This window comes from Myiozetetes cayanensis, unplaced genomic scaffold, assembly GCF_022539395.1.
Source record: "Myiozetetes cayanensis isolate MyiCay16 unplaced genomic scaffold, myiCay2020 scf2-11, whole genome shotgun sequence".
NCBI lineage: Eukaryota > Metazoa > Chordata > Aves > Passeriformes > Tyrannidae > Myiozetetes > Myiozetetes cayanensis.
This window is the reverse complement of record NW_026087411.1, coordinates 29,175,021-29,235,968: the sequence shown is the minus strand read 5'-3', so window position 1 is coordinate 29,235,968 and position 60,948 is coordinate 29,175,021. Positions and strand designations below refer to the sequence as shown.

At 39.9% G+C, this 60,948-nt stretch overlaps 1 protein-coding gene across 3 annotated transcripts; it reads right to left on the bottom strand.

Moving 5' to 3' along the window:
* Window positions 1–1,597: 1,597 nt before the first annotated feature.
* Window positions 1,598–32,376, bottom strand: MOCS1 (molybdenum cofactor synthesis 1). 3 transcript variants are annotated; one of them, XM_050315301.1, is made up of 11 exons: window positions 32,258–32,376; window positions 24,263–24,395; window positions 23,445–23,612; window positions 18,615–18,779; window positions 13,401–13,462; window positions 12,043–12,154; window positions 11,646–11,758; window positions 10,920–11,030; window positions 9,988–10,108; window positions 8,681–8,728; window positions 1,598–4,814 (listed from the first exon to the last, which is right to left on the bottom strand). In XM_050315301.1, the coding sequence occupies exons 1-11, from the start codon at window positions 32,366–32,368 to the stop codon at window positions 3,943–3,945; spliced, it is 2,016 nt and encodes a 671-aa protein (XP_050171258.1). In that variant the 5' UTR covers window positions 32,369–32,376; the 3' UTR covers window positions 1,598–3,942. The 3 variants fall into 3 exon arrangements, with proteins under 3 accessions (XP_050171258.1, XP_050171259.1, XP_050171260.1); XM_050315303.1 differs by having other exon boundaries at window positions 4,668–4,814; window positions 8,666–8,728; XM_050315302.1 differs by lacking the exon at window positions 8,681–8,728.
* Window positions 32,377–60,948: the final 28,572 nt, after the last annotated feature.

Here is a 60,948-nt window from a genome sequence, read left to right as displayed (position 1 = left end):
CACGATGCAGCAGCCATTTTTCAGCTGTTACAGGCCTGCCTGACTGCTCCTGAGGCAGCCAGGAGGAGCTGAGAACTAGCAAAGCACCAAGGAAGGGGTGGACCGAAGAGCCAGATTCTGTTCAGTCAAATCCCATGTAAAGCTGAGTAACGTCAGCAACTTACAGGGAATTACTGCAGGTCACTTGAGGCTTAGAGTAGCTAAAAAAATTCATTCCCCTTTTTAGTGCTCAGCTGCTGTTGCTTTTAGAATGTGGTTTTGCGTGGTTCCTATTCAGAAGAAAAGGTCCCTCCCTGAGGTATTTCAAGTCGTGTCTTCCCTCCATGCCCCTCTTCTTCTCCCAGCACTTTCTGAAAGCACTGCTCTCTATGACATAGCTTTAATCTCTTTAAGAATTCTTAAGTGACTAGCCCTGTTGCATCCAATCTTTAACAGGACAATCCAAGGGTGGAGTAAGTAGCATCAGGAAGTGGCCATGAAGGAAAGATAAGCCAAGCTGCCTCAAAGGACGCAGGCTAAATTTGCAGTGAACAGACAGTGGCATGCAAATGGGGTGTGAGCTGGGAAAAGTGAGTTTCCAGCAGGCAAAAGCTCTACTGCACATGCACTGTGAGGGTTGCCACGAGCTGCAGTATTTGCATCTGGGTTTTGTTTGATATGCACAGAAGTGCAACTTGTGCTCTTATGGCACCCTTCGGGAGAAGGAGGTGGTGGGTTTGGTGCTTTACTATGTTCCTTCTGGTTAAATCTTCAAAAACCTGGTTCCAAATTAGGAAGCATCATAGAAAAAGGATGTAAAGCTTTGCGCTCTTGTTTCAGGATTGGCAGCAGTTGGAATCAGAGTCATTTAGGCTGGAAAGGACCTCTAAGATCATCAAGTCCAACCATTAACCTAATACTGCCAAGTCCACTACCAAACCATGTCCCCAAGTGCCACAGCTGTACCTGGAAAGAGACCCTTTGGGAGTACAGCTGCCATCTCTGCCTTCTTGGACCCTCTGGTGGTTACTGTGAACAGCTCAATGGACTTGTCTTCCTCAGGTAGGAACACGCCTTTTTGGTAGCAGGAGACGTGAGAGCTTTTCTAGAAGCTCAAATGGATCAGAAGGGGAATTTCCATTAAAACTTATTCATGATACAGGAGGAACGCACTTTTATACAGGACTTTGCCAGATTTTGGTTTCAGCGTGCAGTCACTCAGACTAAGAGGAAGAACTCTGGAGGCACCAGCTCTTTATGTTCCTCTGCAACAAAAAGCAGTGCTGTTACACACAGCCACTGACTCAGAACAGGCTTGTGGCAGAAGCTGGGATAATGACAAGAGATGATAAATTATAATGCTAAACCCACAAGATTACACAGTTTAAGAACAGCCAGATTGTGATGAGTTTCACTCAACAGCAACAAAAACCCCAGATTTTTTTTATAGTAATAAGTTATTGTGACAGTCCCTTGCTAATTGCTGACTAATTATTGCAACTTGTAAAGGCTGTCTTGTTGCTTGTCCCAAGGTAACTGTTCATAAAAGCTCATGCATTAAAACGTAAATGTTCCTTTGACTGAATGAAGAGGGTATTCAAAGTAATGCAAAACAGAGTCCATTACAACTAGTATTTATTAAAAATACAGTGGACAAAAAAATGCAAGCCTCCAAAAAGTAGTCAGTTCATCAACATATAGTATGCCATGGCCCATCCAGGACCCCTGAAACATCCAGTGTTCTCACCTCATTTCTCCCACAAAACGTTCTGTTGACTCATGCTTGGTTCATTTCCTATAAATGTGCATAGTTTAAAGACTTGATAATGTAACATGAGCATAAAATGGCACCAAAGTCAGTTTGCCCTACAATTCCAGCCACTCTCAAGCCAACAAGGTAGTGAAATGTGCGTAAGTAGCAAGATGTGCTTGGTGGTCATGTGTGTGCTTCAGTAGTCCTTTGTATGGTCCTGAGTCCTTTGTGTGAACTTTATAGTATGACAGCAAACTTCTCAGCAGCCAATCATGTGCCTAAAACATCATTTTATTACTACTGAGCACATCTAGTCTCCTTTTCACTTTCAAAATTATCTAGAGATTGGGGGAAAGTTTGGGTGCTTTGTGTACGGTGAGGGCAGGTAAGTGCTTGTGTAACTCAGTTAACTTAGCAGGTTACACATGTGCTTCCTTTTCCTGGCAATTTGTTTCCATGCTGAGCTAAGGAAACTTTTGTGCTATGGGCACAGCAGTTCCAAGACGAATATAGTCTTTTGTATTTGCAGGATGAGTGAGAATATGTTGGTGCTCAGTACAGCAGCGATAGGTACACTCCTGAGAGGCACAGTGATACCAAGGGAGTCAGGACTGTAACACTAAAGGTAGGTGTGCAAATGTTCATGGAATTTGGGCATCAAGTTTTCTAGACTCCTTTCCCTTCCAGCTATAGCTGATATGTCTGTCACTGTATGTGCCTTAGCTCCCAGTGACTATGAATGAAGAATCAAATTAATTCACCCGCAATGGAAAAAATGCCTTTTATGGTAGCTAGTGTATGAGATTTGTAAAGGATTTGTAGTAAAACCTATTGCCTCATCTTAGACCTGTGCTTACTTTAAGTGAGCACGATGGATGTGGCAGTCTGGTGTGTGCTTTACTAATGCTCACAGTAATATAACCTTATTTCATGAGAAGAAGCTACTTGCAAAGCTTAAGATGCCTTTTTTTTTAGAGTCTTTGACCTTGTTAGAGCTGTCTTCAACTCTGTGCGTATGGAGAGGAAGTACCCTGAAGCATATGCAACTTCACATTACCCATAAGCAGCAGAAAACTAGTAACACCCTGTTTAAAGCACTTAAATTAACATCTGAAAAGGATCCATCAGTATTAACAAGAATGTTAAGTGATTTCTTATCTAGGACAGTCAATTATCACAACTATTTAATGTTACATGACAGTGGCCACTGCTGTATTTATGGAGACATTGGAGTGCTCCAAGGCCAGATGACTTCATGAAAATAAATCAGAGAAACGTGCAGGAAAACACTCCGGCCAAGGCAGAAGCAATTACCTTACTCTTTCAAGTGGCTACTAGTATTAGCTTTGTTTTATCTGTCAGGACTATGCAGGTTGCTGATTACTAGGAACTGCACTGTGGAATTAAAAAATTTGGAGTCTTCTAGGGTTTGGTGTGACAACTCTTTCTAATGTCAGGGAGAGCTGATACCGCTTCTGTGCATGGCACAATTAAGCCCTTAAGCATGTGACACAGGGCATCAATGTATTTCATTGCTAAGGACAAAATACCAGAACATGATTTTCACATTTTAAAACATGTCTTTCAGATCAGCAAATAATTCTTCCAAACCTAGAATTCCTATTTCTGCACCATGTTTACAGAGCATTCAAGGCAGAGAACTGGGCAGCTGCCATACTCTTTTTTGTTTTGAAAATCTTATGTGGATATTTGCTACATGCAGGTATCTCTCTTAAAAGGAAAGGCTGAGGGAGCTGGGCTCGTTTAGCCTCCATGAGGCGACTGAGAGAGGACCTCACGAATATATATAAGTATTGGAAGGGGGGAGAGTGCCAAGAAGATGAAGCCAGGCTGTTCTTGGTGATGCCAAACCACAGAATAAGTGGCAACAGAGAGAAACTGATGCACAGGAAATTCCACCTGACTAGGAAGAACTTCTTTACTATGCAGGTGATGATGCACTGGAACAGATTGCCCAGAGAGGTTGTCCGTCCCCTAGAAAACACACATGGTTTTTAACAGGGATAAGTGGCTCCACTGGTCATCCAGCAGTAAGTTGACAGAGTAAGGCAATGCCGGAGTCATGGGATTGCTGTAGTGTATACCTGCTGATGTCTCCAAGCTCACCAGCTGAGAAAAAGTAGTTCTTCTGTAAGAGGCCAAACACGAGCAGTGGTCATCTGGAGGGCTGGAGGTATCGGGATATTAACCTAGACCCTTGAGAAATCTCCCCTCTGCCCACCTGTCTTACTAAGCAACTTCACCTCTTTGATCACAATGTCATGAGTAACTGCTTTACACATGTCATACACTGTCAGGGCAGCCAGGCTGGCAGCTGTCAGAGCTTCCATCTCCACACCTGTCCTCCCCCAGGTCTGACAGGAGCTGCGAATCACCACTGCATATCTAGCCTCATCCAGGCTCAGAGACACCTCCACATGGTAGAGCGGGATGTTGTGACACAACGGGATCAACTGGCTGGTCAGCTTGGCTCCCTGAATTCCTGCAATCTGGGCTACTGCCAGCACATCCCCTTTCTTCACCTGGTTTTGTCTCACCATCCCAAATGCCTTCTCACCCAGCAGGACCACAGCACCAGCAACAGCACTTCTTCTTGAATCCGGCTTCCCTCCAACATCAACCATTGTGGCCCGTCCTTCCTCATCAGTGTGAGTCAAGTTGTCAGAGGCACGAGGTACCTTGGTGCAAGATCCCAAATCCGGGGTATAGAATTCAGATCCTGAACTTGCCTCTTTGGACTGACAGTCCACAGAAACTTGGCCAACAGGAGAAGTGTCAAGGCACTTTGTATCAAATGTGGAGCTTGGGTCCTTCTGGAAGACACAGTAGCCTCTGAGCTGCTTTTGTAGAATTCCTGTCGTTATGTGCCACTGTTGCTCTGGGTGAGATCTTGGCAGGAAAAGTTGTCCTGTAAGCTTATTTTTCATTAATGCTTTTCTCTTTTGTTTGGGTAAACTTGCTCTCAAAGTCAGCCAATGGCTAAATGTGTGGCCCCACTGTTTTGAATTTGAGGGATTCTGTAGGGCATCTTGGCATAGTGGCAATGACATCAATGCAGGCTCTGGGGAAGAAAACCAAAAAGTAACGTAAGAATACATCTTACTAACAGGAAAGCTAAGCTCTCTGTAGCAGGTGAGAACCCTATTAGAGCATTGCTTGTGACTTCCTGTGATGCAGAAACCTCAATAATCCTGTGAATATCCTCAAGCTCTTTCTCTTCTGTCTCATCAGTTGGTTCCCTGCATTTCCTGGTTTGCTACTACAGACCTCAATACTCAAAACACATATTTCAAGGTCCCTGATGAGAAGAAACAATTTACTTTCAAAAAGTATCAACACCTTTTGAGAAACAACAGCCGGGAAACCTTATAAGAACATCAGTTCTGAAGAAAAATGAGTCACAGCATCATTTGAGATCATCGTAGCACCAGGCTTTTTTTGAAAGCCTGGCAGTGTTAAAAGGAAATTCTTACATTCAGCTTCTCAACTCTGCCTTTCCAAACACCTCCGTCCCAGCACAGGCAGCTGCACTTCCTCCTTTCATCTCCTTCTGCAGGGAAGGGTCATGCCTGCACTTGAGGACAGCAGGGACCAGAAGCACTACATCTGCAAGTGCACTGTCTACAAGCTCCGAGGGTGATGGGAACCTCTCATTACTGCCAATTCTTAACATGTTAATGACAGCTGAAGTTTAAGCACTGGGAAAACCATACTCCCCTCATTGACAGATAGCTTTTAAATCTACTCAGAAGTATGTTCCAAGTCGAGCTGGCAGAGCTCCTAGCTGGCAGAGAGGTAGTAGGCCCTCCTGCCCCTTTTCACCATTTAATCCCCTGGTTTTGGCATTTGCATTGGGCTAAATGCCAAGTGTGAAGACAGAAGGAGTCTTTTTCACATAAAAGTGAATAAAATGTTCTGTAAGTAAAAAAAGAAGTATAGAGGTAAGTGGCTAAGCCCCAGTTTAACAGCCTCATTGATAAGCATGTTTTTCTTTTTCTGAAGCTCCTGTTTTCTCTGTTCTGAGAAACATGGAATTCGGAATTTTGCTCAATAACCTCCTTTGGTAGCTCCGGTATTTGGGGGCTCCCTTTTCAGCCTATCCACGAGTGCATCAAAATAGCTTCCTGACCCGTCTGCACATTGCTGAGCTACCTCTGCTGCCCAGACCTATAGGTATTGCCTGGGACTGTCCACATGCCAGACACAGCATGGATAAGGTCCCAGTTGTGCCCCGTTCCCCTCCTTTTTTAAAAACAAACCAACCAATCTCTTCCTTGTTAGCCTCTGCCAAAACAAGACTACTGTACTTAGGACCTTTTTCATCCAGAGTACCCTCCAAACTTCAAAGTACTCATTCCTGAAGGTTAAATCAGCCATACTATTTTTTTTTTTTTTAAATCACCGCAGTAATTTTGCTTTAGACAAAGGCCCTTTTTGTTCTACAGCTGATGGCCTATCCACTAAAATTAAGATTTCTGCGAGTTTGGAGGTAATGTATTTACCTTCAGAGGAATGGGATTAAATGGATATAAATGTACTAAGTGTAACATTGCTCTGCTTTGGAAAAGCACAGAAAATTTTGCTTATCCCTTCTTTCTTTCCCTTTCTCCTCATAGTAGGACCTAACCTTAATATTCCCTTTAAAATTTGGGAATGAAAAGTACTTCTGGATTCCCTGATTAACTTTAAAGCTGAAGCTAAACCCCTAGCAAGGAGTCTTGTCATCAGAAGAAGCTGAACTGCAAAGGCAGACAAGGACTTCCTTCCACAGGGTAAACACACATGGGTTGGGGCAGGGAAGAGAAGCAGTGTGGTAAGTAAACAGGCAGTAATAGGCAGTAATATATGCAAAGCATCTTCGCTTTTTCTAACAACCTACACTTGAAGTTGTACCTAGTCATGTCTATTTTCACCCAAACTGCTCACATACCTACACAAACACAGATAATGGTTTTCTACTGCACAATATACCAAAACCATCTGACAAATCCCATCTCCTGTTACTGCACCTGAAGTTTAATTGTGTTAGTTTCCAACTAGCACAATCTCAGGGGTAGAAAAGAAGGCAGGAGGTACTTAAATTAATGAGGAAATTCCCATAACTGAAGTAAACCCATGAGGAGAACAACCTGCCAAAAGGAATATTTTGGTTAAGGGAAATAGGATACAAACCGTATAGCAAAGGATTGGACAACAGCAGTGCAGGGAAGATGCCAGGTTTGGCTTACTGGGCCTAGCAAAACCAATTAGTGATTTCCACAGCATTCACTGAATTTCATTAAATTAATTCCATGCACACACTCCCCCACTGACTGCTTGCACGCCAGCATTATTTGAAGTTTCTAAGTAATTCAAAACACAATTAGGAAATCTCCTAATAATTCCCCATGTGTCACAGGATACTCTCCACTCATCTCCAGTCTCTTCAGTGATGCGGTGACTGCCAGCAGTCAGTCTCAAAGGGATATGGAACAGCTGAGGGAGGAAGACCTGGACAGGCTGCCTCTTTCAGTGTATGTCAGACAAAGCACTTTTCTGAAGGAAATGGGATGGATCTGATCTGTAGACATCCAAACATTGCTATGAATGATAACTTTGGAGCGTGGGAATCCTTTTAAAGGCACCTTGAAAAATTATGTAGGACCCAGAGAGCTGTCAAAAGTATAATATAGTATTTTTCATCTTAAGAAAACCAGAATTTTTCTCCTAATGCAAACACTTGAAACAAAGCGTCCTCCTTCCCATTTTCCTGGAACACAATGCAGCAGTGGCCAAATCAAAAGAGCAAAAGCCAGCTCAGAAAGACAATCTTGCACCACTCAACATGGAAATGGCCCTTTAAAGGGGGACACCAAGTGAAATATATTCCCAGTGAAGACCTATGTTAAAAGACCTTAATTAATGTGAATTAATGCACGTTTCCCTCCCCAAGGGTACTTTTTTTTAAACCTGTGTTTTAAGCTGCCCAGCAGTTAACCTACTCCTAAACATCAGTGGGAGGACGAGAGCTTGGATTTGAAACATAACATTCATCTCTTCCACCCTTACTGCTTTTGGTTTTTTTGCCCTTTAATTGCAAGACGTTCTGTTGTTCCTTATCAATAATCTCACAACACTAACTCCTGTAACCATTTCTTAAGTCTTTGGGAAGACAGCTATCTTACGAAACAGGAAACATAGGCATAGAGGAGGTAAAATCACACTGAAGGAGTTGTAAAAAATCACTAAGAGAACCTCAGCAGTGCTATATCACTCTCAAAAAGAGCTTCAGGCAGAAGGGAGAGTTAGCAAATATCTTCAAGAGATACAAGAAGGAGCAGAAAAGCTCTCAGTCCACAGGGGTTTCACAGTTATATTCTGAGACTTTGCAGTAGTGAGAGGTAATTTCAAAAGAACAAAGCCCCATGATTCAGATTCTGAAGTAATGAAGTAGTGAGGTGGGAACACTTGCATTTCTGTCAGGTTACTGGCTGTATATATTATAAGCAAAGTTGTATTTCTTAATCGAGGGATAAAAGTCCATCCTACATCCTTTATGTCTGTGTGGCAATATGGTCAAAATTCACCCCAAACTGTCTTACAAGTTACTATACTATTCTTGTTAAATACGAAGGAAGATGATAGGAAATAAGGTAGGAAAGCTAATTATCCCTTTGGAAAATGTAATGAACTTCCATAATTTGAGAACAAAAACCAGTGCTGTCAATTAGAAGACTGGATAAGACTTGGTATGGACGTTAAACCTTTCCTTCTCTCTCATTTCAGCACATTAATCACAACTGCCTTTTAAGAAGCCTATTTCTTTGCCTAAGCCTAAGCCAGAATCAGATACAAGACAGACTTAGAAGCCCAATCTATTCTGCTTCCCCAAAGACAGAAACTGAACAAAATCATTGTATGTTTTTTACGTACTGATTTGTCACCCACCAATCAGGATCATTGGCCGGTTTTTCATCTGGGAAATGTTAAACATGCCTAGAAATAAAATAAGGAACACATAAAAATCCTGGCTTTTTAGTTGTTAAGTCATGCATCTGGTTTACATATTTAGTTTTCTACTCTTCACAGTGCAACCTGCATGCTAGGAAAAACAAAGCTCAATAAAGACTAAGGGAACTGGAAGAGGGGGAGTCTAGGTTGGTATTATTTAAAACCATAGCTGCCAGAGTCTCCAGGCATCCAGCTGCTATGGGTCTATCACACTGTAGAACCCTTTCCCAGAAAGCTTTCCATTGTGTGAGCTACAGTCTACCTCCTGCAGAATTCTAACAACTTGAGACTGTCTTGTTTCTCAACAATAGTATTTGACTGTACTAGTTCTATAGAGAAGTGGCTAATAAGTGTTCCAGTTCAAAGAAGTTCAGTCACAGAACGTCCCAGGGACAATACTAAGATTAACACAAACTAGAAGAAGACGGTGTCAGGTAAATGCTGCTGATGGCAAAATGCCTTTAGTAGACTCTTCCCCACCCACCCCCTCTTTTCCCAAACCATAAATTCATAAATAAATGGTCTAAAAGTAAAGAAACCAATCCCTCCACCCCTTCCATTGTGTTTAGAAGGCACTATTTTATCAGACCAATGTGCTTTTCAAGTTAGTCTACACTCAGGATTTAAAGGCTACCTTTAAATTTGTTTTACACATTATGAAAAAAGGGGAAAAACCACTGTTATTAATCTGTCAGAATGTGCAAGAAAACAAAAGGGCCAAAGCATATTTTTAGTGTAAAGGGGACTAATCCATGATGATAAAGCCAGTTCATGTACAAGAGGTCAGCATTCCCAGCTGCAGCCAGATTACAAAAATACAGTTAGGTTCAAGATGTGACTGTTTATATTAATATAAATTCAGAGAAGACTAATACAGCCTGAGAATGTGACTGCATCATCATGGACCTTGTGTACCTTATGCAGAGTACTACACGAGTTACTACAGACTTCTGCATACTCAAAGAGAGATCTGTCACTTCTAGAAACAAGTACTGCAAGTACTTGGATTGACAGCCCAATAGCTTTAGTACTTATTTTACTGCAAACTAATTTTAAGAAAAAAAGTGATCCAGTATAACTGCTTAGCTTTACACTTTGCTGTTGCTGTCACGAGCATCTCTTTGAGGACAAAAGTCAAAGTCTTTTAGACAGTCTGGATTCTAACTCACGTGGAAGGTTATGAATACCAGGACACTTTTTTCCCCTAATCACTGTTGCTATTTCTCAGTTACAAAAAAACATACCAGCATGCTGTTTCTTTTTTCTGCCCACTGCTGCTCCAATGATTTGAACCAACTCTTCCTCTGAGGCACCAGACCGTAGGTGATCCCTCAAGGACACTTCTGAATTCCCAAAAAGGCACACCTGCAGCCAATCCAAGGAAACAGAAGCCAAGAAATGAGAAAGAATAAAATAAATTACTTTTACAAGTATTTTGTACTAAACTCAGAGTCAAGAGCTTTGAAGAGGCCTACCCTATTGAAGGGAACATTTATGGAGATGATTGTTTTCTTTATCTCTCCTCATGTGCACACAGAGACCGCCTGGGATGTTTATGCAACCTAAGCTCATTGGGCCTTCAGGCTGCCTCGGTCATCTGACATTCAGCAGCAGCACAGCTGTTGTCAATATCAGGTGACAATACATAAGTGCCAATTTTTAATTGAAAACTTTAATTTTCCCCCAGAAACTGCCAGTTTCAACGTGGCAGGAAATGGTTATCCCTCCCCTTTCTACAGTCATTGAGCAAATGTACAGGCTGCTCCTGAAGGAGAAGAGTTGCAAGATGTTTGGGAAAAAAGACACGATCCCTGTGGAACGCAAAAGCCAAGCCCTCACAGCTGCTTGGATCCTTTTTTAATGGGAAATCATCTGCTTGTCACATGTTTAGGATGATTTTGAATCAAAGATTAGAATAAATGTTTATATTTACTGTTCTTGCAACCATGTTTTACAACTGAAGTTAACTATGGTAGCAAAACAGAGAAACCAAAAAAAAGTGATGTAACATCTCCCTAATAGCTTGACAAGATGGAACAAGAATACATACAGGATAAATAAACAGGAGTTAGCTGGTAATAATTATGTGTCTTTACATCCCAGCTACTTTTATGGGATGCATTTCAACACTATTTTCACTGCATGAAAGCAAAGAGAATCCTCTTTCACTACCAACTTTTAGGTTCCCATCTGCTGTTATCCTCAGCCGATTGCAGGATCCACAGAAGTGCTCTGACATGGAGGTGATAAAGCTGATTTGTCCCTGGAAATGTGGCACCTTATAACTCTAAAGAAATCGAGAGGAGAAAAAAAGAAGAATCAGACACAGACTCTTAATATTTAAAGCTCCACTTGTCCAAAGACTGGAAGACATTTTTGACACAGATTTTCTTTCGTTCTAAAGTCATATGAAAGAAACAAAAAATCAACTTCATCAGGGGTTCCACAGTCTATTCTGCCCCGTTTCTGGAAATTTCCAAACTTGTTAAATGTTTGCACTCCTAGTTATCAACGAACAGGTGATGCCAGTAGGCAGCATAACACTCAGGCAGCAGCCATGAGCTAGAAATCATCCATGTGACACTATGCACTCTAAAGCATTAGTTATTTCACGGAACAACTGTTCCATCAGCCATGTTAATGTGCAGTCATAGACAGAAAAAAGTTTCAAAAGCTGTAAATACAGGATACAGGCCTGGCAATTCTTTATATCTGACCAAGGCATCTAGGAAACACATTGTATTTGTAAAGGTAAAAACTATGACTAGCATTTATTGAGTGTCAAACCACATGCAGGCAGTCTGATCAAAACCCCAGATCAATGCTGAACTTGGGAGACTTTGGGGACCTGGGGCAGAGAAAGAATGGGGGCATGTTTCACATGTTCTTTGTCCAACCCCACCTTGGCTGTGCTGGAACTTTCACAGGGTAATTTCTCCAATTCAGGCCATCGCTGTTTAATTGTATCAAGCATTTCTTTGTAGCTCACCATCTTCTTGAAGTTCCATTTATTGCCTAGAATTAATAAAACCAGTGTAACTTTAGACTGTGTCTTTATTTTTTTAATTAGCAGAGAACCACCTTCACATTCTCCACAAATCTCATTTTTCCCTGTAGGTGTCTCAGCCCCACCTAATCCTGCTACTAATTGTAGCAAAGATAAAATTTCAGGCAATTCCTAATTCCCCAAAGGAGCTCAACTTCCAGACAAGTCCCCGGGGTGAATAATCACCAACCAGGTTCACCTCTGCCCAAGGCACACTCCACACCATGAAGAATCTCAAAGCAGGAGTACTTACCATCAAAGGGCATGTATTCTATGAACCGCACATCAACGGGCAGGTCCTTTGTGAAATCCACAAAGTCCAGCAGTTCATCCTCATTCAAGCCTCGCATCACCACACAGTTTACCTGCAGGTAAGACAGACACCTGAAATTAGTGAGCAGAGTACTTCCCACTTACACAAAGTTTCACAGTCCTTGCAGAAGGCAACATAGATAGAAATAACTTTTTTTTTTTAGAAAATAAAAATTATGAAAGAAATTGGCATGGATGATAATTTCTCCCTAACTAGTCTAAGTTTTTGCTCCAAGCTAATTAAAGTTGTTAAAGTTGCCTTGCTAAATGGAAAACTAATAACAAAACTAGGTAACACAAGTATTGTCTTACCTATCTAAGGTATGGCAGCTTTTACTGTTTAAAATGACAGTGCCACTCCCCAGTCCTACACTGTATGGCTTCCAGAAAAGAAATGGCAAGTTACCTTCTATAACACTCTCTATGGCAGATCATAGGCAAATTCCCTGAACTGGGAAGTGTTCACAGCACACTCTGTAACCGTAGGCTGCAGGATGACTAGATCTTCCTCCAAAAAAGAGGTTAACACACTCAGTTTTTCACACATTCCTCATAAACAATATTTACATTGGAGCCTCAGGTCCTCTGTTTTATCTGAAGAACAACAGATAGCTGTGGAGTTGCTAACACTTCTGTAAGCAAGGCAGACTTTTACGTCCAAACACCATGCACCACAGTACTTAAGTGCTTTCAGGAAAGCCTAAAACCAAGTTTAATTTCAAATGATTTTCACAGCTCTATAGCCTAAACCACTTACACATAATAGAATTTCCAAAGCACTGGTGAAACTGAAGGGACCCACAGGTGCAGAACTGCAAACAGGTGACTTAGAGTGGGGTTTCATGTTAAGAGTGAAACTGGTCTACCTGCACCCTCAAAGGAGGACTCACTTTCCCTTGCTCTCACACCGGCACTCTGTAAGAAGCTAAAGGAGATAAACCAGGAGAAAATCTCTTTTTTTGGGGGGTAATTTCTGCCTGTTAACTCCCCTGGCCAGGTTCACAGCTGGGCCAGTGCCAATTCAATAGAGAGGGTAGGAGGAGGCAAATACAGAGCAGGATCATTCTGTAGCCTGCTGCAAAGAAGTCAGTAGGCTGAGGCAGTATGAACCTGTACCCTCAGCTGCACAAGGAAATGAGTTTTCCTTGTTACTTTGTGGTGTGATCTTCAATCTACTGAATTTTTTATCCAGTTTTACAAAAATTTATTAATGAGGTGGAATATAATAAATTCCTCATCAGGTGAGCTGTATGTATGGTAAAACACAACAGTTTCAGAGAAAATAAACTCTGGCTTTACCTTAACAGGACGATAGCCAAGTTCAGTGGCTTTGTGGATTCCTTCCATTACCTTGTGAAAGCCTAAAATACAAAAAGAAAGAAAAATAATTTTTCTTGTTTAAAACCAGAATGCAAAAGGAGCTTATTAAGTACAAGACAAAGAAATGACCCATAAAACTGATCTGATTCAGTAGACAGGGCTGTAAGTAGTAAGAGCTGCAAATAAATAGACTTCAATTATATATATACCCCAACCTCACAACCCCCAAAACCACCAGTGTTCCTGTACTCAGGTCACCAAGATCATTATTTAACTAGTATTTGAGTAATCAATAATACTTGTATTTTTTTTTTATCTTTGGATATCCATGTAGTATTAGCATATGATTCTCCACTTCCCCAGCTCTCCCCCTCAACTTTCCTTCTGTTATTTTGTTCTTAAAGGAAGCAGAAAGAATTTATGAACTACCTCCAGATGCAAAGAAGAAAGAATAATAAATTAATGTTTATTCTATAGTAATAGCTCATGTCTTTGCTGCAATGGCAGAATCTCACTGTTCTGAATCAGACAAACAATACTGCTAAGTGAATTTTAAAAGGATTTTTATAAAGTGGAGTGGGTTTGGGAACAAACAAAAGCCCCTTGATTCCCTGTTCAACTCTGGCTACAGATGTAATTGGCTTCCCAAAGCTACTGATTACCCATTAGTCTGAAGATCACAGGCAGCACTTACAGGATCATCGTTTTATGACTAAACATGGGAAATTAGTGAGCAAAACATGGCAGGGATTAGAGCATTCAGAAAAGCAATTCAGTTGGCCTCTGATCCTCAAAAACAAATGAAAGAGATCTAAAAACTACAGTGACATCAAGGAGTGAAGTGTCCAGCTTCATCCTGCTGTTTGGTGGCCTACACCTTTCAGCTTCTCTCAGACACAAAAAATATATTTGACTCAGGGCAAGTATCTTTGCCCCTACATTTACCTCTTAAAGTTGAAAGAAAAATAAAGCAACAATGCAGTTTTGAAATTCCAAAGTCCTTTAGGAGAGCCTCTTAATTACCTCATTCAAACCACCCCTTCTGTCAACTTTGTTTAAAGTAAGACCTTTCACAAAGTTATCATTTTAGACTTGACATATTATTCCTTCCCTGCCACACTCACCAAGTGGTGGAGAACAAAGCTGAACAGCAGCAAGAACAAGACAGAAAACTACCGAGCTCTGGGTGCATAGTGGGTGTGCTGAGCTATCAGCACCATGTTTGTGAATGTCTCTTCTACCCTGTCATGTTCTAAACTAAGTTCTGTTCCCATTCTGCACATGAAACTCAGGTATGAGAGACCAGACACCACATGAGACTAGGCTTCTTCTTCCAAAGCTGCAGTCTTCAACAGCAAAATACTTAACACATGCTAGTAAAAGGGCAAAATGTTCCAGAAGATTGTGTTGACCATCCCTGTGCTGTTCCTAGTCATATATTTTTCTGCATAGGTCCATTATCCACCTTTCCCTATCTACTGGAAATTCAGATGCTCTAGTGAAGAGATCATACCTTCATTAGTCTGTAGGTATTTAACTGAAATAAGCAATAACGGAACAGTATTCTGTGCATACTTAATACTGGATGAGTTTAAAGTCAGAAAAAAAAAGGAAGAGAGACAAAAATTTCACTTAACTGCTCTCTAGCTGGTAAAGACATTATAAAGCGTGGACACAGAAAAGCAGAAGATATAATTGTTTTATAAGCCAGTCCTAATGCTAGTCCTGGCTGCAAGAACAGCAGTGAAGAATACAGAGAAGACAGTGAAATAACTCTTGCAAGAAAGTGTTTGAAGTTATGACTTGTCACCCTTCTCAATCATCACCTACTTGTGCATGTGCCCAGGAAGTTTCCAGCCCCTGTGACAGATCTCATTCCAATTAAGCAAGTTTGCAGGCAGAATGTAGCAACAGACATAATGATACACTGTGTAAGCACAATCCAGAGCCACGAATGGGATCAAAAATCTCTGCAACTGCTCAGAAAATCTTACGTGTAACCTCAGGATTGCAGAAAGGTGAAACTGAACATAACTAAAAAGGCCAGGAAGCAACCACTGGCAAGCAACAGATCAAAAACTCTACATGTTTTAAAACTCTCATGCTTGGGCTCAGCTCACTGTAATCCTGTTCAATACCTCTACATCTTGCAATACATCTAACTCAATGTCCTTCCCAGGTCTGCCTCTTACCTACTGCCATGGCTGCACATGAGCATGGTTTAGAAAAACTCTCAAAACTCTCTACAAGCAAACAAAAAATTTAGCTTTTCTGAATAGCAACAACTATGAATTTATTTCCACTCAAATATTTTTGGGGCAGGGTGATTATTTAAAACAAAAAGGGGAGGGGTGATTATTAAAACAAAAATTTGTTACAGTAAAAATAAAAAATCCATTACTGCATTTCATATTTTCATGTTAATGCTTTCTGTTTTTTTTCTCTATGAAAAGCTGTTGGTTCACTTGTATTGCCATGCTTATTGAAACATCCCTTCTGAATCAAAGTCTTTGTGTGGCAATGGAACAAAAAAAAGAATAAAATCAAAACATTTCAAAACATTAGAGCAGAAATGAATACTAGATGTCATTGTGTTGGGAAACATTGTCAAGTCACAGAAGTTTGTAAAGCTTTTTTCGGTATTTGAAAATTACAACCTTTCTCCTCTTCCACCCATTGAAACATTTCAATATTTTCATCATATTAGATTTCTTCTGAAATCAGAACTGTAGCCAACTTTGAAGGACAGAGAACCATAGACCCGTCCAGAACAATCCTCTGTGCGACAACACCTCCCACCATTTAATCCTTAAAGCAAGAAAGACTTCAGGCCAACGTGTAAGGATACAATTACAGTACAAAATGATCTCATTTTCCTTGTACTGAATAAAAAAAGAAGGCACAGTCCATGAAACATGTTAGACTGGCTACCTTCAAGCAAGCACTTTTCATTTGTTTATTCCTTAGAACGTGGTAGATGGGAAGAAGTAGAAACATTATGGTCCTCTAATGTGCTTTCAGACATTAGTGAAATCTCTGGTGATCTCAAGTCATTTCCTCTATCTCAACTATTTGGAAGTAAGAGCAGATGTAATGCAGGGCACTTGCACCAAAGATACATATTTTCAGTGTCTTCTTAAAAGCCTAGAATGACTTTCCAGTGGAGCAGAAGAATTAATTCCAATTTTCTTGAGCTCCTGATAAGCTCCATAATCAGATGACACCTTTACTTTCCAGGGAAGTTACCAGCCTGTAGGAGTCCAAGACCAGGAATCCCTTTCACCTTAATAGAGCTATATCTTGTTACCTCTGGAACTGCCACAGGAGACAGGGTAGTACATTAGGACAGGCACTTTATTCTCTGCTCATTCCATAACTGGAAATTTCCTATTAAATAAAACCCCTCAACAATAATAATAATAATAAAAGAGTATTTTTACATCATTTCAGCCCTTAACCCTAACAAAAGAAAACAGCCCCATAATTTAGTGTTACTATTTTTACCTGATCTCCACTTAAAAAAAAAAAAGTATGATTCAGAAACTTTATTTTCCTCTTTAAAAGTAATAGAACTTTTCCTGTTCATTCTCTATGCTGTTCAGTTGAGCAATTTCTCTCTTTGTTGTTAAAGATCCTTTTTATTTAAAGGGAAAGAGGGGAAGAGAACACTTACACAAATAAAAATTACCCACATCTCCTAATATTTTTTAGTTTACTTTATAAGCAGCACATTCCTAACAGCTTTCAATCAGATATGAAGAGCTGTGGCCTTATAATTCAAGAGCTGGAGGCTCAGGTTTGCCCCTTCAGTAGCAAAAGAAGGGTTTGTTTCTAATGAATGTCACAAACTAGGTAATATTCAAATGCACAGAGCAGAAGGAAAGAGCATAGTCAACACCTGCTTGTGATTAGATACTCCCAGATACCACTCTGGGAGCCAATTCTGCCTTGAAACAACCAGATTAATGCCATAGCTTATGCTGGAAGGGTAATGCTCCAGTCAGATTTACGACAGGAACAGGTTTCTGCATCATGATATAGAAACCTGAAGTAGTGCTCCCATAGAGAGCCTTTCTGCACCTGTCAGCAGAACTTTGATTTGATAGCAGTGATTCAAATGCTGACATTACTTCTCATAGCATTCCGTATTTTCCACATCCCTACATCTATCTTAGGCTGTTGCACCATCTGGTGGCTACTTAGAGGTTTTGTCGGAATTAGTTCACAGACCACCGAAGTTACATTACTGGACCGAAAGAGAATAACACAAGATCCTACCAGTTTTAGTTTGGAAATAAGCCCAACCATGAAGCTGAACTCCAAGACAAGCTTTAAGATTCATTTAAGAAAGGATCTCTAAGACTGGGCAAATCCAAGCATTTTTGGAACTTCGTGTGGAATTCCTCGCTCAGTTGGAGAGAAGTTACAAAGCTAGCAGCCCTCCTCAAATTACCTCAGGCATGGTTTATGTTTATCCCTATTAAAAAGTAGTGGAGATAGGGAACATAACTAACCACAAGTGAGACTACTGCTAGCATACCCAAATATAACTTCCAGAACAGGCCACTACTCATGACAAGTTCAGTTCTTAGTTCCCAGCTGCTATAAGAGGAACATCTGGTTTTGTGAACATAGAATCATAGAATCAGATGGGTTGGAAAGGACCTCTGAGATCATCAAGTCCAACCCTTGATCCAATATCACCATGGTTACTATACCATGGCACTAAGTGCCACATCCAGTCTCCTGGGATGGAGAATCCACCACTTCCCTGGGCAGCCCAAAAAACAGAAGTGGCAAGATCAAGTTCAGATTTTGCGTCTGTCTCTCTGACAGTAATAAAGAAGGGCAGCACACAAGACCAACACAAGATTTGGAGAGTCCTCTTGAGATCTGTGACTAACCAGTCATAGTGCCAGCTACTATTGGCAGCTGCAGTCAGTCTCACTGACTCTGCTGAGTTGAGCACCTTCTACTCCACCAGGTACAACAAAGGGATTCTACCTGCCTAAACATTGTAGAAAGAAGGAAATAGAGTCACTATTGAGTAAGATACTATAGACTAGCTTTCCTAGCCCCAGAAGGAGAGCAATTCACTCCCCTCCTGATGTAACTGAGTGTGGAAGATACACAAAACAACTCACAACATTCTTGCAGGTATTAACACAGTTGCCTTAGAAGACAAGTTTGTACCTTTCCTTCGGACAATGAACTCAAATTTAGCTGGAACCAAAGTATCCAGGCTAATATTAATGGCATTCAGTCCTGCCTCCTTCAGTCGGGGCAGAAGTCTGCTTAAGTTGATCCCATTGGTTGTGACAGCAATGGTTTTCAGCCCTTCTAGCTTGTACAGCTGACCTACGAAATAAAAAGTAAAATAAACACTTTAAAAGAAGTAATTCAACTGTAAGTTACACCAAAACCCTGAAAGATTTGCAAAACAAAGAAAAAGGTATCACTCAGGGTGTGAGGAAAACATGGACACTTCGGTGTTTCAGCCTCCTTCCAGTTGTATTTGTTGAAGACAACCATTTCCACACAAATCCATTTCAAAATGTATGAGAGAGCAGTTTATTGCACATGAAACAGGTGATAAAGTTCTGTTTTATCAAAATGCACACTAATTTCGTTCTCCATTTCTTAAATAGTTACTTTATTTTTGAAGTAAGGCCTTTGATTTTATGTACCTTCTTTTCCTTGTCTTGCTTTGCAAACTGAATTTTATGTTCTGCAATGATAATAAGCAGCAAGCCATCCCTTTCACACCGGACACCAGAACTAGCTGTGTTTATTTAGTAACGTTTATTCTACAATGCTTTACCAAAAACCAGTTCTAACCCAGAGATAGCTGCCAGCTGTAGTGACTTTAAACTTCTGAAAGAAATACCACATAAGTCCTAGTGAAACAGAAAAAGGTCAACATATTAGACTATTACAGAGCATCCAAGGCAAAAACATCCAAGGGACAAAACACTTGCACTTGACAGCTGAAATATTTCCATTACCCACAGAGGTAAGCCCAGCCAACTGGAGGGCACTTACGCAAGATACTAAAAAATGGCTAACAAAAGAAAACAGCATAAGAAACAGTTAATATCATGAGACTAAGATTTAGAAGATAGCTGCCTTCTCATAAGCCAAATGCAGAAATCCTTGGCACACCAGATCTCCAGAGGGCAGGCTTTCAAACCTCCAGTTATCAGAACAATAACAAATAGGAAAAAAATCCTCAAAAACAACTTGCAGAAGCAGAGCCACAGCAAAGTCACTTTTTCCTCCCTCCCTCTCTCATAGCCTCCACCCTAATTATTTAATAAATATTTGAAGAATCCTTACTCTTGAGGCAGCTGCAATTACAGCACAAATACTTCATAGTTCCTTCTTCCCTCACTATTTCAATTCTATTTGTTCATGTTGATAAGGGCTTTACTTCTGCTTTAACTCATTTCCCTGCTATTCTCAAAATATTCACCCTAAGCTTGGCCCAGAATTCTGGAATGGGACAAGCCAGGTCAAAGCAAAAATGCTAAAGCTTAAATCAGCAGCAGCATTTTGCAACATGATTAAGAGCTCCATAAAGACATCTGCAAACTGAAGTTATAAGCAAAAGAGCAATCTTTACCAAGAAATATTTTTTTTCTGGCATTCACCTCTCCAAATCCTCCCAAATGACCAAAAATAACAGCTTCCTAGAGGATAAGTCCTACTGGCTCAATTTTGTCAAAGATTAGCCACTAGCTACCCCTAGTAGCCTAGTCTTCATGAGAGCATAGTTATACATGCTCTAACTATACATAGTTATACAGCCAGAGGATAGTGCAGGAACATCACTACTTTTGTTATAGCCTCAGAATGCACAGAGTGCTCAGCCTCAGAACAACAGAGAAAAAAGGGCCAGTACCATACAGGTTTCATTGCTAGAAATGTAAAATGCATACAGGTATTGAATAAAACTAACATCATGCTGCAGCCTAAATGCAAAAATTAAAGAGAGTAGCACCAGCTGTCATCCACAAATCTTTTTCCTCCTCAGAGAAGACAAGATACAGTTAGTACACTTTACCAAGTGTATCATTCACAGTGTCTTGGTATCTTGGCTTGGTGACCCCTAAATTCAAAAGGGATTAAAGAGACTTCATAACTTTGTAACTCTCCTTGTACCTGTATTAAATCTGTTTGCTGGCCTTTGGTCACAGCTTTAGCTCCAATCAGCACAAGCAAAAGCAACTGATATAAACTACGAAGTAGAAAAGGAAAGAGAACAAGTTGCCATAATATCATAGCATGAAACTACAAGATTGTATGTCATGCTCAAGCCATAAAATAAACCCTTTACATTTACTTCTCCATTTAGGATCAGGAGCATCTTCTTAAATAGACAAGTTTTTTACATACTCTCCTCCTCCTTAATTGCACTTTTGTTTGAGTCCCAAAAAGGTATGTGTATCTCTTAATACATGAACTAAAAAGTCTATGCTATACCACTTCACTCTTGAAATGTGTATGTTGCTATAAAAAGTCATCCAATCAACCCCCCTCCACCCCAATGAAAATTATTTTTTTCAATGGAGATGTGTACTTTTCAGACTATTAATAATAACTGCCATCACACAGTTTATAGCCAGTGCTTATTTATACTTTTGAGTATCCCAAAAGAGATGGATTCTATGTTCTACTATCAGCTGCTTCAGGAAAGTCTCAAACATACATTTTCAGCAGTCCCTGGGACACAATTTAGCTTTCAGCAAGTGTTAGTTGTGGACTCATAGTTGATATATGTGCATGTATTAAAAGATTTTAAATAATCTAAAGAACTGTAGCAGGTTGCTGAATAACTTGGTCTCTTACAGTAGCTTCAATCACATTTGTTCATTGGAACAACAAAAAACCTTGAATTTGAGTATTGGAAAAATTTAGTAATAGTAACCCAACATTAATATTTTTGAGCTTTACTGATATTTCACAGACCATTTATGGTTGAGAGAAAGGTTTGCTGAAAACAAACCTAACTTAAATCTCAACCCCATTCAGCACCTGAGATATTGTAGACATATCTTCTATAAACCATCTAGAAAATAAGATTATCTCTATCCCAGACCAAAGCAGTACCGTGTGCTAAGATGGCTTCAGTAAAGGTGGTCTACTCAAATTCTGCAGAAGACATTTTTGGGCTGTTTTTTCCTTCAATGACTTTTCCTATACTTGTTACATTGATCTATTTAGTTCTGGGACTTTTATCTGGATCCCAAACTTGGGCACCATAGAGTAACACCAAAGTCTGAGAAGTCAGAAAGTGTTTATAGACTTAATCTGCCAACTTTCAATAAGTCTTAAAGAAACCAGCCAGGTTCATACAAACCCATGACAGAATGAACTAATGCAATGGGACAGTCATCATAACATACATTACCTTCACCCCGAAACCACTATTCTTTTGTCATCTATTAAAATGATCACCATGAATCTGTCAAAGTTCAGCTGAGAACCAGAACAGAGGCAGAATAATGAAAACTCATTGGTTCAAAAAGATCCATCTCCCTCTTTTGGGCACAGAAATAAACCTTTGAGAGTTCTATCATTAGAGTAAAACAAAACAAAAGATTTCTATCCTTCCAATTCCAATACTTCAGAATTACAGCAATGCAATAATTATTTTGCAGTGACCTGACTACTCCATTTAGATCATCAACATCAGAGTACGTGTGTTGAGTATAAAAAATCACTAGCTACCACTGATAAAAAGGGGCATATAGTAGGAAAGAAAGTTCTACACTGAGCTGATGACATTGTTGATTTCAACTCATTTTCATGCCAATACTATATGCTGAACTGTAAAGCTTTATTATATTTTAAATTGCAACCTATTTTATAAATCTGTCTCCCTTTATAGGAGCAAATAATTATATCTATTATCATTAGAAATGGGGAATGTCTTCTTGAAAGAAACACGTCTCTTGAAGGGCACATAGCTCTCAATACTAAATAAGAAATAACCTATCATGTGTGGGCAAAGTGTCTTAGACAATGATATTCCAGAGTTGCAAAAATATTTAGTGCAGTTCCATGACCCCTCACAACCAAGGTCTCACTCCAGCCATACCTTTTCCAACAGGTCAATTCTACACACTGCATACAAAGACCATAACGGTGTTCCAAATCCTGAACAAAATAGAACAGAGGCAGAGACTAACTGTTTTCTGCATCAAAACTCACTGTATTGCTAGGCAATTTCTCTTCTTTCAACACCTTCATCTTCCATATTAACCCTCTCTTCAGTACTTATAAGAGTATACCTGCAGAAACAGATTAGTTCAGTTGTCTACAATACACCAAAGTGCAGCCACCCACATAGCCTTAATCTAAAACATCTAATCATCTTAATTCAACATATGAAGCTATTCTAATTTTATTAACATATGAGACTCTGGAAAGAGTAAAAAAGGATGTGGTTCAAGAAAAAAACCAGGCACGGTCAGTCAACACAATACCAATCAAAGCAGACAGACTTTTAAACATTACCCAGTAATTTAGTTTTCATTGAAGTGATAATCTTCATCAATAGCTGTAAAAACATAGGCATTTCCACTATTCCTTATCAAACACAGATAAGTAAAACCTGTTATCAAGGTAAAAAAACCAAACGCACAAAAACCAACCCACATTAGAATCAAAAGGACAGCTTGTTTCGTTTGTAAGAACATCTCAGTTGTTCCTCCCCAGTAATGATCTGGTCACATCAATTCTTGATTTTTTACCCTAAGGCTGCATTATTGCAAGCTACTCTAATGTATGTTGAATATGAAGACAATGCTAATTTCAGCGGTTGCAATATAAACAGAGAGAAATTCCATTCAAGCAGCAAAGCAGAACTGGAAGTTTTCTGAAAGGAACTATCTTGCATTGTTGGGAAAAAGCAACATCATTAAATAGTTGTTCTTCAATTTACTGGACTTAGTAGATAGCTATAAGTGTAATTCTTGGATCAATATGCAGCAAGTCACTCTGTATTGATTTGGAACTCACCCACAATATCAACCACATCAGGACGGATGAGTGGCTCTCCACCTGTCAGGCGGATCTTCTCTACACCTTCTTTCACAAACAGTCTGGCTAGGGTGATTATCTCCTGAGCAGTTAGTAGCTCTGATTTAGGAGTCAGCTTAACACCTTCCTCGGGCATACAGTACTGACCTGAAACAAAGATTACAGAAATATATGAGGGAAAAAAATAACCAGCAACAACTAATCTAACATTGATGGGCAAAAAATGTACCAAGTGCAGCTGTCTTTAATGGATGTCAAATGACTCCAATTTTGCAAAACTTTAAAAGCAATCTTCTAACACTTTCCTGGTTTCCTTCAGAAGAAAACCCAAGACTCATTTGATGTGTCTCAAAACTACAGTGGATCCACTTTGAAGGAAAAGCTGATCTTATTTCTATCTAACCTGTATTCAAACACAGACACCTAATTCAACTGGCAAGCACTGGGACACTGCCACAAACTTTGCAGACACAATTGTAGGAATGCCCTAGGTATGAGCTCTCCCACTTACCACACACCTGAGGTATAGCAAACAAGCATCATTATCTCAGCCACACCAAGTCTGACAAAAGACCTATCACTTCCACTTGTCTTTGGAAGATCCTTAGGCTTGCTCCTGGCTCTTCATCCCACCAGCAGTTCAGGCCCAAATTACTCTATCTGTCCTTTACTATTACTTTGTGAAGACAAGAAACAGCACAAGGCCAACACAACAATAACCACACCCTAACTCAAGTCTTGGCCTTTGCACAATATGGGCATAAGAGCTTTGTTCATGGAACCCAGCAGACACTTACACCTGAGGTTGCATTTCTCGGTCAAAGAAATGCGCAAGTAATTGTGCTGACGCCCAAAGCTGTCTGTCAAAAAAGGAGATACGGGGGCAGCATGTTCCAGTAGAAAGCCTCCTCTTCCGGAGCTTTGCAACTCCTGTAATGAAAACAAGCAAGGGTTAAATATTTGAATAGTCACCCAGTCAACTTGCTGTATAAATATTAACTTTGAACTGAACTGATAATTATTATTTCATTTTTCCCCCACAGGGACAGCTGCACAAGAAAAACCCGTGACTTGTCTTTATGATCAAAACTGGGCATTTATTGATTAATTTTCACCCTACTTGATGCCATGGAAATGTTCTACAATCTTCCTTGCGCATTTTAAGGTACAGCCTCTTTGCTACAGGTGCTTCAGGCTTTTTGTGCATAATAGGAGGTTGTTCGGTTTTTCGGTTGCCTGTCTCTTTACTTTCCAGAATCAATGATCCAGGACCACCCTATCTCACTACAACCCCTGGGATAAATGAAATCACGTAAGAGGGGTCCTCCCTTGCACTTCAGCCCAACAGAACTAGAAGTCAATGAAACACTGCATTTCTTCTTGTGTTCCTACCAACTTTCATATGCAAGACATAACATCAGTTATAGCAAAACTGAATTATTGCTGTGAACAATTATGTTTCATGATGTCTTGTTTCCAACAAGGTCTTCCTGTCTAAACCCATATAAAAGAGTACTTCCAAAAAGCTTGTCTCTGTTAAAAGATGATAAATAATACAGGACATGGTGAAACTGGAAAAGAAACATACGATTCTGAACACCTATTCAACCTGCATAAAAGAATTCAGAATTTTAATAACGTCTTAATTGTCATGAAGTGAATAGTAAAAGTGATTTCTATTTACAATCTTGGGGTTTTTTTAAAGAGCAATGTAATATATTCTAGAGCAACACAATTTTTAGGAAGTATGAATATTTGCCTTCTAGAATGAGGGCACGGGAAGGATGTGGACCTGCTGGAGCGAGACCAGATGAAACCACAAAGGTGTTCACTGGGCTGAAGCACCTCTCCTACGAAAACAAGCTGAGAGAGATGGGTTTTTTCAGCCTGGGGAATAGAAGGCTCTGGGGAGACCTTATAACAACCTCCAGTATCTAAACAGGGCTACAAGAAAGCTGAGAGGGACTTTTTACAAGGGGGTGGAGTGATAGGACACAGGGGAATGGCTTTAAACTGAAAGAGAGTAGATAGAGACTCAGATATCAGGAAGAAATTCTTTACTGTGAGGATGGTGAGGCACTGGAACAGAGTTTCCCAGAGAAGCTGTGGATGCCTCATCCCTGGAAGTGCTGGATGGACTTTGAGAAAACTGTTGTGGTAGAAGGTGTCCCTGCCCGTGGCAAGGTGTTCCAACTGGATGATCTTTAATGTCCCTTCCAACCCAAACCATTCTGTGACTCTATGATCACGTTAGGTATCAAAATAAATATCCTAAATTAGTAGCTGCAAACAAATACAGTTTATACCACATAACTTAAAAACATCAGTACGTACCATCAATGACAGAAGACTGTTGGTTATAGCAAGGTCTAAACAGAGGGAGTCCCATTGCTTTCAGCCCATGAATTTCAAACTACCGTGTTATATCTATGTTTTCCTACAGCTGTAAAGCACAGCTAAAACCACTCTGCTACTTTTGGAAAACATTTTGATACCCTACGTAAAACACACTAACTGAACCAACTCTTATCACAATACTGCAGAAAAGCAAAAGTTTACCCTCCTACTTTTATCAGCTTGGTTCAGGCACTACATACAAACATCTACAAACAACATAATTCAATCCCTGCCAAGTCTTTTTATCTACTACATAACAGTTAAATTAACATTTTATAGGAGACAAATTTAATAACTCATGATAGAGGCCAGCTGCCTAACATCACAAAACAAAATGGAGAACACAAAGTAATTAATGGAACCACCTTCACTGGGTCCTTGTTAGTTAACCACACACAGACATCTAATAGTCAGCCAAGAAAACTACAAGAAAGCTGAACAACTCCTGAACATACAGTGAATTTTATCTCCAGTGAAAAAGCACATAAAACTCCATTTCTGTATACACGGTGTTCACAAAGCGTGTGTGTGTGGGAATCAGCTGCAGAATTGTGCCTCAAGACAAAATAATACTAACTTGTCTTGATAGGCTGCAGCAGGCAAAGGATTAAATAAAGTTTTGAGATAAACTTAAGATGTAGAATGAGGAAGCAGACAAATGGGCATTTAAACTGCTTAACTAAGCAAAAGTCATGACTTACATCTACTGAAAAACAGACCTGTGAAATCCCCAGACCTACTAAAATCAGCATGTATGGGACAATGCCAAGAGACTGGCAGAAACACACAGGGCTGGAGCATCAGCTCCCTGGCTCCAGTCATTACTAGTAACTATAGGAGTTAACCCTGCACAGTACTGCGACACAGCCTTTGGAAGAAGTCTAGAAAAGGTCAACTAAAATAAATCCAGGCATGCTTCCTCAAAACATTTTATTCTGAAAACATTTTTAAGAAAGATTTGTGGTGGGTGGAAGACAGAGAGACCCTCAGTGACCAAATCAGCCAGACAGCAAAGGTTGTCTGGGGAGAGACCCAACTTCAGCCATCAGCAGTTGCAGCAATTTTGTTTCCAGTTGTGCTAACACTACAGGAGCAGTCATTCTTGGCAGCACATTTTTTTCACTAACTTTTAAACAATCCACTACAATTCTTGATGCAAACAGCTTTGATGTAAAATAAGATTTCTAAAAACATCCATGGCAGTGGGGGCAGCTAGAGAAGATAAAGGAGATAAAAAGTGGCTATTTCAAACCCCAGAAAGCATCTGTTTACCCCTGCTAAAACTGCAGAAACAGTTTCCGTGCAATGGCTTTTCTGCCAGAAGAATGCAGTCCCTTTCAGTTTCAGTTTCAGAAGCAGTGGTCTCAGCAGCACAGCGGTATGGTGCACAAGGCCAGCACTCCCCAGACCTGGCTTTCCCTCCCAGCACCACCAAAGCTGTCAGTGGCAACACCTCTGCAGCCACATGCTGTTTGGCCTTCCCCTGTGTTCTTTCATCTCTTCCTTCTTCAGCAAGCCAAAAATTCCCAAGTTGAAAATCCCTTGCTTTGAGAGAAATGCTGGCTCTCTTGCACTAATTGTGAGGGTTTCTCAGAATACAAGCAGGGTTAATTCAAAGAAACCATGTAAATATCTAGACTTCATTTCTTCTTCTTCCCCAGTTTGAAAACTCACCCCTGAACAGATTAAATCTAAATATATTTTAAATCTGCCAAACTCAGAAAAACCTCAACACGAAAGTATTTTTTCTCTTGAAAACTGGGCTGTTTTCTAGCCTGGTTGGATTTCTGACATTCTCCTTCCTATTATTTTGGAAAGGTGTTCACATTTGAGAGGGAAAGCACTAGCATGCTTATTAAGATTATCTGAGTCCTTTTTGTGGGAGCTCTCCACTCCCGTTTCTTTCTCAATAACTCTTGTTTGCATCTTTTTCAGGATCAGGCTTCCTTACACACTTCACCTGAAGACAGATTAGTATGAACCTCCTGTCTCCTGGTTTCAGAGTGTGCATTACAGGTAGAGAAAGAAGTGAAAAGTTGTCCTTCCTGACAGAAAGGTGGCAAGAGAGGAAGATCTTAATGCTTGTATATAATGGAAGCCAAAACTGCATACTTGCAAGGACACTAAGACGCTTAAAACAATTTTCTGTTCTCAGAAGGAGCCACCACTGGAGTGGGACGCAGGAGACTGTTCTGTTCCTGGTCTGCCATCCACCTGCATGGCTGTTGCAGGCAAGGAAATAACAAGAATAACACTGCCCTTCAATAATTACTCCAAAGTGAATTGTTAAGAAGCAGCATTAGAAGAACAGGCAAGCAAGAGGCAGTTGGTGTCAATAAACTTTAAAGTTTCTATTGGAAGTAACTAGCTTTTGCTCTCTGCTGCAAAGTAGTGGGTTTTAGAATGGGGAAAAGAAAAATGTTTTCCAAAGCTACTAGAACTTCTTTCCATCAACTTCTTGTTGTGTACAGAGATGGGCTTGTCTGGGAGGAAAGAATGACTGGAGATGGAACTTTTAAGTTGTTATTTCAGTGTCTGTCCAGTTTGAAGTCAGCACAGAGGAATTAGGAGACACCCATTAGGAATTCAGTAGCACCAGCTTGAGCTCCAGCACAGGCAGATCCTGAATTACCAAAACTGCACCCAGCATTGACTCATATTTTTATCTATACCACAGGAAAGGCCAAATGTCATAGACCATAAACTCAGCTGCCTTCCTGTGAACTCAGGACAAGGACAAACATTCTCTCAGGTTGTTGTGTAAGTATGATTTTCTGAAGGGGAAGAACAGGTTGAGGTTGAACCTAATTGCTTGCAGCCTGTGTGAGAACTATTGGAGCAGGAAGAAAGCAAAAGCTTCCTGCTACAGTTCTCAGGCTACAGGGAAATGGTTATTCAGGTCCCTGAAATAGGAAAAGGTGGATAGGTATTGGTATTTTAACATATCAGTGCCCAACCACATAACTTTTTCACTCAAAAGGGATGCCTATAACCCACAGGTCTCTACTCCCCTCTCTCTATAGTCAACAGGAGAGACACTTCTGCACATGGAACAGTATGACCTGTCACACAGAGTGCTTTATCTGATCCGTGAAAAAACCAGGTTCTCTCTCTGGGCTGTCAATCACATATTCTATACTAGTACTGAAAGAATGAGAGCTTAGATGACTGCACCTAGCAGCTATATTTTGACAAGCTGTCAACCCTTCAGACCTGCCAATCCACCTGTGATTTCCAGAACTCTTCTAATAATGCAGCAAAATTGGAAGCTGTCACCAGAGGTATCAATAACCACCAGGAACTCCACAAACTGACAGATACTAGAAAGGTTCAGCTAAACACAAGGGGGCAGAGAACAGAACTCTTATCTATTAATCAAGCTGAAGTTCAAGTACCATCCGTGTTCTACTCTTCCACCTTCACCTCATCCCCAGTAATACTTGTGCACTACGAAACACTAATGCTTGCAAACACTTCTGCAGAGGCCTCAGGGGCTACCACAACCTTCATACTGATGCCACTGTCAGTGCTGCCCCAGGCACCTGCTGGCTCTTTCAGTTCCTGCAATCCTGCTGGGTCTGTGCACCAGTGCTGCTGCCTCAGTGTAGCACCTAAAGCTGCTGCAGCACCATCATGGACAGAACTCAGCTAAAGCTCCTCTATTTCATGCCTCACCTTTAGCATCTCAGTCTGCAGGGAAGCAGTGACATAATGTCCTTGGTTCAACACGAAAATAAGACAACCGCAGAAGCTGAAATGGGTCTAAGTAGGCCAAGTGCCAGAATGAGGTCTAAGCTGAGAATTCCAAGACAAATGTTTGTCTAAGGGCTCAGCAGCTGCTGCCCAACAGCTGACCCCAAACAGCATGCCACAGCTGTGGGTACTGGCACAGCGAGCACTGCCCAGGGACTGCGCAAAATGGAGCGTCAGCACACAGAGAGCTTCAGTCATGACTGGAAGACAATAAGGGCCACATGAGGACTTTCTGGGCAAGCTGGGCTTCCCATTCATCCTGGCGGTGAAGGTTTCATTGTGGCCACAAAAAAATTCAGGTAGTTGTGTTTGGATTACAGGAGGTACATGAGCAGATGGAGAAAACAGAAGTGAAACTTTGTATCAAGACCTTTACTGGACATGATACATCTGGAGCAGGAATTTTTAAATAATATGCTAATTTCCTTAGTGTCATTGCTCCCAAGCCTCACTATCTTAAGAGTCCTCTCATCTTCCTCCTTTGTTTCAAAAAGCTGGAATTTTTGCAAGTAAACTTCCAGCTTACAATAAAATAAAAAATAAGAAAATAAATACAAATTACTTTTTCTAGCATACTGGAAAATACAGTTTTGTAGTAGAAATAGGTCATCCTACATACTTATTTTAATTAAAAAATATAATTTGGACATATATCATCAGGCATACAAGATAACAGGGTGGCATCCAACTTTCTTTGTTAATTGCGAATTAGTAAAAACAAAAAAAAACCAACCAAACCACGCCTGCACACAACCAAACAACTGTGAAATTGCTGCTTTCAGAGCACCTGTTGCTACCTGCCCTTTTCTAGTCTTAGAAAATGGAACTCCACACTGTGCACACCTGAGACTGACAACTGTATCTTAAATACTAAGATACAAACAAATTGTTTACCACACAATACCAGTACAGCAACTGTACCGACCCCACTGTTTGGAACCTAAACTAAAGACTCGCAATGGATGGCCTTGGGCACAGCCTTTCAGCCATCTCCTGAAGCTCCTGAGTTACAGGGTTCTTCCTTCCACAGTTGGAATGACCATTTTAAAAGGGGCTCTTCTCCCCTTTGCACCCACCCCACCTCCGAAATCTCATGAAACTAAACAGAACCTAAGAATACTTTCAGCTCTAACACAGAAGACAGTCAAGCAGTATTCACATTTATTTTGAATGTTTGATCATCTTGTCATTTGAAAGCATGTTTCGCTGTACCCTATGGCTGTAATGCCAATTGCTCCTCTCTACAGATGAATTCCAGGAGAGACTGAGAACAGAAAGGAGCAATAAGTATATTATCACTGTACAGTTGCTAAGTTTTCAGTGCCTTTGTTTTTGCATTAGCTTGCTTCTCAGACCCTGCAGGGTATGAGCCACTAGTGCCCTGGCACACCTCTCACAGTCAAAACGCCACAAACACATATCACCCATCCTGTTCTTCCAGCCACTGTGGCTTTTGTCCCCTAAGGGAATAGGCCTTTCAGAGATGGATAGTGTAACCAAGCTCTCTCAAGAATATTCCTAAATGTTTGTAAGAGCTACCGGATCTATAGAAAGTAGTGAAAAGTATTTCTGATCAGAATTTATAAAAATGTTCATGGTTTAGGAAGAACAAAGCAAACAACCAAATTCAATAACCTTTCCAGATTTCTGACTCAAGTAAGCATTCAATACAGCAACGCATGAATACATTTGGCTTCCTGTAAATAAGTAAGTGGCAGTGAATGAATTCAATTCTGGTGACAGAGAGTCTGTCACTAGTAGCTTTAGCTTATTTTCTGCTTGTTAAAGCCATCCATGCAATCACAAGTAACTCAATAAATCATGTCCCAGCTGGGTTTTCGCTGCGCGCCATGCCCTATTTCTGCTCGACAGTCACAGAACCTTTGCCTTTGCGTGCAGCTTTTTCTCCTGCATTTGGACACCAAGAGACCGAATCCACCTGGGGAACCGAGAGTTAAACTGGCAGGAAGGAGCTGTATCTGGGCAACACCTGTGTTGATTTCGCGCCAGGAGCGGAACAAACAGGTCCAGTGCGAGCTCGTGTGACCGCGGGAGCACAACCACCGAAAGCTGCCAAACCACAGGGCTTTTGACCCGAGCTGATCAAACTCCGTTGTGTAATCTCTCCTTTGACTGGGCAGGAGCACAGAACCCGCTCGGTCCATGAGATTGGGTGTCCCCACGTACTTCCAAAGTGAGGGTGACATTTCAACAAAGGAAGGACGCAGAATTATGTATTACCACAGGTTTTGCTGACTCTTCCCTCCCCTCCTATACATAACCAGGTCATGTTCACCGCACAAGCCACCGGGCAGTCCGGGACACGTTGCAAAATTTTAGGGACAGGTTGCACTTCCATGGAAGGCGCGGGCACAGCTCGCCCGCGGCGCCCAAGACCCCCCGCTCACCCCGGCGGGCGCAGCCACGGTTACCACAAACTGCCCCACCATGAACTACGTCTTCTTAGGGACAAGGCACCGGCACGGGACGCCAAACTCCAAACGCGACCTGCGGCGGCACGGCATGGCACGGCTCGGCATGGCACGGCTCGGCTCCCACAAGCGCTCCCCGCCCGCCCGGCGGTATCCCGGCGGTATCCCGGCGGTATCCCGGCCCCAATCCCGCATTCCCGCCCCCCTCACCTGCGCGGCGGCCAAGGGAGCCCTGGCGCGCGCACCGGTGCTGCAGGCGCGGCGCGCGGCCGCCCCGCGCGCCCCCCGCGCGAGCCGCCCCCACGACACGGCGGCCGCCATGCGGCTCCTCGGCCCCGGCGCGCGGGGGTCCGCGGCGACAGCCCCGCGCCAGCCGTCACGCGGGGGAGGCGGGCACCGACAGCCCAATCAGAGCGGCGCCGGCGCCGCGCTGCACGCCGGGAGCTGTAGTCCCGGAGCTGTAGTCCCGGAGCTGTGGTCCGCCCTCGTCGCCCCCAGTCGCGCGCGGGGTCCTGCGGGTCCCGCGCCCACCGCCGTGTCCTCCCGGGGCGGCGGCCACGGGCAGGGCACGCAGTCACAGGGTGTGTTCTGCTGGAAGAGACCCGCAAGGACCACCGAGTCCAGCCCTTTAGCCCTTGCATAGGACCATCCCCAGGAGTCACACCATGCACCCGAGAGTGCCGTCCAAACGCTCCATGAGCTCTGACTGGCTTGGGGCTGTGACCACTTCCCTGGGGAGCCTGTTCCAGTGCCCAACCACCTCCCGGGTGAAGAACTGAAACTGTAAATCAGCAAATAAGTGACCCCTAAAACACAATTTGTGAGCATTAGCAGGCAGGCATTCCTCTGTTATCAGCATTGGGCACACGGGAGGACAACTCATCTAATCATGTGTGTGCCCTGTTCTCGGCTCAGCGTAGCTAATGTTTATTTGCAATTTTACATATTCAGTAAATGCCTAAAATATTCACTATTTCTCTTATAAACTTCATGCATATGTTAATTAGTTCTAAGGAGTTCTTCAGAAGTCCTTATTTGGTCAGTAGGGGGTCTTCTGGTGGTCTCTGGTGGTTATTTGGAGCTTGAACTTTACTTACACTTGTCCATTGAGTAGCTTATTTACAGTTGGTTATAAAGTGCCTTTGTTCAGCATCTCTTATCCAAAACCTGGATACTTATGTTATGACTACTTTAACTAAAGTATTCATAAACTTTCTTATTGCGCAACTACCTTAGCAGAAACTTACATTGTAAAGGCAGAAAGCAAATTGCTAAACTATAGAGAATTATTGGTCTTACTTTCACATTGTGAAGGCCAGTGCAAAATTACTAAACCATGGAGAATTATTGCTCTCGGAAAATTTTTCTAATATCCAACTTAAACCTCCCCTGCCACAACTTCAGACCATTCCCTCGAGCCCTATCGCTGGTCACCACAGAGAAGAGATCAGTGTCTGCCCCTCCTCTTCCCCTCATGAGGAAGTTGTAGACTGTGATGAGGTCTCCTCTCAGTCTCCTCTTCTCCAGGCTGAACAGAACAAGTGCCCTCAGCCGCTCCTCATACGGCTTTCCCTCAAGGCCCTTCACCATCTTCATGGCCCTCTTCTGGACACGAGCCCTGTGACCCTCAACAGCATGGGCAAAACCTGCACTGACAGCCTCTGCCATCTACCTTCTCCTGCCCCCATCTATGCTCTCCAAAAGCCAGGTGTAGAGCCAAAACCCTGACTACCAGTTGCCTTTGAGGGAAATGTGGACACTGAAGGACACACACATGGTGTACGTGTCCCGGCAAGGTCAGCCAGAGGATTGGGAAGGATGGATATCCTCAGCTGGGCAACACATCTGGTGGAAATGACAACTTCAATCCTGCCCCAGTCTCAAGTAAAATCTGTACAACCTTTATTGGAAGATAGGCACTGGAACTAAATAAGGCATATCTGATCCTGAGGGGCATAAGAAAGCAATATTTCAGTGTTTCAGCCTGATACACTTTCCCCTACACTAACAGTGTTTCAGACAAGGGACTCATGATGTAAAGTTTAGTATCTCACTGTCCACCTCCAGGTGAGGGTCTGCAGAGTGTGGTCACCTGTTGCCAAGATGGAGACACTTGTTCTGTACATGCTTTATATGTGAGAGGAAGGCTTGGATGGGATTGCAAAATTTTCCTGGGACTCCTTCCCTGAATCATGTCAGATATTCTTCCAAAAGTCAGGTGATTCCCTAAATGACTTTGTTTGCTCTTGGACTTGGAAATTTGCAGCTATTAAGAGTAAAATTCACAATTTTGTACACCATGCTGTTCTATGATCACTCATCCATTTTAAAAGAATTTTGTTTTCCATTACCGTATCACTGTGCCAGGGGTGTTTGCATTTGCAACTAGTGCTTGAAAACACATTAACAATTCTCTGCACAGTCTTAATCCTTTAGTGTTTGACCTGTGCATTACTTGTTGATGTTTGAGTAACTGGGTCTTACAATTGCTTGTGTCAGCTGTTATTTCCGGACATAGTTACATGTGCTGGTTCAGATTCAATTGTTTAGTCAGGTTATACTTTAATCTTTGCTCTTTTTGTAGCAAAACACTGCCTTCTGTCCAATTCAGTCTTAAGCATTTAGACATTAGACTTTATCCAGTCTTTACGCTGGATACAAACTAACAGGAAAACTTAAGGCAACATTGCTACTTCCTCCCTTCCTCCCCACCCCTCTCCTGCCAAAGCTGAAGCCATTTGAAAAGAAATAGACTCAGATTACTCATAATGTTGCCAAATCTCTATTCTGAAACCATGCCCACCAGTATGATGTCAAGGTAATATATACATAGACCAAAACAGCAGATAAAATACTGGTTTTAATTAAAATTTTTAAAAGATGCAGAAGCAAGCTTGTTGTTGACGTTTATAGCAGCTTTCTGAAGGCTCACTTCTCCCTGTAGAACTGGAATAACTGTAATTAAAGGATTTCCTGGATTTATTTGAAGAGCAAGTGGTAACGAGAGTTGAAATACCAAAAGCATTTTAGCTTCATATTAAATGTAGTAATTGTTCAATTCAGTGAGCTTTTCAGTTGCAGAAAAGGTTTAATTAGATGTGCAATGAATAAAGATGAAAATTTGTTACAAACTCAAAAAAAAAAAGAAAATTATTATTTGCTTCATCAGCATTAAAAAAAAATCTTCAGGATCAGTAACATTCTTCCACAGTAAATGTTCTTACCTACAGTGAAGAGTCTGGCTCTGCAGTTCTATTGTTATTTACTTTTCTTAAAGGCTATGTTAATCTTAACTTACATCTTTAGTCTAATTGAATATGGTGGGGCTAAGCATATCTGGAAATGTAAGAAATTAAATGTCTTTACATACCTGAAGCCTTTCTTCCAGTTTTATCAAATTGTACAAATATAGGCATGTTTCATTAAAACAGCATAACATCAGCTTTTACACCTCCAGAGGTACACCTCTTACTCTCAGAAGTACCTACTGCTGTTTTTCAGAAACGCTTGCCCAGCACTAAATGAAACTGTAAAAAAATTGCAATGAAATAAGAACATCTGCATAAGAGATGATTTCGTTTAACTTTACTGAGATACCGTGATATCATGTTGTGCCACATCATGTCATGTCATGTCATGACAGTCATGAAGAATATTTTTGCACATCTGAGACAGCAGCTGGAGGTTTGATTGCTTTGCTTTTCTGAACACATACCTGAAGAACTAGTACTTGGAAAATAATTAAGGCTTTGAGGTTTGCTTGTCTATGCCAAGATACTGTGCAGTGTCACACCCTTGAGTCGTAACTGAAATTACACATGACATTCTACCACATCAAAACAACACCTATCCGCTTCTAGCTGCAGAGACCACTATCACTTAGTGAGGCTTAAGACATTTAATCAAAGCAGTTTTAGGATCCACAGAAACTCCTGCCAGTGGTGTTTCTGTTGTCTTCTAGACATAATGGAGACATCCACTTGTGTTTGGCACAGGGTACTTCTTTAGCCCAAAGAAAGAAATTTCCTGCCCTTCCTGCTGCTGCCTTCCCTTCTGACTTACAGGGGTCTTAGATTAGCCTTGTCTCATTTACCTGCTTATTTGTTTCAAGATTTTGCTGAATTCACATTTAAAGCCTTAGGGGTGTCACTCAGCACCTGTGCACATCAGGGGATTAGACTCTGCCCTGTGCCATTTGTAAAGGTCTGTGTGCCTGCCAAGGGGTGTTACATCCACATGGGCAATTGAAGGGCAGAGTCCAGTCCATGTCCTCTGGGAGCCTACACCAAAACAATATAAAAATGCAGAGTACTGGACTAATTCCAGTGCTATTCATGCTTCACATCAGCACTGAATAAAACTTTAGAGATAGGTTAGTAATAAAATAATAATAACTTAAAAGTCTCAAGAGATCTCAGCATGTGAGCTGGATGCATCTGCCACAATGAATCAGATTGCCTCATTGTCTAAACTAGGCATCGATTAAAAGTTACTCAACACCTCTCTGAAACGTTGGGCTACTTGCCTGAACAAAAACCAGGGCAAAGTGGAGGACCTGATCCTGTCCTCACGTGGAGCTGGAACACAGTCAGGACTCGTGTTGGGACTACTGTTGGGAAAGACTGCAAGAGTGCAAGCCAAGGGAAAGCCTCCAAGTCCAGCTTCCTGCAAACTGAGCACGAAATAACAGAATTTACAAGACATGCTCACTGTTTTGTCTTTTTTCTGGCAAGAGCAGAACATCATCCCTCTTCACATTTGTTACTAGTGAACAACATAGGCGTTCCTTTAAAGAAGCCAGCATAAGGACAGAGGTTCACTATCGAACTTCAGGGCGCATATGGGGTACGAATGACTAGCTTAGGAAATCTCACAGTTGCTCGTGAGCATTATAGCATTTCTCAGTTCAAAGTACACCTTTGCACAGTTACAAGAAATCCTAGGGAGCTGATACAGCAGAGGCTTCTGTTATAGTTTACTTTCCTCATCACAAAGAGGCATCAGAGCCTTGCTGGTGTTTCTTCCCAGTAGCTGTCACAAAGTAACATCTGCAGTTCTCCAGTACATACTGCTTCCATGGAATTTAAAAGCACATGTCAAAAATCACACAGAGGTACAAATAGGGAATTTTATCAATACCCGTGCCAAGGCTGCCGCAAAAACAGATGCACTCTCACAGATGCAGAAGAAATCAGAACAAATCAGTCTGAAAATCACTGGTATGGAACCAGCCAGGCTGATTAGAAAATAAAAACTCTGTCACAGGAGAGTGGAAGGTTTACACAAAATTTATTAAGAAGCTTTGTGTTGAGTCACAAGGTGCAGAAAGGACTGCCTTGCTTCTTAAACCCCTTCTCAGAGAGGAGTCTAGGTGCAGCTGTATCCAGTCTTAGTCTCAGGTTATGTCAATAGTTTAAGTTTGAGGAATTACAGGGGTGTGATTGAACAACTTCTGTCTCGTAGGTTTTTTATGCTTGGCAAAATGAGAATATTTATAAAAAATGAATATTTTATTTTATACAAATCATCAGACAAAAGATCTTAATAAGAATTATTTACCACACAGTATAAACATAAAAAATCTACTAGTAGAGTATAATATAACATTAAATATTATAGTGCACTGTAACAAAGCAATTATTGAAGCTGTTATAATAAAGCTAGCAAAAAGAAATAATTATTAAGTAGAGATCTGATGTAACTCACCCATACCAGTGCTTGTGTGGAGATCCCTTTCTCTTGACCTCGAGGAGTAACTTTGGAGACCGTCCCTAGAAAAGGGAGGAATCTCCACACATACACCCCAAGAAAGGTTATATTATAAGAACCTGACTGCATGAGAGGGGACTGGACATTTATAGTATAAAGTGATTGACTGCTAGTCACATCTTTACAGGTCAGCTATCAGCTTATCTGTCAAATCAGACTTCAAAAATCAGGGTGTATACTCAAAGTTTGATGAACCAGGGTGGTTTTAGAATAATTAACACAGCACCCTGGCTCCCAGCACTTGATCTGGCATGATAGCTTGCATGATAGCTTGCATGATAAATTGACTGGATTTTAGATCTTATCACGGTGGATCTATCCTGCCACACTCTCCTTACCTTCTGTGGGCTGGAGGAAAAACCCTCTCCTCCCTCATCTTATTATCCTCCTTGTTTGCTGCATTTTCTTTGATGTTATCCAACTTTTCTGCTCACAAGAATGAGAAAAGAAAAACCAATAATTTGTTAATACTAAAGTCACAATGATGACATTTTTGGCATTCTGTGTTTGAGCAATATCTACCAGTATCCAGAGTAAAGGGCTGTAGAATACCAAGGAAACCAACTGATCCTACACGTTAAAGTGAAGACTACGTTTACTTTTCCATATTTTGCACAGCTACACTACAGAAAGGGAATTAAAAAATGCGTAAAAAGTAGAGGTTGATATAAGTAGAAAAGAGAAGAAAAGGAAGGAAGGAAAGAAGGGGAGAAAGGGAAAAAAGGAGGGAGGAAGGGACAAAGGAAGGGGGAGAAGAGGGAGGGAAGGAAGGAAGGAAGCTATGAGCTTGACCTTATTACTTATGTATGACCATGCCCTCCTTTCTTGGCTTCCTTCCTTTACATGAAATGTCATCATCCCAACTTCAGCATAAAACAATTTAGGAACAGTAGCACTTTATGCACTCTCTCTCTCTTTTTTTTTTTTTTTTTTTTTTTTTTTTTTTTTAAACTGTAGAAGTTCGGTGCAGGACAGCTGCCAAATTTCTCTTTATCTGGAGCAGAATTGCAGTTCCACCCTTACACAACGTTCCCTGTAAACATACTGTTCATGAGCTGGTAACACCTGTTGATCTAACTGGGTGCTTATTGTGTTTAATTCCTGAGAACCAGGAGAAGAATGAATATAGTGACACAGAACAACTGTATCTAATAAGATTGACACAGACATAACCAAAGGAAGGTTTAGACGAAGTCATACATTGTCTTAGCCTAACTCTCTGTGAGCATCTTCTTCCCCAGGCAGCTCCAGGTGTAGGTTTGGGGTTAGTTTGTTAACACATCTTTCTTTTTTTTGTTTTGTTCTGTTTTTTTTTTTTTTTGTTTTTTGGTTTTGTATTTGACTGAATTTAAGGACATATTAAAAGGAGGTACTTAAGTATGAGGAAACACCAGGAGACTTCTTTTTCCTTTCCTATAGATGACCTTGACTCCTGATGCCCTCCACTCTCCTTGCATGAGTAACTTCTCCTTTCATGAGTAACTCCCACTGCTCCATTCCATGTTAAAGAAATCCTGCTTAACTTTACAGACTGAAGTTTACTGCATGGGTGACATATGATAGTCCCTTATGTAGTGGCATGGCTGATGCTCCGGGCATCAGGCACAGGGCAGAGGGGTGATTCTCAATCCTGAGAATTCTGTTGTATTTTGGACAAACCAAATCATGGTCCTTCACTTTCTGCTAAGTGAAGATTCCAAGACAAACATATTGTTCTTTAAGCATTACAAAAAGTCCCCAAAAAACCAAATCAACCAAAAAAACCCCCTCATTTCCAATAAAGGTGCTGTCTTGCTCTCTTCGAGTTGGTCCCTGTATTTGGAAAGCAATTGATTTAGTTAAATTTTTTAAATTAATTTTTAGTTAATTTTTAATTAATTTAGTTAAACAGCTGGACACATGATCTGAAGAAATATGATTTGTATTTCTCATTTAATTTCCATTGAAGCAAGAGATTTCATCAATAATGATGAAAAACTTATCCACATTACAACAAAATGGTAAGATAACAGATTTTCAAGACTTTTTTGTGCTGGAAGAATTTTATGTGACTTGTAAATCAATTAAGTTCCATTAAGTCTCTGAAGTATACCTGGCTTATATCTTGACTTTCAAAACTAGGTGGTAGCATTTATAGCCAGGTTCTTAGTCTACCTAGGATAGGATTTATTTCCTGCTTATTTCTTGGCTTATATTGCTGAATAAAGCCAATTTCCAGTCTGTAAAGCATCCCATCATGGTAAGTGAATCTGTAACAAGCAGCACTCTGAGAAAGTTAATTTGTATCCAAAGAGCCTCACCTTGTTAAAAAGTCAAAAGGAGAAAATGGAACAAAACAAAATTTAAAAAAAAAAAATAAGAATATCAGGACATCTTTGTGGGCTCTTGACATTTTTATTTTCCTGATGCTTGTATCAAAGACAGTATTTTTTCAGATACTGTTAAGTCTCTTCTGGATTTAGCACTGTACAGTTATTTTTCTCTGTCATTTCAGATCCCATAAGCACTTCAGTTCTTCTGAGTTCTTGCAAATCACAATAAATCACAAAATCTCAGTGAATATTTCCCTCTTTCACATCTTTGACTATCACATAGTAAAAGAAAGATAGAAAGGAGCTGTTTACATATTCACTCTGTTCTCTTATCTCCCCTTCCCAGTGTTTTCTGTATTGCCAGTTTCTGAGCTGCACTTCCAAGATAGATGAAAATGTGACAATGCCTTGGAAGAATTTTATTTGAGTTTTTGGACAGAGGATTATTGTTTTGTTATTCACTGTTTAATCACTTAGATAATGGAAAAGTGAGCCTAGAGGAGAAAAGAATTCTGTTTTTCTGATTCCTGCCACTCACTTTCACATCAGTGATTACAAATAACCTCTAAGATAACAGAAAATCAAGCCCTTGGGGGTAGCTGTCTGAATACTGGCACTCAAACTAACCTCAGAGAAGCCATCAGGCTGGAGATTTCAAAGGTTATGACAACTATAGCCACTACATTTGAGAGGGGTAGGCTTTATTTTCTATAATAGTTGCTCCTCTAAAGCTTTTCTCTCACTACAGTGGTAATTGCTCAGGCCTTGTGACTGGCTAACCACTGGGCCTCAGAAATACTCTCTTGTGGGAAAATGAGATTGGGTTATTTATTTCACAAAAAAAGGTATGTAGGGCACTCTACTGGCCTTGTATTTCCTCATGGATACTGAAGTATTCATTACCATCCCAGACTTGGAAATCCGATCTCCTGACCCTGCTGTTTCAACTTCAAATGCTATGTACATAACGAAAATTAATTATAAAACAAAACACAAAAGTGGAACAGGCTGATTTGATGCTGACCTGAAAGGGCTCTTGTTTGCTAGGAAGTCTTTCCATCTTAGGCAGTGCAACACCTTTACTTTTTTTTTTTCCCAAGTTTGACAGCTAAAGTCAAGGGGTTTTATGTTGCTACTCTTTACAAGTTTGTTTCTTCCTCTAAAAGAAGAAAATATCTTTATGAAAAATTCCTGTTCCAAAAGGCATCCAACATTTGGCAGTACCAGCCTGTCAGTTTGCATCTTGCTATTGTGCAAATCCTTCATCTCCCCATGCAGCACTCATGTGATATCCATGAAGAAAGCTGAGCACTCTGATTAAACACAGAATGACAGAAAACAGAGAGAAAAAGAAGGAGGAAACAAGGACAAGGCAGAGAAATGAGATTGAGATTTCTGATTTTCGATATTTACCTTACATTTAAAATATAGTTGAAAAAGACTACTACAATCAAGAAGCCTGGAACCAAATGCTCCTAAACCTGACTCTAAGTTTCTAAAATGATTTGAACTTTTTCAATTAAACATTATAATTGTTCCATCAAAATTCCAGTGTGCTTTAACAGGAGATTGATTTCTTCACGTAACTTCAGCTGTCTCTGCAGTGCAACATAGTACCTCCTGAAAAACAGTGAGAGTATTTGAGACAGGAAGGAAATAGGTACAAGAAAGACTGTCAGTCCCAAGGCAGAGAGGGAATTGGATGAAATTACTGCTGCATTAATTCCAATGTCCATTGTTGATTACCAACAGCCAATCCCTATGTTAAAGTTGCAAAATCATGTACTTAAGGACAAAACAAATAGCAGTAGTTTTGACATCCATCTTTACACACTCTGAATTAATTTCCTTACATACATGTCTTTCTCTATGTTTATGTGTCTTCTTATCTTTTCCATTCTCTTAAATTTCTCTCTGGACTTCCTGCCCACCTGTCCTACTGTTCATCTCCTTTCTAGCCTCCTTATTTTTGATTTTCTAATTACCTCCCTTTAAATTCCTTCCCTCCCATCTACTTGCTTTGCATCTGAGATGGGGGAATGAGAGAAATGCGTTACCATGTGAGGATCTGCTAGTAAGCAGAAACATAGTCACAGTCACAGAAAAAAATTAAAACCCACTGAAAATATCTGCAGGACAACCTTGCTGTCTGAAAGATTCATTCCTTTCACTGATTAGGACCTCTGATTGCAATCCTGTGGTGTCCCACTACTGTCACCTGAGAAAGGGATGTCTCTTCCAACTGGATTTTTTCCTGTCTATGCAACCCTGCCTCTGGCAAAAGGAATTGTTTATAACCTCATTACCTGTTATTTCAGAAGACTGAAGCCAGAACATTAGTTCCAGTCTGGAAATTATTTGACTCTCCCTGTACATTCCTTTTGCTAGAATATGTACACTAGTCCCAATGACAGTTAATAACTCTATGTAGTAACTAAGACTGTTAATTAAACAAAATATCTTCCCTACTGGTTCTCTTCTTTCTCCTAAGTTTTCTAAGGAATGATGATTTAAACAGTCTGATCGAATTCTCACATTTCATCATAGTAATCTAATTTCTTTTACCTTTGTTCACTTGTATGGGCTTCATTATATATTTTTTCTTTGATCTCTGACAAAATTATGGAGAATATGAAATCCACATAGTTCAGATTACTTCTCCAGTAGCGAATTTTGAACAACAGGTACCTTTGAAAAAATTATATAAACAACTCCTTGTATCATTCCTTGGCTGTCCAGAAAAACTCCTTTTCAGTTTACACATCTTAAGAAGGATAACCGGCTTTAAAAGCAGCTTATGGTGTCAGCAGGGTTTCCAAGGAGTAACTCTACCCTTTACAAGCTAGAGAACTACCTATGCTGCACAACACAGCAGGGCCAGGACCCTGTTAAGCTGAAGCTAATGGGGCAGACACAATCACAGGGTACACTGCTTGGATCTGCAGAGCTACCAGATCAGATTAGATCAAGGGAAACAGACATAATGCCACAGCACCTGCGTCCTAACAAAGATAATTTGTGTGCATGTGGCAAAACACTAATTAAATTGTTCTGCTTCTGGAACTACCACTTGAATTCTAACCCAGGAATCCTTGAACACTGCTTGCGTGCTGCTAAGTGGTTTTGGAAGGAGTGTAGTACAAGGCTGCTGTAAAACAGACCAAACAGTCCTCATTAAGGACAAGAACTATGAATACTTGTTTAATTTTACTGCCTGTGCTTAATGTTGCCTTCTCTTATTGCTGTGACCTGGTATATGGGATCCTCCAGTCCCTGGTCCACTTGTTAAGTGTACCATTCATTTATTTAACTCCTGGAGGTGATGAATAAGTAATGTCGAAGAGAAACTGCCACAACACTGTCACAGAGCCAAGGTGTATCCTAACACTTCCTTGCTCCAACAGCTAGATGTGCCTGAATCCAGGACACAGAACAGATTGTAGATGTTTGATTCCTTCACTTCTAACATTAGGAAAATGATCAAATCACCTTGCAGCCTAGATCTGCTATGGCACATCATCCTGCAGGACCTCAATCTGTGGGTTTGTGTTTCAAGTAACTGTTTGGATATATTCTGGGGAAACAGAAAGAGACTGACCTCCTTGTTTGGTGGTAGCAGCACACAGAGCTCCCACATGAGCAGAAGGATCCAAGCAAGAGTAGAACAAGTCCTACTAAAATCCTGTCACAGGGAAAATCATACTAAAGTCTTTGTGCTGTAGCTCGCTATGCCCACAGGGATGTGGGCTGTACACACATATCAGAGGAGTATCAGTACCTATCCTAAAGAACTTAGATTTGAAGTTGGACAGATGACTGATGGAAGAGACATAAATGACAAAATAAAAAGTGACACCTAAACCCACAGGCCCTGGTGAAAATCCCTGTATTTCCACCCAACTCTAGTGGCACCACCTTCTGTAATCAGTGAGTAATAGCAAGTCATGACTACTACTTCCATGCAGTTTGTACTGTCAAAACATTTGACTGGCATAGAAAATTATAATGTAGAACATATCCTTAATGAAGCACTCCCTTTTAAGGTAGTTAATTGACAAGGAAAATCAAAATGAAATGAAGTCTGTTACTTTAATAGGAAAAAACATAGCTCTAGGATTGAATGAAACATTCTGATCTTTGGTTCCTTCTAGTATATTATCCTTGATATGTAAACTTCAGTGCCTTGAGAAACTATTTGGTCTCTTCATTTCTGTATTGGCACTTCAAATGTTGAGAGTGTTTGCAGATTTCCCTGCCACATATTTCCTCTTCTTTTGGTTGTTTTTTTCTCTTATTTGCAAAAATATGCGAAACATAACAAATAACATTAGGCTTTTCTCAGAAATTTGCCATAAAAATTAGACTTCAGAAAAATATTCAATAGAACATGCTTCCCTTGGAAAAAAGGCAATTCAGCAGCAATTTTATTTGCTATTTCAGACAAACTAAACCACTTAATGACTCCCACTATCTGCTAAAACAATTGATGTTTGAGAGAGAACAGAGTCTTTCTTTAAATAGAAGATATAATCTAAGCAGTTGTTTCATCCCTGAGTTCTACCTAGTACAGTAATTTACAATAATCTTGCATGGTTAAATAGCTACATGGGTGAACAAGGCTACAGAGTACTCAGACCTTTGATCCAAATTTGCTCCATCTGAAATGAAAAAAATGTATGTCCTTGGATTAATAGGAAGGATATGACCCTAGTCTCCCTAATTTATTTATTATTAGGATAATAACTCAGTCTTCAGGAAGTTTACAAATACTTTCTTTAATTCACACATAGATTGAGAGTCTGGAGAATGAAAATGTGTAGATATTACTTTTGTGAACAGATGTATTTCAAGAGATGTAAGACCAAACCAAAAGCCACCAGCATTTCAGACTCTCTACTTACCTTTCCAAGTGACTCCAACTTACTGTGATTAGTAGAGATTTATAACTGTGTTTCAGTGTCTGCTAGCAGTTCTTTGTCTCCTTTTCAGATTTCTGTGGCCTTCAACAATTACTTGTCAGAACTTAAAAAAAAAAATGAAAGGGGGAGGAGAAAGTTGGCTGGAAATTTTCCCTAAGAAAAGTAGTAGGACAGGAAGGGACTTGAAGGATCATCAAGATGAGTTCATTCATGTTGCAGATGGCCACACCACAAACTTACACCTATCTTGTTGCTGACAAGCCAGTTTAAAGGCAAGGAACTCTGATGGCTATAAACCTTCTCCTAAGTTTCAACCTAAAAAACCAAGGCTATTCTAGGGGTGTAAGTAGCTCAGTTGGTCAGAGTATGGTGCTAATAATGACAAAGTTGTGGTTACAATCTCCATACAGGCCATTCACTTAAAAGTTGGTCTCGATGATCTCTGTGGGTCCCTTCCAAAATATTCTGTGATTCTGATTTTCTGGCCAGTGTCTGAGATGCAGACAGCTCAAAAGGAGGGAAATGGAAGGGAAAATAATGCTAATTATTAGTAGTAGTACTAATAGTATAATAACCAAATTATATACAATGCAATTGCTCCCCACCTGCTGACCATTGCCCAGAAAGTTCACAAGCAGTGTCCCCCAGCCAGCCTTCCCCATAGTTTATATACTGAGCATGATGCCATATGCTATGGAATATCCCTTTGGCCAGTTGGAGTCAGCTGTGCTAGCTGTGTCCCCTCACACCTTCTTGTGCCCCCAGCCTGTTCTCTGCTGGGATGGTACAAGAAGCTGAAAAGTCCTTGACCTAGTGTAAATGCTGCTCAGCAACAACTAAAACATCAGAGTTTTATTAACATTATTCTTATCCCAAATCCAAAGCACAGCACTGTACTAATTACTAGGAATAAAATCAACTCTATCCCAGCCAAAATTAGAACACTTATTAACCGGATGGAGTTGGATGTGAGCTGTGTACATTTACCAGATTTTCTTTGTTCCCCAGTTTTCATTTGGAAAAAGATTGCATCACTGTATTAATCTTACTGAATCAGACCCTGGAAGTAAAGTTACTAATTCACAAATTCTGTTTCTCTGGTGTGAGATGACAAAACCTATCAGAACCATACAGCAACCTCCAGCCATACAGCAGAAGCATCCAAGTATGTTCTGGATAATGAGGAGGAATGTGTGCAGAAAGGGACATCTGAATGCAAGAAAAAACTAAATACCTTTTTTAGGCACATTCACTAAATGTTTCACTGTCTAAATTCCCCTTGAAATGCTTTCCCCTTTCAGCTTTGATTGGAGACATTTCATCATTTATGCCTTGAAAATTTTATTCAGGCTTATGTGAGAAATGTCAATAAGGTCCATTAAACCCAGGTTCCAAGGACTTTTATTACCTTTATACTTGGTTGTTTTTAACATAGATCTGTTCTCGAATTCATCTTGTCATGTTTTCCACAAACAGCCCTGCTGGCACCAGCAGAAATGAAAACAGTGCTAATAAGAAAATTTCCTGGTGCTTTCTGACTGTCTGCACCCTGTTTAGTTGTACCAAGCAAAGGGTAGTCAAGGGGCAGCCAAAGCACTGTATGCAGATTCTTAGATATACATAAAATAAAAGAGGAGGGCAAAAGAAGCTGTGAATAACAACGCAGGCCATAATTTCCTATTTCTCTATAATCATAAACGTTTTGCCATAGCTTGTTTGCTTCTTAGTACTTCTCCTCACTAGTTTAGTCTGGAAGTGTGAGCCACTAAGAACAGTGAGTTCATCCCAAGCCTTTGCCCTGAAATTCATCCAAAACCTTCCAGAAGATCAGAAATATTTCATTTCTTATTTGAATGTTCTCTCTTAACTTCTGGGAAACTTCAACAGCAGGACTTTGGGGACCAGAGCTGTCAGGATGCAATCTTACATTGAGAAAGATGTAATAAGTTCACTAAACTTTGGAAAAGCCTTTGTGTATAGCACAGTCAAGGAAAATCAGTTTCCAATTTCTTGGAAAAGATGAAATGCAGAGCAGTGTTACTTTTCTGATTCAAACAGCACACCTTGCTATGTTGCAAAAACAGCCTTTCAGTGTGCTTAATAAAAATTTTTTATCACTCTGGTTAATTGCTAGCAGAAAACTTGCTGGGGAGAAAGTTTGCATCTTTTTTCATGTCTGTGGTAGCATTCTTTGAGGCCTGCAGCATGAGGCTGAAGGTGCTGGTACTATGATCTCTTTTTCACCTGCTTTACGTTCCTTCAGCGTCTAAAATAAGTCTTCTGAAGCATCAGCCAAAGGACATGTGTGAAGGAGATAGCTGCATGCTGAGAAAGCACAGGTCTGACTGTGCTAAATCTGTCATTTTGACTTTTGTACAGGACTTTTGATAATAGTACAGAAAGAAACATCTGTACAGCTTATAAAGCTAAGTAATTTCGTGTAATGGCATAAGTGAATCTTGTGTGCATATTGCAAAGAGAGAAGGAAGCTAACATATGTAAGATGCTATCTCTAAGAAAAGAGAAAAAAAGCCAGGACCCAAGCTATTTTCTGTTTTCTAAAACACGTACTGCATCTTCCTCAAAGGCATTTTTCTGAACTCTGCCTGGGATGAACATCAACAAAGAAAAACACAATCTTGCTTTTTTTCCACCAAATATAATAAGTATTAATGGTATAATGATCACTCAGTCATGAAGATCTTTCCATTACAACTCGAGCATCTTTTCTGACTGTAAGTGTATCAAAGGCCACTAAGTTCATAAAAGACTCATTTTGTAAATGTCAAATTCTACTTCTTTTATGCCAAGGTTTCTGGGAAGCATATAAAGAGCAGTGAAGATATTAATACATTTGATGTCTCTCCAGCCTGCTCTTTGGAACTGACCAAATTACAGGGTATTTGATTCTGTTGAATGGCGTAAGAAACATCCCAGAAAAGAAAAGGAAGACCTATTGGCTTAGATTAACACAGAAATTACTATCTATTTAAAGAAAATAGACAAAATACCCTTCTGTGTAGAGTAAGAATGTTCCTTTTGACACCTCTATTAAGGAAATGGTTTAGTTTCTGTATTAACTTTTTCTTATAAACTTGAAAAAAAGGGTGTTTGCTTTTACACAAAAAAAATATTTTTCATGTTTTTGAGCAGCTGCAGTAAAGAAGAGAGCATTTGGGAAGCTTCATATTTCTTACTCCTTTCTGGGAGGTTGAAACTGTCAGATTTGATTCAAAGAGAGAAATATTTCCAGAGTCCACAAAACCCCCATGGTTTGGTACACTAATATGTCAACCTTTTTTTTTTTATTTTACTTTATTTTTTTTAAGGCCATCTGTAATTCTTACTGTAAAATAAACATATTTTTCTTGGTGGTTAGTTTTAGATTCCTAATTTTTTTTTTCTGTTTAGAGTGATAACACAATTTTGCAATTTAACAGAAAAATAACTTCAGCAAATGTGGTGCTTCAGAGCTAAGAAATACCAGTTAGGATCTTAGCTCAATATTGTACTTAGACATGAGCCCCATAGACAGCTGAATTCTTTCCACCAAGCCAATGTATGTAACTAAGCACCAATGCACCATCTTACAACAAACCAGTGAGACAATCCAAAACATGCAGAAGACTTGGAACAGATCTGGGGAACCATAGGTCAGACAATAAGTACATTTTTAGTAAATGCTTAAACCACTTTTTAGTTAAAAGCTAGTGGAAATAAAATGGTGGGGTTTGAAGTGAAAAAAAAAATAAAAACCCAAGTGTTTGCAGCTAGGTGGTGCCATAGGATTATGCAATCCCAATCAAATTAGGGATGCTTTATAAAAAGACTTCCATTGTACACATGATATTGCATGAAAGCAGGCTCTGATCTAGGAGTCAGAAACTGCTTCAGAGAGTTGGTGTTGCTGTCTATAGTACTGCAGGAATAGTACTGCAGGAATAGTACTCACTTCAGAATTGTTTCCTGTCCCAAGACACCCCTAAAGCAAATAGAAATTACAATAATAACCCTTTGTGGAGCCCCAGAATTAAGGTAGTAACTGTGTTTCCTGACAAATACTTAAATTCTGCACGAGCTCTTCATCAAACTCATGCATACAAGTGAAATAATATCTACCGAAAACATATGACAGATGGTCTTGCTCAAACTGGAGTTGAACAATACGAAATTCTAGGAGGAATTACAGGCACTGATAATTCAGTTTAAAGCTTGGTGCCTTCAGCTAGTAGTGCACATGGAAGTACGTGCTCTAGTGATCCCCTCCTGAATACTATATTCAACTTTTATTATTTGCTCTTAGTAGTAATCCAGTTGTTCCCATTACTTTTCCTTGGCTCCCCTAAGCAAAAATAGCAGGTATTTTGATAAGAAACTCCCACAGAAATCTTATATAGCTGGGAGAAGCAGCAAGCTAAGTATGTTTATAAGATTTATTTTCCAGATGGTGTACTTTCATACCACTTGAAGTTCACAGAACTAACTTAATTGAATCTTTTCTGTGCTTCCTAACAATTTAGATTTTGAGATTAACTTCTAATTTTTACATTACTGTGGAGCACAGTATAAATAATACAGAGTCCAAATGCCTCATCACTATGTGAACGCATTTTACAGGGCATTCAAACTGTGTGGCTCACTAGTCTGGACCCAACAGCACAAAATTATTAGAAGCCAGAGTTAGTTGAACCAGGCAATGTGGTTTTCCTGAATCACTTTCCATAACACTAGAAGTCAGGTTCATTTTGCTTGTTGCTTTGAAGCTGACTGCAGTTCACGTGGTCACGGTGCCTTTGGAAGCTGTGTGTTAATAGACTAGGAAGGGGACTCCATCTGAACTGCGACTTGTCTGAAATTTAGGTGCCAAAAGATTCAGTGAGCTATTGAGACTATCTGACTTCAAGTGCTACCTGAAAATTATGCCCCTGTTTTGTGTACAAAGAAGGACCTTTAGTGTCTAACCTTGAAATCACTGAATGGATTAAAACCTTTGAATTATCCCTACGCTTGAAGTGTCTCACAACTGAATTTCTTAGCTAGGGTACCTTTCCTCTAGTTTATGCATTTCATTCTCTTCTTATGATGGAGAGCTGTGTTCTTTCCTCTTCTTTCTACTTCTACTATCTTCCCTTCCTCCTCTTGAGTCACTACACTATGTGGAACTGTATCATCAGCAGACAAACAATTTATCTTACTGCAGGTGATCCATTCTCCAGTGTTCAGTACACTCTTTACGGTTCAATAAGTACAAGCTCTATATCTTGCAGTAAGAGGGCTGTTGTATTGAATCTGTGCTCTTTGCTTATTTGTGCCTTGATTATACAGTTCTTTCCAGTGATATTTGCAGTTAAAAGTGTATAGAGGAATTGTCTGGAAAATTGTTATCTACTGCTTATCTGTACTGTATCTTGTTTATTTTTATGCCTTTACCAGTCAAAGCTCACCGAATGTAAAGAAATTACTAATCCATTAGAAACTCCATTATTATTACCACAGGGAACCTGAACCAGACAGGCTAGCAGTAGGAATGAGGAAAGTTTCCATTAATACTCCTCTTAAGCATACTTGCAAGATAAGGGCATGACAATCAGGTACCCTGATGCCTTATGGTGAAGTGAAGGCTAAATCCAGTGGGTTTTCAGGAAAGTCTACTGACAGTGTGCCCTGTAAATGACTTTTCTTCCTGATCTTAGTCTGACATTACATTAATTTTAACTAATTTTTAATGGATCTGGACAAATGCATTGAGTCATTGCAGCATAAAAATAGGCAACCCGTTTCCTGGTTGTAGTGCAAATGGTTGGGATACCTGTAAATATTAGGAAGCCTTCAGAGTCAACTTACAATACATAACACTGTTGTTATAGCCAACAGTCCAAGGACTAATTGGAAAGTAGATCCCCTTAATAAAATAAAAACAGTCCATATAACTGAATACCAGATACTGGGTATCTGCCAGGACAAGCATAACTTGCCTTGCCCTATCCAGCATTTGGGAGTACTGCACACTGCGTGGCATAGGCAGAATTCAGACTCAAGACCTTTGTAACACATCTTACCCACAACACAGAAGCATCTCTCAAGATGACCAAGGAACTTTTATGAAAAGCTAAACTAAGTGAAGGCAGAACTCCACAGCCTGCATTTCTAGGCTACAGGAATGCAGTAATAGGCAGCAACAAGGTATTGCACATGATGTCATATCTGCCCTGTCCTCCTTGGCCTACAAGGACAAATATTTGAAGTCAGTAGTAACGGAGTCATTGAAAGACTTTCAGAGAATGATTACTAAGAAGGTAGACACAGAAAAATCAATTTCATGTCTATAGTACTTCAGAAGACCAACAAAATTGCAAAAGGCAGTTCCTGCTTGAAAGAGGGCATGCAAACTCACAAAAATGAACCAAAAAAAATATCCCAAAGGAAAAGATATGGAAAAAACTACCAGTTGTTTACATGATAGATTCATTAAAAAGTGATAACTGTTTAATTTGTACAGACATCCAGTTTTTCTGCCTTGTCTAAAATATTTCCAGAGCAGCAGCGAATGGTCTTTTTCCTTTCTGGCACACTTATTTAGAGGCTATGAAGTTATTTGTCTTGAAAAATCTTTTGTATTTTCCCCCTACTAAAGCTCTGCATTTCCAATATCTGTGCAAAAGCTTCAGGGAATTTTAAACAAATATTTTATAAAGACATTTGGAAGTTCCCTCCATATATATTTTATTAATTTCAACTTTATGCTGCCTCAGTGCAAGGCTTTTCTCTACCATCATGTGAGAGTTGAAAATTTGTTTTTATCTTTCCATCTCACCAGCTGAAAAAATTTTTTTCTAATTTCCTCTCTTGTCTGGCTTTTAATTTCTCTGTACTTCAACAAAATTTGAATTACATAAAGCACTTACATCCCAGATACTCCACAGGATAGCTCTATATTGTGTTCGTGTTCTGTTCGTTCATCAAATACTCGCCCACTCCATTTGGATCGTACACTATTGAGTCTCTCCTTCCTTTCAAAACATCAGGAGTTAAAGAAAGAGAACCTGCATTTTAAAGTCCAAATGTTTGTGCGTTTTCAACATGACCCTTTACATTATTTGGATTTTTTTTCTGTTTGTCAGGAAGATTTGCATCAAATGTAAATGAAATGTGCCAATGGTTTGAGATGGTGACAAATATTGGAAGAGATATAGAAGCTTTTCAAAGACAGTAATAAGTGATATGATGCTTCTACCTCTATAATTTGAATGACTCTGCTAGAAGTCTAACATATTTTCTGTGCCCCAGTCCTGATTAGAATTTTGTTTTAAAGGGAAAAATGATAATCAGGGTTTGAATGGTCCTTGTTTGCTTTTTTTTTTTTTCCCTTTGCTCCCCCCCCTACAGACTACATGAATGTTATTTTCATAATTACATATTTGTACATGACCTTCCCTTCTGCCCCCACATGTGCATCATGTTATGTTACATTCCCCGGGATCTGTGCAGGCTATAAGTGCAATAATAACTCAATGTTTTATTTATAAGTGTGGCAAATGCATATACCATTATATTATCTCAGCTGGGCTAGTTCATTTTATTTCACCTCATTTCCTATGTAACTCTGAAGTTTTATTTCCATCTACCCTCCAATTTTAGCAGCTGCCTGTAATCACTTTCTCTTTAGCTCCAAATATCCTGTGGGTACATAGGAGTACATAATAAGCTTATCAGAAGCAGTTGTTTGTTTTCCTATTATCTTTTGATGTCATTTTACTTTTAAAAAAAGAGAATTGGTCAGTGTGGCTTAAGCTTTGCACTGCACGAAAATTTACAAATTACCCTATAGTGCATCTTCTCTTCCATCCTTGTCTTGCAGCACTTAATTATTTGAGTCAAGGGATTTCTCTCCATCTCAGCTGTGATTTGTATTTTTCTGTTCCATATGCAGTTCTTTCATAACTGCTGTCATCTGACTGAAACAATCCATAAGCTGCTTTAACCTTTCCCTCCTTTAGATCACAATTATCATCTCCATTTTAGAGGTGGAGCATACTGGCAGAGTGGAAAGCAGAGGAATGTCTCTATAAATCCCAGGGAGGACTTGGGGGATGGTGATGGGGAAGGAGGCTCATGTGACCAAATGCATTGATCGTGATCCTGTTTTTTTCCTAACAGAAACATGGACCATCAAGAAGACAGTAGACAGAATTTTCTGACTTTTAAAGAAAATATTTTCAAAGAGCTGCTGTCAGTAATGAGGTGATCAGCAAAAGAGGCAGCAGAAATGAAAATTGAAAATAAGGGAAAGGAATAGCCTGTTAATAGACAGACTTTTCATTTTAATAGAAGAATGGCTCAAGAAATGATGGGCTGACATGATAGAATGGGATGGGAGTATTCCAGATTTAGACAGAAAACAAGAAGTGCAACACAGAGTACAATAATTTAAATATATAAAGTCAGTCTGTAGGTTAATAATTGGAAAGAAGAGCAAATACTCAGGTTTGTCAGTCAGCAATGGAATATATGATAGCATTTTACATAAATTCATAATTTCAGAGTATTTCCTTATTTCTATGTTAATACAGCATATCTTTTCCCTATTGTTTGTCTCCAGATAAATGGCTGACTCTTAGAAAGATACACAGAAGAGAACGTATTTCAAGTCTAGGCCATCAGCTGACTTAAAATTCCCCTGCCAAAGCACATTCTCACCTAACACAACTTGAAATAAGTATCTGTAGAGTCACTTGCTGCATATTTATCTTACACTGTTATCTGTTACCACAATATTCAGGTTGGAACTGTATGATGAAATATATCAGCCTAGTATCCCAAATCCATGTAATCTGAAGTAAAAAATAAATTGAAAGAATGGAGCAGAGAAAAATATTTTTAGCTGGGTACCATTTATTCTGCTCTATACTAATCACTCCCTGCCTTCATAATTAAGTGACTTGTTTTTAACACTGTGCTGTTACACTCATGCTGCTTAATGCTGTGTGTGACCAGGATCTAGCTTGTGTTAGTCATTGAATCCTACAGTGTAGAAGTGACTGAAATCCGACAATGTTCTCTACCTAAAATAAACATTTATTAATGTATCCAAATATAAGAGAGGGAACAAGCCTGATTTTGATGCAAATTCAGTAAAGTCAAAGAAAAATTCCTGTGCAAAACCAGCATGCAGCCAGAACAGGACCTCAGAGTACTAACTGATTATTTCCTCATCATATCAAAGTCCCAGAGTACCCTGCACTGCTGTTTGCTGACCTCTTGGTTCAGATTCCACTTCAGGGTAAGTCCAGGGATGTCGGTAGGATTTCACACAAGCTGCAATGATAGGAATACAAACTTACTGACTAATGCACATCATACATCAGGTTGTACTGCATATTGCCTTTGAAAAGAATCCAGGGGATTCTCCTTAATATATCATATGTGGGGGTGTGTGTGTGTGTGTGTGTGTGGAAAAACCAAAACCATTCCAACCACCAAGTCCAACTAGCTGGAAAACATCCTCAGATTATTTGGCTTATCCTTTAAGCTACTGATGAAGAGGATTCCACATTTCTAGACTGCCAAGTCCAGCATTTCATTAGTCTGCATTGTAATATACAACTCCTTATATTCAATCTAAACCTCTGATGAAATTAAAGGCAACTTTTTCAGTTTCCCGTGGTATATAGAGAAAATCTTTTATTCATTAGAGAGCTCATATTTATTTTTTTAAAAGATGAAAAGAAATGAAAACTTTAAAGATTTCCTCTTAGCTGTTATTTTCTCAGCCTGAGATTGTTTCATTTTACCTCCTTTCGTCACAACTATCTTATTTAAGATTATCAGTCTTTTTGTCATTGCATGTAACGTTGGTTGAATATCATTTGTTATACACAACAAAAAAGGACTTGACTCACTTAGACTCCTTTTTGCCATTCTCTCTGGAGTGTACAAACTCTTACTGTTAGAACCATTAGACAACCTTAATAGCCAGAGTCTAAAGTGATCTTGGTGCCAGTGACTAGGAGGGGGCATCACTTGTAGTTAGAAAGATTACATCATTCCACGGCCACAGGAAGAAAATCTGTTAAAGATATTTTTTCTCATAGATTGTTCATGAAGGAGAAGCACATGTTTGTTTTGGATTCTGATCAGGATACGCCTTTTTTCCGACACCTATCTTGGAACTTCAAAAAAACATACATTTGTGGCATTGGGTTCTATTTACTCTTACATGCACTGGAATTTTCACTCTCAGGCTAATATATAAGCAGATGATGTTGAACACAGGATGATATTAATAAAAACACAGTCAAGCCTGCTGGCTTTACTTTATCCGAATTATGATGATGTATCTAGCCCCACATTTTATCATCTGTCACATAAATAAAGCAGAATTGGCCTTGAGAAAGGCCTGTTTATTCTGCAAGAAAATAATGCTTTGAATTTCTATACAGATCCACAGCTAAGAACTTTGCAAATTTTAATCCATTAAGCATCAGTGTAAGGCATTCTCTGAGGCAGGTGTTAATTACCTCCATTTCACAGAGCAGAAGCAAGAGATGCAAGGGGACTTTATTTGTAAGGTAGCACAGCATTATCAGGAAGAGAAACAAAGAGTTTTGGCATGAGTCTGCTGCAAAGCTCTCTACCTTTCACCACTTCTTATGATTTTTGTGTCTTAAAAAAGATGAAGGGGATGAACTGGTTAGATTTTGCTGTGAGGTTACAGCAGAGAAGAACTGGGCAGAATTATGCCTCATGGATTAATAGTCAAACTGCTGCCCTGAATGCCACTAAGCCTGCCTGGAAGGGAGGAAATAAAATAAATAAAAATAAAATAAAATAACCCATTATCTACATTATTTCCCTAATGGATAATGTAGGAATAGGCATCTATTCTTCACCTGAAGCAATGAGCACGTGTTTGGAGTCCAGTCCCTTCATCTGACAAGCCTGCCATCATGTTTATGCTTTTACAAGAAAGAAGACAAAACAGTTTTAATGAAGAAATGGGTCTTAGTTATCCTTTTCTAATAGAGTCATTGCAGAGTTCTTTTTCTCCAGTATCTGTTTCCATAATCTTATGGAAAGGTAGATACACATGTACAAGCAACCTTCTTTTGATCTGCAAGGAGTAAGAAATTACCCTACAAAGCACCTATTTGAACATTCACAGACACGTTTTCCTGAACTCCTCACACAGCTCTGTGTTGTGGATAAAAAGATGCTGCTTCTTATTTGAAATTATTGGAAACTGATTAGCAGAGTGTTCAACTTGGAGTTACAAGGAGAGGGCAATATATCAATATTAAGGATATGTACAAATCTTCCTCAGATAACCCCTAAATAAACATGAATAATTGTAGGTGGGATGGGTAGGAGTACTACTACACATGTGAGTGTACAGTATTCTTGTTCAGGGATCTTATAAGGGCTTTTTTTTAATTATTTTTATTGTTTTTTATTAGTTTGCTAAGTATTCTGGAGCAAAGACAAACTTTTTTATCTTGGCAGGGAAATTCAGCATTACAACACACTTCTTAATAGCATTATCCTTCCTAATAATTCTGAACGACCTTATTTTTTATTACATCCCACACTATTTTAAATCTCTTTATTTTTCTCAAGTAGCTTCCTGTGATTGAATCACTAAACACTGCATAGCTGGAATAATTTTTTTTCTTTTGGGTCTATGTTGTGATTTGTCTTTCTTTTAAACATTCCAACTACCCAGAATACTTTCACTCTGAAATTAAGTTAAGCACTCTGGTTAGAACAGCACAGCCGGTTCTCTGAGGTATTTGCTGTCAAAGTATCATCATCTGCCATCAACCTGGACTCTGTAGTGTGAATAAGATAGATATGTTCCATTTCTCACGTGCTGGGTTGTAAATGACAAAGATCAATCTACTGACAGTGACATATGAATGGAATAATATTCATTAAAATTACTTGCTGAAAATGCAAATCTACAATCACCTGGGAATTCAAGGATGCCCTCTTGTTGTGTATTATTTTGCAGAAGGATCACATCACTGACTTATCTGCTCCAAGAACAAATTTCTCTTGAGAGAAGTTGTACAAATTGCTCTTAATAAAGTGACTCTGGCAAAATTAGCCATCACTACTCATCTTTACTCTGCTTACCTTTTTCAGGCTATTCATCTTTGATATACCTTGTCACAGATTTGAATTAGTACCAGAACCACCATTTAGATATTTTTACTTTGGCAGTGGCAAACACCAAACAGCACAGTGTTTGTATGTTGCTGGAAAGATAATGATCAACAGTATTCTATCTGGTAGCTAAAATCCAGTGCATACTAGCTGTGAATTCCTTTACATGGAAATGTACTCTGTTGCTGCATGATGCATTTGTTAAGGGGTTTACATATTATGCTGTTCACTGTCTGATAAACACATTGATCATATATTTGTCTTCCCTGGTAGTTTAAGAGGACTTCTGACTCACAAATGCAGTTTTGGAAAATTGTGCATATGCACGGATTGTAACTCTAACCTGGGTAAGGTGAACTAGAGACATCTCATGTTTGCTGGTGTTGCTGAATTCATTGTAGATTTCTCCAGTAGCTGACAGCTTCCCTGATAGTTGCTATGCATTATTTTGATGATCAGTTCAGCCCAGGTCTGCAATATATGTCAGGGGGCTGCTGAGAAAAATAGCATATTATCAAGAAACTGAAGTGTGCTCTAATAGAGACACAAGAGGACTGAACCAAGATTCTGTGTACTGCCATCATTCTACCACTTTCTAACCTTGCACTGCAAAGTTGCAACCTTAATAAAATGATTTCCACTTCTTACAGTGTGGAGATGAGACCTAATTTACATTCAAGAGAGAAGAGTACTTGTTGCTTTCTCAGCTATGGCAGTTAAATCAGAGAGCCTGTGATTTATTTTGTACTGCAAAAAACCACAGGGCAACAGTTCAAGCATGGGGAGACATCTTTGGAGGAGGTGATGGATATTGAAACAATTGGCTTCCATTTGTTTATTTGTCTCCTCTGCTCTCTCTGTCCTGTTTTATTTCCTTGTGCTAAAACGTCTGTTTCTACACATGAAATGCCTTTCGTTTCACCTCAGTTTCTTTCAGAATTTTAATTTGTACCCCGGGCTTTCTTTCATATATTTACTCAATGCTTGGCACAAAATTCTGGTCTCAGCTGGGCCCTCTGGAAATTTAAATTTTAACTGTTGCCTGCAAGATACAGAGTTTAGAAAGAAGCCTCTTGTAGTCTAGCTCTAGGCCATACAAACATTACCCTAAGAAAAGTGGATAATAGTCTGCAAAAAGATCGCTGTTAGCCAAGCTATTTGCAATTTTATGGACAAAAGTAAGGACTTGAATGATACTTATGTGGCCATGGCAGCCACAATTAATCTCCTGTGCTGCTGTATTTAGAGGGACAGTTCTTGTGGGAGTGAGCCGAATTTTCATATTGTAAACACTCAATTTTTAATGTATGCCATTAATAATGCAAGGCAAAAGGAGGCGTGGCTTTGAATGCCATTCGTGGCTTTGTATATAATTAATCACGAGGTTAGTCCTCATTTTTACTTCTCAGTTAGGGAAGGTCTGATCTATCACAGTCTGTGAGCAGATGCAGAGAGAAACGTGGGCATTTCTGCATTCCTACAACCTGCCTGGTACCCATCACTGTCATTCGATGGTGATGATGACGGTTGGGAAGCGGCACTTGCAGAGATTGAACTTCTGTGGCTGAATCCAAAGGGTCACTTCTGACTGGGCTCGGAATAAGTGGCAGTCTCACCCTTCGGCACTCCTTGCAGCCTCCTCACTTGTTAACGCCCAAACCGCTGGTAACCAGATGCAGTTTTCCCTGTGAACCACTAGATGCCCGGAGACCTCTTTGGTTCAACATTTATTTCAACAACCAAAGCTGTTACGGGGGAGAAGAAAGGAATAGAATCCCAGCTAAGCCATGAGAACAATAGAATTTTCACTGGTGGGGAATATTTTCCAGATTAAAGTAATATCTGCCTTATACATGTATTCAGTTCAAGCACTGAAAAGGAAAGCAGTATACATCTTAGGGAATTTATCTGTTGAAAGAAGTTGAAAGGTGGTTCCTCAGGGCTATACTGATAGAAGCCAAGAAATTAAAATTACAGAGATGGAATCTCTCAATTGCCCCAAATAATAGACAGTCTGTAGAAATGTGGCATTTCTGGAAACGGTACCCTCAGAAGAGTAAAGCACAATAACAAAGAGTTAATACAGTCAAGATCTGGTATTACTGCACAGTATAAGCTAAAATAATGCCACTGATCTCAGTGAAGTTATTCCAGTTTACAGCAGGGTTAAATGAAAGCAGAATATGATTCTTGAAGTACTGCAATTGTGCTGAGTAAGAACTCGAGCCCTCAAGGTATGCAGCATTTATGCATACATGTCAGCCTTTAATTCTGTGCAGGGAGACCCTTGCTGACTACGGTGGGGTCTTCTACTCCAGCACACATGAGTTTTACTCTGACATGACCAAGCTCTTCAGCAGACACAGCGCAGATGGTGGAGGGACTGTGATTTGGTGAGCTGGCCTTGCCAAGCCTAGATGATCAGCAGCTACCATACAGTATGCTTGTCCTGCAGCTGAGACATAACTGAGTTATATATCTACTTTATTTAAACATTAATCCTCCTCAATCTACACAATCGGCACTTTGGGATAGATTTTAGTGAGGTAAAGATCAGACATCTGCAATTTCTCAAGATATATAAAGATAGTAGATGAATATTTGTTATATGAACCCTCATCTTATGTTAGAGGGTTCTGTCTGAACTAGTGTAAACTGACAGAGCTTCCTTGACTTCCCTTGGCTTTCTTATGGTATGGGCACCCTGTTTAATGAGGGATCATTTATCTTTCATGATATAGGTGCTTCTACCCAACCCATTTCAGCAGTTTTCACGTAGCGAGAAAATGCTGGGTGACCCATGTTTTAAGAAGTGGTCTTGAAGCGATCAATTCTGGTGCTCAAAGATACCCAGCAAAATAATACTAGAGTGAAAAACCAGCAAAACTACCAGGACTCCTAACCTTTTCACTTTAAGTGCTACATGACCCTGCTAAATTAGCACTCCTGCAAAAGATCACCTAATTTTATTCTTTGGGTTCTTCGAAGAGCTCTGTGTAACAGCTTGGGGCACCTCCACTACAGAAGAAAACTCATCTGATAAAATAGGTAAAAAATTCCCTGTGTTTTCAGCTGAAGAGTTGTTCCTCATTTCTACAAAAGCAATCATCATATTATAGGAAGCAACTTCGTCTCCTATCTCAAAAAAGAAAGTTGAAACAGGTTTATGGGTGTCAAGCTTTAAGGTACCACCTCTTGTCCTGTCTCTTTTTTCTGATATTGGAATGTGTTTGCTCTAGGCTGCAGTTTCAGGGGCTTGTAAGACCTCACTTTTCTAGCGAACTCCAACAATATGTCACTAGGCAAGTGGTTTTCAGAATTAGCTAAAACAGAGATAAAACTCAGCTAGGTACAATGTTGTTGTATAATCACTGTAATAATCACTGTAGGCTTACACTTGTGAGTTTATACATTAGGCATCCACCTACCTGTATTTTTCTCAAAGCCTGATCTTTCTGAGGGCAAGAGGTGAAAGCAGCTTAGTGACCTGAAGTGTGTGTTTTCTCCTTCAGAAAGTACTGTCTCTTTGAGAAGTGTTATATTGAAAGTAGACTTTACAGAGAGTGATTAGCTAATTTAGAAGTTTCTTTGGGTGAACAGATGTTATTTATTTCCTAAAGAATTCATAATTCCTGAGTATGAATGCACTGAAGATCTTGCTAAGTTGCTTATACCATACAGAAACTGGATAAACTTTATTGAATAGAATCATTTAGGTTGGAAAAGACACTCACAATCA

Coding starts and splice junctions, on each gene's coding strand:
- MOCS1 (XM_050315301.1), bottom strand. CDS start 32,368: ATGGCGGCCGCCGTGTCGTGGGGGCGGCTCGCGCGGGGGGCGCGCGGG. Junction 24,396..32,257: donor CTCCCTTGGCCGCCGCGCAG/GTGAGGGGGGCG, acceptor TTTTCATTACAG/GAGTTGCAAAGCTCCGGAAG. Junction 8,729..9,987: donor AAAAAAGAAACAGCATGCTG/GTATGTTTTTTT, acceptor TTTTATTTCTAG/GCATGTTTAACATTTCCCAG.